Source organism: Phocoena phocoena, chromosome 11 (genome assembly GCF_963924675.1).
Source record: "Phocoena phocoena chromosome 11, mPhoPho1.1, whole genome shotgun sequence".
Lineage (NCBI taxonomy): Eukaryota > Metazoa > Chordata > Mammalia > Artiodactyla > Phocoenidae > Phocoena > Phocoena phocoena.
The window spans coordinates 25,451,266-25,515,107 of record NC_089229.1 but is presented as its reverse complement, the minus strand read 5'-3'; the positions used below and the strand labels follow the sequence as shown (position 1 = coordinate 25,515,107).

At 37.6% G+C, this 63,842-nt stretch overlaps 2 protein-coding genes across 5 annotated transcripts; one reads left to right on the top strand and one right to left on the bottom strand.

Moving 5' to 3' along the window:
• Window positions 1-3,315: 3,315 nt before the first annotated feature.
• METAP2 (methionyl aminopeptidase 2) lies at window positions 3,316-34,003 on the top strand. 4 transcript variants are annotated; one of them, XM_065887059.1, is made up of 11 exons: window positions 3,316-3,559; window positions 5,321-5,428; window positions 9,279-9,344; window positions 13,078-13,180; window positions 22,694-22,855; window positions 23,615-23,796; window positions 24,866-24,960; window positions 25,201-25,297; window positions 29,177-29,280; window positions 29,783-29,898; window positions 33,320-34,003. In XM_065887059.1, exons 1-11 carry the CDS (start codon window positions 3,409-3,411, stop codon window positions 33,570-33,572), a joined length of 1,437 nt encoding a protein of 478 aa, XP_065743131.1. In that variant the 5' UTR covers window positions 3,316-3,408; the 3' UTR covers window positions 33,573-34,003. The 4 variants fall into 4 exon arrangements, with proteins under 4 accessions (XP_065743131.1, XP_065743132.1, XP_065743134.1 ...); XM_065887060.1 differs by having other exon boundaries at window positions 3,325-3,559; window positions 5,324-5,428; XM_065887062.1 differs by having other exon boundaries at window positions 3,409-3,559; window positions 13,147-13,180; window positions 33,320-33,572.
• Window positions 34,004-37,191: 3,188 nt separating this feature from the next.
• USP44 (ubiquitin specific peptidase 44) lies at window positions 37,192-61,261 on the bottom strand. Its single transcript, XM_065887794.1, has 6 exons — window positions 61,222-61,261; window positions 48,676-50,167; window positions 45,293-45,488; window positions 42,733-42,841; window positions 38,497-38,702; window positions 37,192-37,654 (listed from the first exon to the last, which is right to left on the bottom strand). The coding sequence occupies exons 2-6, from the start codon at window positions 50,095-50,097 to the stop codon at window positions 37,455-37,457; spliced, it is 2,133 nt and encodes a 710-aa protein (XP_065743866.1). The 5' UTR covers window positions 50,098-50,167; window positions 61,222-61,261; the 3' UTR covers window positions 37,192-37,454.
• Between the last annotated feature and the right edge of the window lie 2,581 nt (window positions 61,262-63,842).

The following is a 63,842-nucleotide window of genomic DNA, read 5'->3' as shown; positions in this document are numbered from 1 at the left end:
TAAAATTTAAATATCCCTTGTCACATATCACCTTGAGACCTTACAATAAAAGCCACTCTTCAGGATAGCATAGAAGGCTATTTACAATCTGGTCTCACTTCACCTACTCCTCAGCAAGAACTTCCCCTAAACATGCCACTGTCAAATGAAAAATAATGCACAACCTAAAAGTTGAGAGTTATGTTTTATTCGGCAGACATTCTTAGGACTTCAAGCCCAGGAGACAGCCTTTCAGATAAACGCTGAGAAAACTGTTCCAAAGATCAAAAGCAGGCAGCCAGGATATATGGGAGTTTTTGCACCACCACCACTAGTCGGAACAAAGGGCTGCTGTTAATAAAAGAAAACTAGATATCCCAAGTTAAGGAATTTAGTGTTTTTGTACGTATGGGAAGATGCAAGAGTCTGGGCTCACTGAAATCATTCCTTTGATATGCACCTCAGCTATCCGGGTCTCTCAGTCAGGAGCAATTCCCTGCCCCTTCTCCAAGGGGACATTCGTCAAGGTCTGTGTTATGGTCTGAATTGTGTTCCCTCCCTCCAATTCATATGTTGACGCCCTAACCCCCAGTGTGACTGTATTTATATATCTGTATCTATGCCATATCATCTATACATTTAAAAATAGTTATATAGCACTTTTTAAACCATAAAGATATGGAAAAAAATCCTCAGTATTTCCCTTAATGTCAAGCAAACAAGCTTTCCCATGTTTTTCTTAATATATTTCTTGTTAACCCATTGCCAAAGGTCACAAAATACATGTGTGCCTTAGGATATTTAGGCCATCATATAATACACACAAATGGGAAAATTTCAAGAGCATGGCTTATTAACAGCAATGTTGGCTAACACATATCACTATTGTGTCAAGTGTTGTGCTGTCACAGGTGCTTTTTCTCCATTTTGAAATTTAATTTCCATATCCTATGATGTGGTACTATTATTATCCTCATTTTACAAATAAGGAAACTGAAATTTGGAGCGATTAAGTGATTTGTCCTAAGCCACACCACTAACCAAGGACTTCAAAGAAAATAAGACGGAGGCTAATTATGTTGCTCAGTTTGGAATTAATATTTTCTCACCAAAAATACATTTTTGGGACAAAATAATAAATATATCTTATTACATTGATTTTACAATAGGAAAAGTCTCTCTCTAAGGAAAAAAAACTTATTTTTGTCTGCTTATCTAGTTAACCATCTAAGACAAAATGACTTCATGTGATGAGCTAGAAAAAATATTCTCGTCTATGCTGGTATTGAATTATATTTAATACAGGTTCTTTTAGATTCTTACTTAAGTTTTCAACATTTCTTATTCCTTTACCCCATTCAACTTCCTCTTAAAGAGAAAACCAAATGAAGAAAAATGTGAAAATAAGGAGTGATGGGCTGTTAAGTATAATTATTCAGTTATCTCAAACTCTGCAGTGTCCTGGAAAATTATCATCCAGCAAATATTCACTACTGTACTGTCAAGATATGTTTTTTTTTCTATTACCTTGAAAGTTTCATTTTCTTGCCTCTTTTCAGAAAGAAAGGGGGAAAAGTAGAGTACAATCCCTTTGCAGCAAAGAAACAGTATTTTGTGTTATCAGTGTACTTTAGCATTACTTTTTTCATTGAACAAATTTTGACATTGATAATTCTGTAGATCAACTTATACCTCAAACACCCTTTGTCAAAATTTATCTACTGACCCTCTAGGATCCTGTGTCTACTGGACTGGGTCTGAGGTAGTAGCCATGGCCCAAGTGTTCCCAGAACTTATAGTGGAACTGGGAAGATTCACAACAAAGCTTGAAGGCATTTTTCATACAGCAGATCTTAGTTATAAGGATGCTTTTGGCAGTAGCTTTGCACCACAACCAGGGTGAGCTTTGATTCCTCCTGAGGTTGACAGCCACATCCTTGCCCCCAATCTTAAGACCTTTTAGACCCTTTTAAAAATCTTCATCTTTATGACAGACTAACTTGGAATAGAAAATAATAAATGTTGTAAGGAAAGTATTAGCATTTTATTTTATTCTTATTTATTTATATGTCTCATTGAATGCCAAACTTTCTTGAGGGTACTTTTTTTTCACTTTTGTATCTTCCACCAAGAAAAATTACTTCTAGTCTACAATCAATACATATTTACTGAACTGATTAGGAATTTCAACTGGAAAGGCACAATACAGAATTACTAAATTTCTGGCACCTCATTACTTGGGTTTGGATTTTAACTCTGCTATTTACTTCCTGTATGACCTGGTGCAAGTGACTAAAACTCTCTAGCTCTAATTTCCCCAACTCAAAAGTGGATTAAATGAGATAATGAATGTAAAGTACTTGGCACTTCTTAAGTGCTATTTATACAATGAGTATTTACTGGGCTCCTACAATGCTTTAGGTTAGAGGTAGGTGCTGGGAATAAGAGTACAAAACAGGCGAGGTTCCTGTCTTCATGGAGCTCAAGGTAGTTGGAGAGACACACATAAAACAAATAATCACACAAATAAATTAATTACAAATTGCCATGAAAAAAAGTTAAGAATTCAATGCGTGGTTGTATGAGCAGGGCCTGATATAGATTGTTGAGGAAGGATTCTCAGAGGGAGTGGCATTTAAACTGAAACTTGAAAGATGAAGAGATTCTCTATTTCCTCTCGTTCCTCAACTCTCTAATCTGGCTTCCATCTCTCTACCTAAATAGCTCTTGCTAAGGTCACCAGTGGTTTCCATGTCACTACAATATATACATCCGGCATTTTTCATCCTCTTACTTGACCTCTTAGCACTCAACGCAGTTGATCACTCCCTCCTCCTTGAGACGCTGCCTTTCCTTGGCTTCTCTAATAATAGACGCCTCCTGATCTCTTATCCTCTGACTGCCTCTTCAGTCAGGCCCCTTTGTAGGTACATCTCCTTAAGTGTTTGGATAGCCTCACCGTGAGCTGTAATTGTGAATAAAAACTCAGTCCTTTTGAGTCATAAAAAAGAAGTGTGTACATGTGAAGGCATTTTTTCGCCCTTCTCCTCGCTTCCGGTGCGCTGTATAAAACCACGAATATAAAACTTTCCGGTTCCAGTCGAGAGGCCCCTCTCCCGCGCGCGGGCAGCGCCTGTCCACAGGGCAGGCACGGGAATTCAACTTGACCCTAGCAGGCAGGTTTACCCGAGACGCGGGACGAGGGTGTGGTCAGATTTCGCGCGGTTTTCCCGACCTCCTCGGCCACGCCCGCCTGAGACGAGCCCGGCCCAGCTCCACGCGCAATCCTCACAGTCGAGTCCTCCACCGTCCCAGCATTCCCCGCGCCCCTACCATCGAGAGCAGCTTCCGGCGTCGCTGGTGTAGGTGGGTGAAGAAGGAGCGGGCCCTCGCCGCCCTGTCTTAGTTCCTCGCGCTCTCTCGGGCAACATGGCGGGTGTGAAGGAGGCAGCGTCCTGCGGGAACCACCTGAATGGCGACCTGGATCCAGACGACAGGGAGGAGGGAGCTGCCTCTACGGCTGAGGAGGCGGCCAAGAAAAAAAGACGGAAGAAGAAGAAGAGTAAAGGAGCTGCCACAGGTAAAGGGAGTTTTTATGTCTTCCCAGTCCCCGCCGGGATGGCCGAACGGCTCGACTCAGGCCCGGCGGGGCTGACAGGGACTAGGGACTTAGAATCCTGGACTGATTCCCAGGACTGAACGTGTGTCCGGGCCGAGCTGCAGATTTCCAGCCCCGGGGAGAGGCGGCTACTCGCGTGGTATTAGGGACCTGGTGGGGGAGGGGTGGAGAAGAGGGTGCCTCAGCTTCTGTGGGGTCGTTGGGCCGGAGCCCCTGCATTGCCGCCGCTTAGCTCCCACGCAGACAGTGCGACGGACCTGAAGCCGTGCCCAGGGCCCAGCCCTCTCACCTTCCTCGCGGATTGGCCTCCTCGTCAAAAATCTGGTTCTGACCCATACTGCCGCCTCCTTGCTGGAGCAACGTGGGACATATTTTCGTCGAGGGTTGGGGGTGGAGTAACCGAGTCTTAGCGCCTCAGCAGCACCTCCCCCCACCATCCCAGTTTACGGAGAGATTTGTGTGGCGCGCAGCCCTTTTGGGGTGTGTGTGTATGTGTGTGAATGCCCACGCGCTCTTGTTACTGAGTAGTAATAGCAGGATGTGCGGTGGTGCGACTCTTCACCTGCCTAATCCCACAGTATCGTCAAGCTTTTGGGCTTTTAGGCCTGGATTATGATGCCACTTGTAGGCAGTCTGGGTAGGATATTCTGTGGGTCCGAATGGAGCTTTTCTAAATCTACTGGTAAGGCAAGGAAAACAGCTGAAAGTTTTCAGTTGGATTATATTATGAGTTAGAAACTTAATTGTTTGATTGTGAGAAGTCATTGTTTTTGTTGCATCAAGGTCTTGGTTTTAGGAAGAGTTATTTGTACTGTTAAAATCAGCCACAGAAAGAGTGAGAGGGACAGTGGAGAAGCCAGAAGTGATAAAGTGGAGTTGAGAGAGGTTAGAGAGGGTTAACCTGTATCCTTTTGAAGTTTTCATTAGATGGGAGTTGAAGAGGGAGAGCTGTAGGGGCTAGGATGCTTCCAGAGCAAAATTGAATCCCAGGATATAGTCTGGTGGCAGTTCCTGGCTTTCAGATGAAATCCAGACTCTTCAGTTTGTCCTTTTAAGGTGTTTAGCAGACTGACCCTAATATATCTTTAACAGTTCTATCTCTCAGGATGAATTCTCTGCATAGCCAGCATGTCACTTCATTATGTGCTACACGGTAATACTACCTCTTTTTACGCATACATATTACTCATATAGCTACATTCTTACCACTCCTACAGCAGGGCCTGCTCTTGTGCTTAGCTGTTGGAGAAGTTTGTTTTTTAGTAATGGAATGTCTTTTCATACTTATTTTTATTTTACCCAGCCCGGCTTGACAATTTCTTTCTTCCGGAACCCCTGAAGCCCCCAGGGCCCCACAGAAATACTCTTACTAAGGCCTTCAGCATTTATGGCCCATCTTAAGTCCTTGCTTGGTTAATAAATTATTTGTTGTAGTCTAATTGTTAAATACTTTAAAAAAGTTAAAACTACTTAAGGGTAGGGAACAACTTACAGTTTAACTCCTAGCACAGAGAATGTGTAATGAGTATTTTGTTGAACGGGCAGTACCACTTAGATATGGAATATTTTTCTTAAATAAATTTTATTCTGCTTCAAGTAATGTTCTGCTTTTGTTTTATGAACACTTATCAGGAAGACTTAACATGTTTTTTAGAATCCTTAGAACATATTTTAGTGGGAAGATCTTTATTCGATTTGATTTATGTTATTATATTTGATCAGCAGAGCAACAGGAACCTGATAAAGAATCAGGAGCCTCGGTTGATGAGGTAGCAAGACAGTTGGAAAGACAAGCATTGGAAGAGAAAGAAAGACTTGATGACGATGAAGGTAAATGGTTAATTTGATTTTTGTGGTTAGGAAAGCAAGAAAATATGACATTCTTTAACCAAAGTTGCTTATTTGTCCATATAGTCCAATATTCTCTGATGTTTTACTTAACTGATGTTAAAGCCTCAATGTCACAGATGAAAAGGAAAAAGTATTTAGTTATTAGCAACTCTTTTAAAAGTTGGATATGTTGAATGCTCAAATAACACAGATCTCAACTTAAAAAATGTACTTAACAAAAGGCCGAGTAGTGGGTATTAATAAGATAAAATTGAATGCCTGTTTATTTAACTAACTTTTATTGAACAGCTAATATGTACTAGGCACTTAGGATACTTTCATCCATTCTCATTTTACACTCACAAAAACCAAGCAAACAGGAAATGATAGTTATATGATTTGCCCAATGTGACACAGCTAGTTTGTGTAGAATAACAGAGCCAGAGTTTCAAACCTAGCACCTGATTCCAAGTCTATTCCTTTTACTCTATCAAAGGTACTTCTCTTTATTGTCAACGGAGCATGTTGGAGTGCTTCTCAAATCTATTATGAATTTCCTGACCCCAGATCCTTGTGGTATTTTGGGGCTTTTGCCAAAGATTTCTTTAAAGACAGCAACTCTTGGAATTGTAGGAATTGATGCTATCAGTAAGACAGTGGAGGGAGTGATTAGTTAGGAGAACTATTTTTATTCTACAGCCTCTTTTGGCAGAAGAGGAGATAGGGCTTCCCCATTCTTAATTATCTATTGCTATGATCTACTGTTCTGCCTCAAGAACTGCCAGCTTGGGCTTATGCCTTCCAGTCCTTAGCAACAAATACGTGCTGTACTTTATCATGTTAGGATAATGCAGAGCAGTTGTTTTTCCTTTAGAAGGATAAATTCTCTGCCTTCAAGGAGCTTACAGTCAAATTTAGTGGAAAAAAGTGCCAAGAATTGTTACCAAACCCGGACACCAGGTTGCGGCAAAGGAAAGTACAGCGTTTATTGCAAAATGCCAAGCAAGGAGAATAGGCAGCTCACGCCCAAGAGACCTGAAGGCTTTTAGAGAAGGGTTTTTAAAGGCAACATTAGAGGTGAGGGTTGCCAGGTGCCTGATCAGCTTGTGGACATTCTTCTGATTGGTTGGCTGTGCAGTAACAGGGTGACTTTTTGGGAATCTCAGTTATAGTTTTCTGGTTTCAACTGATCTGGAGTCTGTGTGCTGGTGGTCAGCATGCAGCTAACTTTTTCCACCTGGTTTGGGGGGGTTAGTATCTGCAAACCAACTCAAGGATATGGTTCAAGATATTATCTGTAGCCCTTGAGGAGAAACTAAAGGTCCTTTGTTTTTAATGGCCAAACTATTATTATTTAGTCTTGTTTGATTGTTTTCCTTTGTTTTTGCATTTTTCTCATGTCTCTGATTAAATTTGCTCTTTGGAACTCAGGGAAAGCCTAAGAGTCTAAAGCTTTTTTACAAAAGAGGTGGGAGACTTGGGGTCAGTCCCTGAGAAGGCCCTACAGGGTCCTGCTTGGTTTCAGATTCAAGGGAATAGTTAGCTTTTCCTTTTCCTTAAGCAAATCTCTTGTCCATTCTGCCTTGGTCTATGCTTCAGATTATAAACATATTTTGAACTCTTAACAAGAAAGGTATTTGTAAATTCAAGGTAATATAATAGGTTGCTGTTGACCCACTGTGTGTAGAATATCAATCACAGTGCTAATTTGAAGACAGTGCCTGCCTTGTTTCATTACACCTCTGCAAAGTTATATGAATCTCTTGACATTGAAAGAGGAAAGTTTGCTTGTCAGAATGGAAATCTTCAGTGTACTAAAGAAGATTTTAGGAATATCAAATATTTAGGAATTTAGTTTTCTCCAGTTTGGGTTCATTGTTTTCCTAATTCATTTTGATAATCAGGATCAACCAGTACTGTTAAACTGTTGTGGGCTTCCCTGGTGGCGCAGTGGTTGAGAGTCCGCCTGCCGATGCAGGGGACACGGGTTTGTGCCCCAATCCGGGAAGATCCCACATGCCGCGGAGCGGCTGGGCCCGTGAGCCATGGCCGCTGAGCCTGTGCATCCGGAGCCTATGCTCTGTAACGGGAGAGGCCACAACAGTGAGAGGCCCCAACAGTGAGAGGCCCGTGTACCGCAAAAAAAATAAACTGTTGTGAGAAGTCTCTGAGAAGATGGAAAGCTAATATTTCAATATCTTTTTTCTAAAGGAAAACTGATTATTGTGGAGAGACAAAATATAGAGTTGGAAAGATATACTGGTATCTGCAATAAAATTTATTGAAATTTGGAGGTGGAATTGTGGGCTGAATGCTGATGGAAAGCTCATTGGAAGGAATGGGACTTAAAACCAAACAAAAGAGACCATTTTGGGGCAGGACAAAGTGTAGTGAACAGTGCAAACTGGCTTCATTATAAGACGATTCATTGAGGGAGCTTTTGAGCAGTTTTTTTCCCGTCTTTCGTTTGTTTATTCATTCATTATTTGTTTCCTTCCAGTTTTATTGAGATATAACTGGCATACAGTTCTGTGTGAGTTTAACGTATACAGCATAATGATTTGACTTAGATACATCATAAAATGATTACCAAAATAAGCTTAGTGAATATCCTAGTTATTTGCTCTTAGTTATTTTAGTTATTTGTGGGTAGATTAGCATACTTCAGAAATGATTGTTGAAATTTATTGAGCAACATTTTTAGAAATTCAGACACTTAGGTCTATTTTTGATACCTTTATTTAAAATATTTTAACTCACTGTTTAATCTTGGTCATAATCGTATTCTTTATTTTTTCTCAAAGTTTAAGTGTATGGTCATTGAGCTTCAAGCAAAGTTGTTATGAAAACCGACAGGCAGATCATGGCTATTTTGTATATTCTTTTGCCAGCTGTTTTTTTAAATAGTTCTTATTTTTGGTCATCAGGTTCTTTTGAAAATCTGAAAACTGTGAACCTAGGAGAAGTAGAAATTTTTTTGTATACAATTTGATCCAGAAAGAAGGAGAACTCTTTTTCTCTAATAACAACTATGATACTTTATTTATTTATTTATTTATTTATATTGGCTGCGACTGGTCTTAGTTGCGGCACACAGAATCTTCTTTCTTTGAGGCATGCAGGATCTTTCATTGTGGCGCATGGGCCCTTCGTTGCAGCGTGTGGGCTTCTCTCTAGTTGTGGCGCACGGGTTTAGTTGCCCCGCGGCATGTGGGATCTTAGTTCCCCAACCAGGGATCGAACCTGCGTCCCCTGCACTAGAAGGTGGATTCTTTACCACTGGACCACCAGGGAAGTCCCAGGAAAAGATATTTTAAAATATGAGACCCCATTTACCTCTCACTGGATTAGGAATCAGGTGATATTCTTGGTTCAATTTTGCTATTTATCTGTTAGGATTATCTTGGGCATGTCCCTTAAACATTCCTTGTTACCTCATAGGGTTGCTTTAGGATCACATGAGGTCATGAAATACAGGTGTTTAACTGCAAAGCATATATAAACTATTATTATTTCAGATGAAGTCATATAGTCATTATTACAGGTATTTCAGTAACACTAGTTATTTTTCTTTGCTTTAAAAAAAAGATGTTATTTAATACATGTTTTATTCTTAAAAATATCTTAATTCTTTTAGTAGAGTAAGTCAAAGTAAAGTTTACTAGTGCTTTTGATTGCACAAGTCAAATTCTGATACTTAAAGCTAACAATATACAAAATTCTAAGAGTATTGGGTCAGCTTTGTCGTATGCTATTTAAGATGCATTGTGTGTGTGTGTACTTGTCTGCTTGTGCTTGTTTCATCCCTCTGCTTATAAGGCTTAAGTGAACTTGACATGTCTTTTCTTAGATGGAGATGGTGATGGAGATGGAGCAACTGGAAAGAAGAAGAAAAAGAAGAAGAAGAAGAGAGGACGTTAGTGTCTTTAGTTAATCCTACTTGCCAAATTAGAAGTGGTTTATTAACCAGCAGGTTTGAAGAGTAGATTTGAAGTTGCTTAAGATCCTGGTATATGTTAGGGAAATAAATGTAGGCTTAATGGAAGTAGAATTTAGTGAAGCTCACAGCTATTTGGCAAGTACTTTGGTTTAACAGTCTTGTTATTTTCTTTAGCTGTATTCAGCCAGGGGATGTTAATAATAAATTTGTTGTATTTTACTGCATGTTAGGGATGAGTTCCTAAAAACTTTATAATTTAAAATTTGAATAATTCAAATAGTTTTGTCAGTGATGACTAAAGTAATGCCACCAAGTGGTAATAGGATAAACATAGTTTGCAGTTCACCTGCCAGTTTTGATATTACAAGATTCTTGGTGAATATTTAATGAGGAGTCCCATTATTTAAAATTTGTGTGTATGGTGAATTTTTATTAATAACATGTTTGTAGTATTTCAGATTCACTTAGTATATGATCCTACTTGTATTTTATTTCTATAAACGATATAACCAAACATCTTCATAGACCTGAAGCTCTTAGGGGAGACTAAGGGGAGACTGTATAGTATAGACTAAGGAGACTGTATATAGACTAAGGGGAATAAAGTTTGGGTTGAGAATCAGAACAAGTTCTAATCTTGGATGCCCTTTGGTTATTGGGGACCATTGAGTGTCTGGCTAAACCTTCCTTTAAAATCTTTAGGCTGAAATTTTATGAATGAGAATATTGAGGGTTTGACTTTCATTTTTATCTCTGGGTTGAAATACTTAAATTATTTTTTAAGAAAGCTATTGGCTCTGCCAGCCATTCCCCTGATATGTCTCTAGGTGGAGATGGAATAGCCTTCTTTCTAGTCAGGCATCTATCCTGGTTAGATCCTTCTACTCAGGATGTCAGTTCTGCCCCTAGCATAATCTGTATTTAAAGAGCACAGATTACTTGCATTCCAGGAATCTCCAGGTATTATGATGTCATGTTCCTTCCATTCAAAAATTGTTCATAGTGTGCTTGTGAGACGTATTACCTGAGATTGGCTTGAGAAAGATCTATTTCTCCAAATACTCTAAAATTGCTTCCTAATGAAGGTAGATAAGCAGGGAGGAGCATTAAGAGGCTGCTTTGTATTTGCCCTTGGTAGAATTCTTCCACTGACAGATGTTTTATTATGATGCCATCAGCCTTTGTTGTGCCTCCTCTGAGGATGTTGTTGAACTTACTGTTCATTATATTTCTTTATGAGCAGTCTTGAGAGACCCTTTTTTGTCTGGTCTTAGTATCAAGAATAATTGTGCTTTTCCTGAGTAGTTAATGTGTTTTATTGTAGAAGCACCATGAACTATGCAAATAACCTAGCCTTTTTTTTTTTTTTTTTTTTGATATTGGCTACTAGAGGATTTAGAGCCAAATCTGGTTTTGTATTGGCCTTATTTCAGGTTCTATTTTAGGTTCTTTCAGTGTTTTGATTTTTGCTCTCTGATTTGCTTTGAATGTCTCTTATTTGTGTAGGCTGTCATAAATCACTTATGAAATAAGCCAAATACTGTAATCAGGGGCAGTTTACTGCCCTCATTTTCCTCATCTATAAAGTGAGAGAATTGTAAGTGATAGTTAACAATAACTGCAATACAGATATTTATAATTATTCATAGTTTTAGATAATAACTTGGACATAGTATGTTATAAGTTTCAAAGGTTATCCAAGATTTCATCTAGTTCCTCATTTTGTAGATGAGGAAACTGAGGCTTGGCACATTTAGGCATTTGTCCAAGTCACAGCTAATAAGTGGTAAAGGCTAGGCTTCAACTTATTTCAATGACAAATTCTTTATTTTTTCTCTAATGAACTTCTTAAGTCCTTTAACTATTTTGTCTTAATAATTTGTGGACAATATAAAAGGCATCTTTATTAGATTTGTAGATGAAATATAAAGCTGAGGATGATAATACTTTGCCAGAAATCAAGATTTCAAAAAAAACTGAGACAATAGGCTAATATTAACAAGCTGAAATGTAAATAAGCATATATAAAGTTAGTATAAGGTGATAGAATCCTAAGGATTTTGAGTGCTTATACAGTGTGAACCAAAAAGCTAGGAATCTTAACCTTTCAGTAGCAGTAGGATTTTTAGAATCAACAGTGTATTATACTAATTGTACCTTATTTGAACTATTAATAGAAGTCAATTCTAGTACCAACTTAAAAGGATCACTGACAAGGTTGATGAATATGAGTGAAAGTGTTAAGAACTGCATCCCTTAAAGTGGTTTCTCATCATAGAGAGGAAGGAAGCAGTAGAAATGAAAAGTAAATTTTTTTTAACTGCAAAGAGTTAAGTAGAACTAACAGATGAAAGTAACAGGGAATTAGTGTTGGAAGAGCTTTATAACAGTTACAGTTCTCCCCAAGTGAATGTATTTTAGCTTGGGAATAGTGATTGCCTCCGCTGTCAGGCACTTAGTGCCATCCGTCAGGGGTGTTAGAGGATTCCTGGATTTGAGTGTGAAACTAAATTAGATGACCTCTAAGGTCATTTTTGATTTCAAATTCTAAACGTTCCCTCTTCGGAGGAACCTAAAACAGCATTCCCCAAGTTTATTTGTCCGTAGAACACTTCTAAGCATTACATAAAAAAGAGGAAAACGGTGGGTGTTTGTGAAATATTGAATATTCAGATTAAAAGAAGGAACCAAAAAATGGTTCTGTAGATAAATGATTTGGCTCAGTAAATTGTCAAATTTTTCTTTATATGCATCCTTTTATTTCCCATTGCAGAACAAAAAAATCTAAAATATGTGTTAAAATTTCAGATAAAAACCCGTAAGACTGGTTAAAATCAAAAGAAAACCACACACTTCAACTCAGTAGTTGTTACATGCTGCAGGTATACATTGAAAGTCATATATTATTGCATAAATTAAGTCTTATGTAACTTCCTGACATTCCTTGGATACAGCACTTGTTACTAAAAGAAAGTTCTTTGTAGAATAAGAACTATATAAGAACTAGTTCTTACGCATTTAAACGGATTTTTAGAAGACACATCTCTAAATATTTTTAAAAAGCATTTTGGAACACTGGTGTCTTAGAATGTAGTTTGGGAAATAATGTGTCCTTGAAACATATGCTAAGTACTGTAACTTTTTTCAAGTATCTGGAAATTTGTATATGGCTACCTAAAGTCTTTTAGCCCTGGGGTATGTATACATACTAACATACTAAGTATGTATGTATACATAATATACATACTATGTATACTAACTTTTATACATAATATACCCTTGGAATAAGTTTTTTACCTATTTTATTAAACATAATAGCTTTATATTTTTACTTTATTGCTATAGGATTTCTTTATTTTCTTGTTGCTTCTTTGATTTTTATTTGCGAAAGCCAGCCTCTGTATGCTATTCCATTTCCAGTATAGTAAATGAAGACAAAAACATTAGAAGTGTTCTTTGTGCCAAGGCATATACTGTTTAAATACATAATGGAGTTCTGAGGAGTTGAATATTTTTATTCCCAAGTAATTAATTATAAATCGAGAGGTGGCTATTGTGAAATATCTTCTGTTTTTAACTGTAAATTGATACCAGGGAGGTTCCTTAAAGTCAGGACATATAATAACAATTAGGAACTGAGAAAAACTAATGCTAACTGCTTAATTTTGTTTTTAACTACAGAAGTTAATGCTTTATTTGTATCTCACAGCAAAAGTTCAAACAGACCCTCCCTCAGTTCCAATATGTGACCTGTATCCTAATGGTGTATTTCCCAAAGGACAAGAATGCGAGTACCCACCCACACAAGATGGGTAAGGATCATAAAATAACTTCCAGTTTGACTTTTGAAAGTTGTAGTTTAGCAATAAAGCAGATTTGATTTTTCTTAGGACTTTGCTCCACTACCTTAATAAAAAAGCTTATGAATTTGTTGCAGAGAAGATACAGTAGAAGCCCTCTTATCCAAAATGATTGGGACCAGTAGTTGGTTAATCTTTATTGATAAAAGTTAACTTAAAACAAACATTTGTTTTTCATCATTCTTGATCTTTGAGCATGGATTGCATTGAACTCCACTTTTTTTTTTTTCCATGGGCTGAATCCATAATGCATTGTCTGGTCTGTTCCATTTTGAGTTTCTGTGAACAGTAAGAACTAAGTAATCTGCAGCTGATGCCTATACCTACATTGTTTTTTTTTCCTGAAATCATTTACAGTTCCATTTGACAGAAGTATTTTTTGACGACTTGCCTTTATTGAAACTCCTCTGGGTAGTCAATTTAGTTTTCATAGAAACAATTCTTTTTATGTAATGTATAATTAAACTACATAATTACAATAACAAGTACAGATGACTTACACAGGTTTGGGTACAGATAACCTGATTCTTGGAAGTGTTCTGAAAGAATGCATTTTATTTGGTTAGCAGACACTTGAAGTGGCATTATGTAGACTAGTTAAGAGCCTGGAAGCTGGGACCTAACTCTGCATTTGAATCCCAGTTCTAACACTTATTAGCTTTGTGACTTGGGCAAGTAATTTATCATGTCTGTGCTTTCATTTCCTCATCCATAAAATGAGCTCTTCATAGGGTTGTTGTGAGGAATAATATATGTAAAGCATTTAGAAGAGTGATAGACAAATAGTAAGCATTAGGTAAGTGTTAGCTGCTATTATTATTATTATTCAAAACAGGAACCTAGCCACTAGTATTCAGACTACAGTGGGCATTGGTCTGTATGGTTTACAGAGGGATCAGGCACATTGGTTAATCCAGTGGTTGCAATAGTTGGTTAAGAAAGCTTCTACTGTAGCACTGTTTCTTTGACCTGTAAAGACATGGTTGTTTTTCTTTAAACTTAGAAAGGAACATGATGTTATATTTTATGGCATGGGCATCTTTTGTTTGAATTTGAATACATCAGTCACTATCCCTGTCTTAAAACATTTATTTTTAAAGTGTCACAAACATGCAGTTTTATATTAATTACATAAATTTTCATAATACATATGATGTGATGACACTTATTTTTTAATGTAATCTTTTTTTTTTTTGCTTGTTTCCTCTTCCTTCCCGACCCATGTAACCACCTAGCAGGTAGCCTTCCATATGTTTTATGCTCATGTATGTGTACATCTATCTCTGTTTGTGTAAGGAGAGTGTTTTGGTCATTATTTGTTTACAAAAACAGAATCGTAGGCACACTTTCCTCCTCCATGCCTTTCTCATCAGGGCTGCATCTTGGAAGTCCTTCTAAGTTAATCAGAATAGCTCTGTTATTCTTTTGAATGGCTTCATAATCTGTGGCATGAATATACCGTACTTTATTCCACCATTTTGTAATTGATGAGCATTCACTTTGCCTCCAGTTGTTTTTTTTGCTGTTATAAAGCATTTGCAATAAAGATCTCTCTTAAGTATATACATATATATGTATAAATACATATATGTGTCTGGGAATACACATATATATCTCCTTATGTGCTGACAGTTTTATTATGTGATAGTTCTCCAGGAGTGGGATTGCTGAATCAAAGAATATATTAATACTTTATGATTCCCAGATTGCTAGTGATTTTTGAGCATCTTTTGATTATTGGCTTTATTCTTTTGCTCTTACAGAAGTTTAAAGATTATACTTTTATTTTTTATTGGGGTATAGTTGTTTTACAATGTTGTGTTAGTTTCTGCTGTACAGCGAAGTGAAGTAGAGTTCCCTGTGCTATATAGCAGGTTCTTATTAGTTATCTATTTATACATATTAGTGTATACATGTCAATCCCAATATCCCAATTCATCCCACCCCCACCCGCCACTTTCCCCCCTTGGTGTCCATACATTTGTTCTCTACATCTGCGTCTCTGTTTCTGCCCTGCAAACCGGTTCATCTGTACCATTTTTCTAGATTCCACATATATGTGTTAATATACAATATTTATTTTTCTGACTTACTTCACTCTGTATGACAGTCTCTAGGTCCATTCATGTCTCTACAAATGAGCGAATTTCATTCCTTTCTATGGCTGAGAAATATTCCGTTGTATATATGTACCACATCTTCTTTATCCATTTGTCTGTTGATGGACATTTAAAGATTTTATATAACAGTATATATTCATATTTTGTACTTCTGGGTTCCTAGCAGTCTCTTCTGTTTTCTCAAACTCTTATTTTATGTTTTATTACATCTTTAATTGGTCTAGAATTTTTTGTCTAAGGTTGGGGGTGCTAATTTTACTTTCTTTCAAATGGATAGCTAGTTGTGCTAGAATTGTTTCTTAAGTAGTTCATTCTATTTAATTGAATGACCACTTTTGCCATATACTATTCTTATATAATGGAACTCTGTTACCTTATATAATGGAACCAATTTCTGTATTATTTATTCTGTTCCACTCATCTGTTTGTCTATTTCTATACTAATACTGTTTATTTTGATAGTTTGATAAATCAGTTGTTTCTTCTCTGCCACACACCCAACCAAACAGTTCTTTTTTTATTTTTCTCAGCTACTTTTGGTCATATTTTTAGTTTTAATGCACATACCCACAGAAAAATGCCTTTCTTATTGGAGTCACATCATATTTATGTATGTTTCAGAAAACTGACAGGTGTATCACATTGACTTCTCCATTGTTGTTGTATATTTTCCACCTTATTCTGATTTTTTTTGAAATGTAGGTCCTGTCCCTTTTTTGTTAAGTTTGTTCTTAAGTGTTCTATTGTTTTGTTACTGATGTGAACGAGGTATTTTTATTCCCATTTCTGTTTTCTTATTGCTAAAGGGGAAGAAAGCCATAGATTTCCTATACTTGTTAACACATTGTTAATATATTTTTTTTTTAACTTTTTTTTTTTTTTTTTGCCGTACACGGGCCTCTCACTGTTGTGGCCTCTCCCGTTGCGGAGCACAGGCTCCGGACGTGCAGGCCCAGCAGCCATGGCCCCTGGGCCCAGCCGCTCCGCGGCATGTGGGATCCTCCCGGACCGGGGCACAAACCCGTGTCCCCTGCATCGGCAGGCGGACTCTCAACCACTGTGCCACCAGGGAAGCCCCATTGTTAATATTTTTAACAACATGAATATGGTGGAATACTTGAAGTAATGTTTAATACAAGAAAAAATAATTGATATTTTGTAAATCTTAGAAACTACGTTTTCCTTTTTGCTATCATTTTCTAATGCAAACTGAACATTGTATAGGTGGAATAAGTTCCATTTTTGAGACAATGCAGGAAGATATTAATTATATATTATAATATCTCTTGGGATAATACTTTTCTTAAATATTGAAAGCAATGTTGTGTGCTGTCCTGGAGAAATACAAAAGAAATTAAGATACTGTTGTTATGTTTGTTCTTTAATAAATCTCAATTTTTTTGAGATTCATATAATCAGTTTTGACTACTTGCAAATAGATTACAATCAATATTCTTACAGATTTGGTAAAGTATTAAATATAGTTTTGTATCTTGCCTTCCTTGATTGAAAATTACATGAATTATTACATAGAACTTACCTGTGTAACTGCCACCCAGGTTGAGTGCATTATGTTAACTTTTTATTAACTTTTTATTTTGAAGTAATTTCATACTTAACAGAAGTAATGCCATTCTGTGAGACTAGTACACAGAGCTCCTGCATACCTTTCTCAGAGTATCTTTAACATTTTGTCACATTTGCTTTATCGTTCTTAATCTCAATGGAATATGACACTTATGTATAGTATACAAATAACACTCCATTTTCTCCTTGGAAGATAGAAAGATAGAAGGCAAATGTGGAAAAATGTTATATTGGTGAATCTGTACACATACTGTTTTTCTGAAGTATTTGAGAGTAGGTTGTGCATTTTGGGGTGGGTTACTAGATAAGTAGATATTGTGTCCTTTTCAGGGTTGTCAAATATTAAGGCACATGATGTCAATTTCTTTCACTTGGATAAAGTATTAATCAGTTTCTCTATTATATCATTATTGTTTTTCCTCTTGTAATTAGTAATTTGTGGGAAATTATTTTGAGAATGTAAATATCTGATTCCTTAGGAACATCTTCCTTACGTGTGGAAATCCATGATTTTTTTAATCAGTTTTTACTAGGATGGTTGTTGCTCTTTAAAAAAATTTAACATTCTGTGTGCATTTCCTGTGTCATTAAAATTTTTTGAAACCAATTTTAATAGCTATAATGCTGTTCTGTTCTGTATGTAGCATAACTTTATTAGCTATTACCCTATTTTTGAACATTAGTACTGTTCAATTTTTTGCCACTAGAAAAATTTCTGTGATGAACATCTTGGTATGTTAATTGGATCTGATTTTTCCTTTTTTCTAGCTCTCTAGAAATAGAACAAAGAATTATTTTGAAATTCTTGATATATATTTCTAAATTCAGTAGGCAATTTTTTGAGATACTTGTTAATTTTACAAGCAATACATGTTCATTATAGGACAGATAGGAAACATAGATAAGCAAAAAGAAGAAAGTAAAAATTTCCTTAATTCTGCCTGTGATTTAAAACCACTGTTTACTGTCTACTATTTTACTGTATTTGATCACTTGGTTAATGTGGTGACAGCCAGCTGTTTCTTTTTTAAAGGTACTTTGTTCTATTTGCAGTTTCCAGGTAATCTGTGGGATACTTTGGTACTGTTGGAAAATCCTTTTTTTAACAACCTTTCACTTAATTATTTTAATATCCATTGATGATCCTTGCTTTATCAGTTATTTTGTGAGGACTTAATAATGGTGAATTTCTAATTCTGTCATGCCTTCTACATTTATTTGCTGACACTATTCTATAAGAAGAATTTTCCTTTACCAGCTGGGGATCAACTAATTTTTTCTTATAGGCAGTTAAACATGCTTTCTCTCTCTCTCTCTCTTTTTTTCTTTTTTGGGCCGTGCTTCGTGGCTTGTGGGATCTTAGTTCCCCAATCAGATTGGACCCAGGCCTTTGGCAGTGAGAGCCCAGAGTCCTAACCTCTGGACCGCCAGGGAGTTCCCTTTTTTTTCTCTTTAAATACCAGTTTCCAGAGGAAGGAATTGGTGTCATATCTACATCATTCTTAATTATTTCTGGGCTAAAGATATGTATTTTTTTAATAGGTATGCATTTTAAATGGTTTTTGTAAATGTGTCATATAGTGCTTTAGGAATGCACTTATAATCACTTTTAAGTTATCTGTGCAATGAGTTCAGAAACATTTATGACTATTAGAAATTAATAGATATTTATGTATCTTTGTATCTTTTGATTTTACTTATATTTTCCTGCTTTTAATACATCCACCAGTAAAGACGAAATATTAAAAAGACTCAGAAATATCAAAGAGGTGCAAAGAATTTACATACTCTATATTATTATTATTTTAAAATATTTATTTACTTTTGGCTGCGTTGGGTCTTAGTTGTGGCACATGGGATCTTTCATTGTGGCATGCAGGCTCTTCATTGCGGCGCGTGGGCACTCTAGTATAGCGTGTGCGCTTAGTTGCCCCACAGCATGTGGGATCTTAGTTCCCTGACCAGGGATCGAACCCATGTCCCTTGCGTTGGAAGGTGGATTCTTAACCACTGGACCACCAGGGAAGTCCCTATATATTCTATAAACACTTCCTATAAAGATTCTCTTTCAAGCAGTTGTTTTGATAGTTTTGTTTTACAGACATAAATTTTTTTTAAAACATGCCTCACCTGACTCTCAGTTTAACTGCCTTTTGGAATAATTGGTATGACTTAGAATGATTTTTTTCATCTTATTTATAAATTTTTGTTAAATAGACTGTCAAAAATTCAAATTTAGGTAAAGGGAAGACTCCTTCAAAATCTTTTTCTTTCATTTGGGCCTGTAATTATAATTAAAGACCCTGGCAGTAAGCTCTCGAATATCACTAATGATTTTCAACTTGAACTCAAGACTTAGCAAAAGAATTTATTTAATTCAATTGATTGATAGTTCTTTACTAACAAAACATTCCATAATCTTTTGAAGAATCCACTGCTTCTAAGAGTTAGCCAGGGACTTCCCTGGCAGTCCAATGGTTAAGACTCCCTGCTTCCACTGCAAGGGGTGTGGATTCGATCCCTGGTCAGGGAACTAAGATCCCACATGCCACCCTGAGACCAAAAAAAAAAAAAAGAGCCATTCAACCTTCAGGAGTGTAAGATAGTCATGAGATCTATTGATTTCAGTATTGGGGATCTTTATTATGTTCTGATTCTAAAATGTCAAATAGCATTTGAAATTTAATTACACTTACGGTTTTTTTTTTTTTGGGGGGGGGTTCGCGGGCCTTTCACTGTTGTGGCCTCTCCCGCTGCGGAGCAGAGGCTCCGGACGTGCAGGCTCAGCAGCCATGGCTCATGGGTCTAGCCGCTCCGCGGCACGTGGGATCTTCCCGGACCAGGGCGCAAACCCGTGTACCCTGCATCGGCAGGCGGACTCCCAGCCACTGCGCCACGAGGGAAGCCCTACACTTATGTTTTAACCTATAAGAAGTCGATTTGAAGAATCTTAAGGTTTAGACTGAGGAGAAGAAATGGGAATTGATAATGACCAATTCCCTTTTCACATCCCTACATGCATAATATCCATCAGTTCCCTGTGGACATAGTCTTTTATCTACTACCCTAGAGTAAATATTAGCTGGTATTTTTACTTTCCACAGAAATCTTTGGCTTTTGAAGCAGAAGGTGCTTTCAGACTTTACTGTCAGTGTGGCTGTAGGTATATGTGCCAGGATTATGGACCATGTAAAAGATGAAGAATTGTGATTTATTTTGCTTAAAGATTGATCTGAGAATAAAGCTAGTACTCTTGTGCCTAAGATGATTTATTCTTAGAATGTTTGGATTCCTAGTTTTCAGGAAAGATTTTTGGACTTTTGGGAGAGACAGGGCTAGAGTTACAACTAGAGGTCAGGAGATTGTGGCTTGTCTGTCCGAGCATGGAGCGAGCAACTATAAGTGTACTGCAGCTGAAAAAGTTTGAGTCACATCTTTAGAATATACTTTTTTTTTTTTTTTTTTCTTCTGTATGTGGGCCTCTCACTGTTGTGGCCTCTCCTGTTGCGGAGCACAGGCTCTGGACACGCAGACTCAGCGGCCATGGCTCACGGGCCCAGCCGCTCCGCGGCATGTGGGATCTTCCCGGACCGGGGCACGAACCCGTGTCCCCTGCATCGGCAGGCAGACTCTCAACCACTGCACCACCAGGGAAGCCCTAGAATATACTTTTTAAAGGATCTTATCCTGTTATTTTCTGCTCTGAGGCTGTTTGTTTGAATACTTTGATTACAAGTTGCCTCTTAGTTTTTACTATTCCTATAAAAGTAATTGATAACACATTTAAGTATGTAAGGGGTTTAAAATTGACCTTAAACTGATAATATTTCAGTTTTCTAATAACAGCAGTAGATAGATCCAAAATATAATTCCAAACAGTAAATAAGCTATAGAAGCCTCTGTGACTCTTAAATACCCTCAGTTTCACATAGGACAGCTCCTTTGGGCCTTTGTAGCAAATCAGAGGAAGTAGATGTTGGCACAGGTAGCTGCTGCAATAAGAAGTAATAATGATGAACTTGATGCTGACACACAGAGAAACTCTGAAAGCATTTTGGGGCATTAACTTAGGGGGCTGTAGTTTAAAGCAGTTGGGTAAACTCTTTTTTATAGAGGGTCATATTGTAAATATTTCAGGTCTTGAATGTTAATTCACTTCTGCTGTTGTAGCATTAAAGTAGGTATAGATGGTATATAAATGAATGAGCATAGCTATGTTGCAAAAAAAATTTTTTTTGACTTTTTATTTTTTAGTTTTATTTTTGTTTATTTATTTTTGGTTGCATTGGGTTTTCGTTGCTGCGCACAGGCTTTATCTGGTTGCAACGAGTGGGGGCTAGTTTTTGTTGCGGTGCACGGGCTTCTTATTGTGGTGGCTTCTCTTGTTGCGGAGCATGGGCTCTAGGTGCGCGGGCTTCAGTAGTTGTGGCACCTGGGCTCAGTAGATGTGGCTCACGGGCTTAGCTGCTGCACGGCATGTGGGATCTTCCTGGACCAGGGATTGAACCCCTGTCCCCTGCATTGGCAGGCGGATTCTTTTTTTGTTTAATTAATTTTATTTTATTTATTTTTGGCTGTGTTGGGTCTTCGTTGCTGTGTGTGGGCTTTCTCTGGTTGTGGCGAGCAGGGGTTACTCTTCCTTGCAGTGTGCAGGCTTCTCATTGCAGTGGCTTCTCCTGTTGCAGACCACGGGCTGTAGGCACATGAGCTTCAGTAGTTGTGGCTCGTGGGCTCTAGAGCGCAGGCTCAGTAGTTGTGGCGCACAGGCTAAAGTTGCTCTTCAGCATGTGGGATCTTCCCGGACCAGGGCTCGAGCCCGAGTCCCCTGCATTGGCAGGTGGATTCTTAACCACTGTGCCACCAGGGAAGTCCTGTTGCAAAAAAATTTTATTTACAAAACAAGTGCCAGGCTGGATTTGCCTGCAGGCTGTAGTTTGCTGACCACTGGCTTTGAGGCAAATGAGAGTTATTTCTTGAAGGCATCACTTTTATACTAAGTGTAATTTATACTTGCGTGATCACTGACTTGTGAATTCTGTATTCAGTATTGCTTAAGAATCTGTGAAAGCTATAACTTCAAAAAAGATTTTCACTTGAAGCAGTTATTATTTTTGAAATGTACTGCTTAAAAAGGGACTTAGTAGATTTTCTCATTTGCAAATACTGAATATAAAAATCTTTGTTATCCTTGGCAGTTTTAAAATATGAGCCATCTCCTTCAAGGAAGATTACCTCTAATATATATACAATTAGAAAAATCCTGTGAAAGCACATAATATTTTATGTTTTGAGAAAGGTATATGCAGGTTGTCAGGTCAAGTCTTTGGATTAGTACTTGCCCTGTTGGTGAAGTTAAATGTTAATATTTGGTGCATCCTTAAAATTTATATTACCTCAAGGGGAAGGGTGACTTTTTTTCCTCCCCTCTGCTTTGTTTCTAGGACTCTTTTCTGATTTTTCTGGTTCTCTACTTTTGTGTTATTTTATGTGGTGTAGGCTATTAGTCCCTCTGACTGTGAATAAAATCTCGCTTGAGGATTGTTTTTTTTCTAAGAGTCTTACAAAAGGTTTAACTTGATTAGGTTTGGTTGTACCTGTGTGGGTACTTGTATTTCAGAAACTTTGCCGGCTTTTAATAAAAGAAACTGAGTATGTAATTTTTTTGTCCAAAATATCTTAGTGTATTTTTATCTCTCAGCTGTTATGCTTATTTTGCTGTTTATTAAATGACTAATGCTATACTATGCATACTATAAAGGCGAACAGCTGCTTGGAGAACTACAAGTGAAGAAAAGAAAGCATTAGATCAAGCTAGTGAAGAGATTTGGAACGATTTTCGAGAAGCTGCAGAAGCACATCGACAAGTTAGAAAATATGTCATGAGCTGGATCAAGCCTGGGATGACAATGATAGAAATCTGGTAAAAGGGATATGTTTTTGTAAGAACATGATAAAAAAAATTGTTTAGAGCTAACTCTCCAATTGCAATGTATGGCTTTCATTATATAATGCTTTGCCAAAAAACTTTAAGTGAAGGTTCTAGAAATGCCTTCTAAATTCTTGTAGTGTAGATGTAATGAGGAAACCGTAAGAGGACATTTGCAACTTCATTCACCCTATTTTGTACTGATGTACTCTCATGTGTACAAATGTACACATTACTGATTATTTTCTGTTTGGAAATCTGTTACTTTGCTATCCAGTAAATCGTATTAAATTAAAATTCTGGGACACAAAACATTTATAATGCAATGAAGAAATCAATAAAAGTAATTATTTCTCCAGCTTTCCCCTTGAGAAATAATAAGCTATAGGGCAACTTAATACTCTGATCCCAAGAATATTCAAAACATGCAGCATTGAGAAAATAAAACGTAATCAGCATTTAAATTAGTCTAAGTCAAGAGTCTTATTTCCTGGTAAATCAAGTTGGAAGTGGATCGTGTTTTTCTGTTTCTCCAGATTTCTAGTGGAATTAAATTCTCTTTATTTTTTAGAGATGAACTACTGTGTTCATAACGTCAAAGGACTGTTATTTAGTCACATGCAGAAAGTGCTCAGATCACTCCCAGAAAGTAATTTAAGAGTTTTAGTAAACTTTTTGGAGTTGATGAATTGTAAGGTATATACGGGTAGGAACATAAAAGTAAATAAATGCCTTTTTTTTTTTTTTTTTAAGTGAAAAGTTGGAAGACTGTTCACGGAAGTTAATAAAAGAGAATGGATTAAATGCAGGCCTGGCATTTCCTACTGGGTGTTCTCTGAATAACTGTGCTGCCCATTATACTCCCAATGCTGGTGACACAACAGTATTACAGTATGATGACATCTGTAAGATAGACTTTGGAACACATATAAGTGGTGAGTTGTTAGAAATAATTCCCACTCCACCCTCCTCCTGAAAACTCTAGTCTTGTCCCTGTTGGGTGGGGCTGTAGATACTGAACTCTCACGTTTTCTTCTTGATGCCTCACTTTTCAGTAGAGCTATGTTGAGGTAGATTTTGAGATTTACTTTAAAGCATCCTACTTAGTGGAGTACAGTGAAAACTGTTGGGTAATTGAGGTTTATTACCTATTGTATCAAGGCATGAAAAATAGAATCTTACATCTCATTCAGTTCATTGTTGTAGACACTTTTTATTCATATAACAACAAAAAGCATTTACTTAGAACCTTTGAGTTTACCAACCTTTATATATAATTAACTTTTCTATATTCTCTCCCAAACCCTGTTAGGTAAGTACCTTTTACTTTCACTTAACAGGTGAGAAAGCAAAGCTTAGGTTTAAATACTTACCTGAGGTTTTACTAAATTGGAGAAGCTAGTCTGATGGTTAGTGTCCTGTGGACCTATACATTTTCTCTGCCCACCGTGCTGTTCCTTAGTTCCCCAGGCTTTTCTCACTTTGATTTGTTTCTGTTTATATATTTTCTATAACTGCCTGGGTGAATATTGAATTGGTGCTGTCTTGAAGTAGTATATACCAACCCTGGAATTAATTTTTCCATTTCAAAACCTTTGTATAACTTACACTTTTTTTCCCTTTGATTATGATTGCTGTGTGGGTACTTGATGTGCTGCCTTCATTTGAGCCCATCATTTTTTTTTTTTTTTTTTGCGGTACGCGGGCCTCTCACTGTTGTGGCCTCTCCCGTTGCGGAGCACAGGCTCTGGATGCGCAGGCTCGGCGGCCATGGCTCACGGGCCTAGCTGCTCCGCGGCATGTGGGATCTTCCCGGACTGGGGCACGAACCTGTGTCCCCTGCACCGGCAGGCGGACTCTCAACCACTGCGCCACCAGGAAAGCCCCTGAGCCCATCATTTTATGTTTCTGTTAACTAGCAAGGTTAATTAATAGAGTAGATACTATAAAGTAGATCATTTGACTAGCTGATAAGTAAACTTAAAGACAAATTTTCTCTTTCAGGTAGGATTATTGACTGCGCTTTTACTGTCACTTTTAATCCCAAATATGATACATTATTAAAAGCTGTAAAAGATGCCACTAACACTGGAATAAAGGTATGTGAACTGTAAGCGCCATTTCATTCAACATATTTTGAGCACTTTATAGCCTGTTTGGGTTATGTAAGACTGGTCCACCACCCTTAGGGTTTTAAGTGGGTTATTGTAATACAGTGTATGGAAGGCTTTTATAGAGGAAGTCATTTCTGCTTGTCCCTTATTTTAAGATATTAAGAAGTTAAGTTGCTGTAAAATTCTACACTTTGAATAACAGAGTATACATGATTCTGTTTTTAGTGTGCTGGAATCGATGTCCGTCTGTGTGATGTTGGTGAGGCCATCCAAGAAGTTATGGAATCCTACGAAGTTGAAATAGATGGGAAGACATATCAAGGTATGTTCTCTAAAAATGCATCTTATTTTGAAATGTCTGTGACCTTGGCAGAAATAATTTTGCAAGATAGTGTTGAGTTCTTTCTTTAGATCAGCTGCTTCATCTTTATCTCTTGGGAATTGGGAACATAAAGAGGAAAAACAAGGGAAATGACCTGTTCATGGTAGGAATTCTGTGGTAGCTAGCTGGTGGGAATTGTTGTCATCTACCCTGGTAGCTGATAAGAAGACACCTGGGAATTTATCTCAGGATGGCTGAAATGTAGGCTAGATTTTTTTTTTTTTTGCAGTACGTGGGCGTCTCACTGTTGTGGCCTCTCCAGTTGTGGAGCACAGGCTCCGGATGCGCAGGCTCAGTGGCCATGGCTCATGGGCCTAGCCGCTCCGCGGCATGTGGGATCTTCCCAGACCGGGGCACGAACCCATGCCTCCTGCATCGGCAGGCGGACTCTCAACCACTGTGCCACCAGGGAAGCCCAGGCTAGATTTTCTGTGACTAATCACAGGCTCAGACAGAAGCCAGAGACCCTTTTCATTGATGACTCTCCCCACCATTTTTTTAAGTTGAATTCAAAATTTAGAGGCTAGTTAATTCCTTGTGTGTCCTTCCTTTAATCTTATTCCCCTTGCTGCCTAATCTTTCCCAGCCAGTGCCTGTGTACACAATCCCAGAGTCACCTGTGCTTTCTCGTGTTGTCAGCCCAGCCTTTCTCCAACTCGCAGGGTTTATCTGACCACTCTCCAGCCACCATTCTCCTTCCTAATCTGTGCTCATGCTGTCTGTAACTCCTGTCTTAAAAACTTTCTTATAGAATGTTTCCTACATTTCCTTTAACCAAATCCTGACTCCTTTGTAATCTAATTTAGCATGGAGACGCTCACGCTTCCTTGTCCCTCAGTAAATTCACATCATTCACCATTCTTTGCATTCCCCTGTAGATACTTTTGGACTGTGGTGGTCTACCAACTGCACAGTGGTTCTAAGACCTGACACAGAGCCTGTCCTTGTTGCTCTCTTGCAGATCCTTAAACCTGTGAATGTCTGTACAAGTCAAAAATTCTTAAGACTTCTCACACTTGGATGGGAGGTGTTACGGGCTAATGAAGAAAACATGCTTTGGGGTTAGGCAGGTCTATCTTTGAGTTTAGATAAATTCTGTCACCTCTAAGAACCCAACTTTCTTTTCAAAGAGTTTTCTTCTTTAAAGATTTAATTTTATTTATTTTGGCCTGCATTGGGTCTTTGTTGATGTGCACAGGCTTTCTCCAGTTGTGGCGAGAGGGGGCTGCTCTTTGTTGTGGTGCATGTGCTTCTCATTGCCGTGGCTTCTCTTGTTGCGGAGCTTGGGCTCTAGGCACGCAGGCTTCAGTAGTTGTGATTCACGAGCTTAGCTGCTCCGTGGCATGTGGGATCTTCCCGGACCAGGGATCGAACCGGTGTCTCCTGCATTGGTAGGCGGATTCTTAACCACTGCACCACCAAGGAAGTCCCTCTAAGAAACCCAGGTTTCTTTGATTGTAATAGGATTCAAGATACCGTGTTTTGTTTTTGAGAAATATAAATTTTATGACAGTGCCTGGAATTTATTAGTATTCAACAAATATTTGTTGTTTCCCACCCTCAGTTTTGAGATCGGTGCCACAACAAATATGTATTCACATCTCTCTCAAATCATCTTTCCCTTCTATTTTCTCCTAATTCTACAACTTTGGTTGACATGTGGTCTGCCTTTCAAGGTATATTAGGTGACAATTTGACTTAATGTTTAGTCGCCACATAGCAGTTCTAGCCTGCAGTGTTGGAACCCTTAATATCTACTTTCTTACCTCTTCCACTAAGCCAATGCAACATTTTAGGTTCTATTATTTTGGTACCCACCTTTTTATACCAGTTATTTTGTTGATCAGGGTTCTTAGTTGAGGGTGACAGAATTCATTTTTACTAGTTTAAGTGTAAAGAGTATAGACAAATCATGATATTGGGAAGATGAAGAAATGGACTATAGGCTGAACTTTAAGAAGCAATTCCCAAAAACCACATTACAGAACCGGGCCAGGCCATCAAAGGAGTGGTTTTATTTACCTTGATCAAGAAGCTATAGAATTGGAAAATTACCTTTATAGCCGTTCGTTCCAGAATTAGCCTGCCACTGTACACAACCTGTATACTACAAAAATGGATACCCCTGAGCCCTGCTTCTTCTATGTAACTTAGTTATATGTGTTAGGTTGGTATGGCTAAGAAATCTTTTTATTTAAATGTATTTTTGGTTGACCTGGAGGGTAAGTTTGTCAGGTGTTAGAGGAATAATAATGCTTGCTGAATTTTAAAATAAATTTAGCTTATCATTTATATAAGAAGGAAGTTGTTTTTTAGGAGCTAATTAAGAGTCTTATTTTTCTCTACCACCCCCTAAATTTGTAATATGCTTGTCATTATTAAAGATTTGAAAAAAAACTTTGCTACCTAATTCTGCCCTAGAAGAATGGTAACTCACACTGAAGATTCTAGCACTGTAGAACTAGATTTTTTTTCTTTTAACGTTTATTGTGGAATATAATAAAAACTGAAAATACACACAATGTAAAACTTCAACTGAACAATTGTAAAAGCTACATAACCTTACCTCTTTTTTTTTTTTTTTGCGGTACCTCTAACTGTTGTGGCCTTTCCCTTTGCGGAGCACAGGCTCCGGACTCACAGGCTCAGCGGCCATGGCTCACGGGCCCAGCCGCTCCGCGGCATGTGGGATCTTCCCGGGCCGGGTTACGAACCCACATCCCCTGCCTCGGCAGGCGGACTCTCAACCACTGCGCCACCAGGGAAGCCCTAACCTTACCTCTTGACAAATAGAATACTGCCAGCATTACAGAAGCCCCCCCCATTCTATATACTCCTTCTCAGTTACATTACAGAAGCCTTCTTCTAATAAGCCACTGTCTTCAGTACTAAGGATTGGCATTTCCTTTTCTTTGTCTTTACCATCTGTTATGCATCCCTAAACATTAGTTTAATTATGCTTAATTTTGAACTCTGTGTGTGTGTGTGTGTGTGTGTGTGTGTGTATGTGTGTATGGAATTGCACCGTATGTATATAATTGTGCCATCTTTTGCTCATTTGGTTTATTTCAGGTCAGTGTATCTGTAGCTTTTCATTTTTATTGTTGAGTAAGTGTTCCATTGTGTGAATGTACTCAACAATTTGTTTATTCTGTCAGTGATCCCAGGACCTTGGGATTGTTTAGATTTTCTTTTTTAACATTTGAAATGTTGATGTAATAATAAAATTTAAGGTTTTTTATTTCTATTATTTTGACACAGAATCCTCATTTTCAAATTACCTTTTGGTCCATAACCATGAAAATACATATTTTTCATGTTTGTAATGCTTATATACATGATATTTTATGACTGTATTTTTATTAACAATAACTCCCTAGATGGACCCCCACCCATCATGTCCTCATCACATAGTTTATTCTTTTTCCATCATTTTCCCTACTCCTTCTAGTTTTTAATCAGTAACATTGCAGTATCCCAGTAGTTTTCCAGTCTGTATTTAATTATCTTAATGTGGGGTTATTTAATAGAGCCATACCTGTTTGTGCTTTTAGAGACCCTGAATAACTTTTTTTTTTTTTTTTTTTTTTTTTTGCCGTACGTGGGCCTCTCACTGTCGTGGCCTCTCCCGTTGCGGAGCACAGGCTCCGGACGCGCAGGCTCAGCGGCCATGGCTCACGGGCCCAGCCGCTCCGCGGCATGTGGGATCCTCCCGGACCAGGGCATGAACCCGTGTCCCCTGCATCGGCAGGCGGACTCTCAACCACTGCGCCACCAGGGAAGCCCCTGAATAACTTTTTTTTTTTCCTCTTATGCCAGTGAAACCAATCCGTAATCTAAATGGCCATTCAATTGGGCCATATAGAATACATGCTGGGAAAACCGTGCCCATTGTGAAAGGAGGAGAGGCAACAAGAATGGAGGTATGTATGCCATTAACACTGTTCTTTTGTGAAGCATTTTGACTTTTTTTTTCCTACCAAACTATGAAGCTAGTAGTAGTTGAGTATATAGTATGTTGCGCAAAATTAACTTGCCATCCATTCTCACCCCGACAGGAAATGGGCTATGTGAGTGTGCAGATTGTGTCTGGTCATACTGGGGCTCAGTCAGCTGTGGAAGTGAGGCATGTCAAAGGTTCATTCAACACTTCATGAATATTTCGGGCATCTCGTAGGTGCCCGTCTCTTTAGTAGGCACTGGAATGTATTCAGTAGTAGCAAACAAAATTCCCTGCTCATGTAAAACTTAACATTTTAATAGATGACACAAAGACCAAAAGTGCTAAGGAGATAAAGCAGGAAAAGGTAGATAAGGACTGCCAGGTATGGGACTACTTCAGCCTGAAGTTGAGATGGGAATTTTAATTAGTTCTGAATTTCTGAATTTTTCTTCTCTACCCTTGACCCTTATATATATTTTTAGGAAGGAGAAGTATATGCCATTGAAACCTTTGGTAGCACAGGAAAAGGCGTGGTTCATGATGATATGGAATGTTCACATTACATGAAAAATTTTGATGTTGGACACGTGCCAATAAGGTGAGAGACTATAGTTTTTATATGACTGATGAGTTTCTCTTCCCAGTTAACAGCATTTTAAAAAGTGTAACGGACATCCACAGTGGCACATTCATAAATGCACAGTTCTATGGCCTAAAAATAAGTTCTGTGGATTTCTATAATTCAGCAGAAAAATTGTCCTGTTAAAAATTTTAACTGAGATGAGAATGATGTAAGTAAGTATTCACTTCATATCCAGTTTCCAACAAGCGTAATAATTTCAGAGATTATCATTTTGCTGGCATTCCTAGGTTTTTGTTCTTAGTATTTTCCCCTTGGTAAACTTTGTATTTTTTAATTTATTTTTATTTTTTTTTAACATCTTTATTGGGGTATAATTGCTTTACAATGGTGTGTTAGTTTCTGCTTTATAACAAAGTGAATCAGTTATACATATACATATGTTCCCATATCTCTTCCCTCTTGCGTCTCCCTCCCTCCCACCCTCCCTATCCCACCCCTCCAGGCGGTCACAAAGCACCGAGCCGATATCCCTGTGCCATGCGGCTGCTTCCCACTAGCTATCTACCTTACGTTTGCTAGTGTGTATATGTCCATGCCTCTCTCTCGCCCTGTCACAGCTCACCCTTCCCCCTCCCCATATCCTCAAGTCCGTTCTCCAGTAGGTCTGTGTCTTTATTCCTGTCTTACCCCTAGGTTCTTCATGACTTCTTTTTTTTTTTTTCTTAAATTCCATATATATGTGTTAGCATACGGTATTTGTCTTTTTCTTTCTGACTTACTTCACTCTGTATGACAGACTCTAGGTCTATCCACCTCATTACAAATAGCTCAATTTCGTTTCTTTTTATGGCTGAGTAATATTCCTTTGTATATATGTGCCACATCTTCTTTATCCATTCATCCGATGATGGGCACTTAGGTTGTTTCTATCTCCGGGCTATTGTAAATAGAGCTGCAATGAACATTTTGGTACATGACTCTTTTTGAATTTTGGTTTTCTCAGGGTATATGCCCAGTAGTGGGATTGCTGGGTTGTATGGTAGTTCTATTTGTAGTTTTTTAAGGAACGTCCATACTGTTCTCCATAGTGGTTGAACCAATTCACATTCCCACCAGCAGTGCAAGAGTGTTCCCTTTTCTCTACACCCTCTCCAGCATTTATTGTTTCTAGATTTTTTGATGATGGCCATTCTGACTGGTGTGAGATGATATCTCATTCTAGTTTTGATTTGCATTTCTCTAATGATTAATGATGTTGAGCATTCTTTCATGTGTTTGTTAGCAGTCTGTATATCTTCTTTGGAGAAATGTCTATTTAGGTCTTCTGCCCATTTTTGGATTGGGTTGTTTGCTTTTTGTTATTGAGCTGCATGTGCTGCTTATATATTTTGGAGATTAATCCTTTGTCAGTTGCTTCATTTGCAAATATTTTCTCCCATTCTGAGGGTTGTCTTTTGGTCTTGTTTATGGTTTCCTTTGCTGTGCAAAAGCTTTGAAGTTTCATTAGGTCCCATTTGTTTATTTTTGTTTTTATTTCCATTTCTCTAGGAGGTGGGTCAGAAAGGATCTTGCTGTGATTTATGTCATAGAGTGTTCTGCCTATGTTTTCCTCTAAGAGTTTGATAGTTTCTGGCCTTACATTTAGGTCTTTAATCAATTTTGAACTTATTTTTGTGTATGGTGTTAGGGAGTGATCTAATCTCATACTTTTACATGTACCTGTCCAGTTTTCCCAGCACCACTTATTGAAGAGGCTGTCCTTTCTCCACTGTACATTCCTGCCACGTTTATCAAAGATAAGGTGTCCATATGTGCGTGGGTTTATCTCTGGGCTTTCTATCCTGTTCCATTGATCTATAGTTCTGTTTTTGTGCCAGTACCATACTGTCTTGATTACTGTAGCTTTGTAGTATAGTCTGAAGTCAGGGAGCCTGATTCTTCCAGCTCCGTTTTTCGTTCTCAAGATTGCTTTGGCTATTCGGGGTCTTTTGTGTTTCCATACAAATTGTGAAATTTTTTGTTCTAGTTCTGTGAAAAATTCCAGTGGTAGTTTGATAGGGATTGCATTGAATCTATAGATTGCTTTGGGTAGTAGAGTCATTTTCACAATGTTCATTCTTCCAATCCACGAACATGGTATATCTCTCCATCTATTTGTATCATCTTTAATTTCTTTCATCAGTGTCTTATAGTTTTCTGCGTACAGGTCTTTTGTCTCCTTAGGTAGGTTTATTCCTAGATATTTTATTCTTTTTGTTGCAATGGAAAATGGGAGTGTTTTCTTGATTTCACTTTCAGGTTTTTCATCATTAGTATATAGGATTGCCAGAGATTTCTGTGCATTAATTTTGTATCCTGCTACTTTACCAAATTCATTGATTAGCTCTAGTGGTTTTCTGGTAGCATCTTTAGGATTCTCTATGTATAGTATCATGTCATCTGCAAAGTGACAGCTTTACTTTTTCTTTTCCAATTTGGATTCCTTTTATTTCCTTTTCTTCTCTGATTGCTGTGGCTAAAACTTGCAAAACTATGTTGAATAATAGTGGTGAGAGTGGGCAACCTTGTCTTGTTCCTGATCTTAGTGGAAATGCTTTCGGGTTTTCACCATTGAGGATGATGTTGGCTGTGGACTTGTCATATATGGCCTTTATTATGTTGAGGAAATTTCCCTCTATGCCTACTTTCTGCAGGGTTTTTATCATAAATGGGTGTTGAATTTTGTCAAAAGCTTTCTCTGCATCTGTTGAGATGATCATATGGTTTTTCTCCTTCAATTTGTTAGTATGGTTTATCACATTGATAGATTTGCGTATATTGAAGAATCCTTGCATTCCTGGAATAAACCCCACTTGATCATGGTGTATGATCCTTTTAATGTGCTGTTGGATTCTGTTTGCTAGTATTTTGTTGAGGATTTTTGCATCTATGTTCATCAGTGATATTGGCCTGTATTTTTCTTTCTTTGTGACATCCTTGTCTGGTTTTGGTATCAAGGTGATGATGGCCTCGTAGAAGGAATTTGGGAGTGTTCCTCCCTCTGCTATATTATATTTTTATTTACTTTTTTTTTTTACTTTTCGGAGATGGCTGAAGTGTCTACTTTTTGTTCAGGTCTTTCAGTTTACTGCCGAAATTTCCCCCAAAAGGGAAATTCCCACCTTCATACTATTGATGAGTCTGTACTTGGAATTTAACACACACACGCATGGACACATAGATATAAGGTAGCCTTCATCTGGTCTCCTATTCATCTGCCGTCTATAATTAGGTATTATACATTCTGGTTTTTGAATGTTGAAAGAGGCAGCAAAAAAGAGTTTTTTGAACTTTAATTACTAAGTGAAGTCATAGCTTTGGTTTGAGTTTTCCTTAATGAGGGAAATGAGTTGCTAACTTTTTAGCCAACTATTAATCTTGGATTTTCTTGTCTTAGGCTTCCAAGAACAAAACACTTGTTAAATGTCATCAATGAAAACTTTGGCACCCTTGCCTTCTGCCGCAGATGGCTGGATCGTTTGGGAGAAAGTAAATACTTGATGGCTCTGAAGAATCTGTGTGACTTGGGTATTGTAGATCCATATCCACCATTATGTGACATTAAAGGATCATATACAGCGCAGTTTGAACATACCATACTTTTGCGTCCAACATGTAAAGAAATTGTCAGCAGAGGAGATGACTATTAAACTTAGTCCAGAGCCACCGCAACACCTTTTATTTTCTAAGCTTTGTTGGAATACATTATACCAGAATTAATTTGCAACCTGTTGTCTTTAACAGTGGACCTATATAATACTTTTATCCATGTTTAAAAAGGAAGGAATTTGATCGAAGGCAAACCATTTCATGTAATTAACCAAGGAAAAAGCTTTCAGGACTTTGAAATGTTAACTGTTTTCCTTCTGTCTAGGAAATGCTATAAAGCTCCAATTAATTAGGAATGACCTAATACATTTTGTTTCAAACACCTAAGAGATGCTTTTCAGATATTTATATTGCCATATTCTTAATTGAATGCTTTGAATGACTACATCCAGTTCTGCACTTATACCCTCTGGTATTGCTTTTTAACCTTCCTGGAATCCATTTTCTAAAAAATAAAGACATTTTCAGATCTGAGAGCTATATTTCAATGTCTGTGGTTATAATTCTGTACAGGAAATAGTTTAGCTTAATGTAGGAAAATGTAGAGCCTTTTATCTGGATTGTAGACCTCCACACTGCAACTTTTCTTCTGACGTAGTGGCTAAAACAAGATCTATACATGCATAAAGTGGGAGGAGAATCTTCATAAATTAATATACAGCTTTAGGCATATTTTACCTTTATTTTCTTTTTAGGACCATATTAGTCCTTGTCTCTTATTTTTCTCCTGACATTGGAAAGATCTAATTAAAACATATTAGTAGGAACATTGTACCAACTTAAAACCTTGATTTACTAAAATCTCAACCTTTAGATCCTTTGTCCAGTGGTAGTTATTTATTGAGAAATGTATTCCGCTTAATAAGTGAAAAGGGCGCTTAAAACCACACAAATAAAGAAAAACAGGAGTACTTCCCATGTTTGGATCTTGTTCTAGTTAATTTTTAGGCTTTTTCATTAGTGAACCAAATTCTCTTAACACCCTGCCCCTGTACTGGCTTGAATTCATAACATCATGGGCGGTATTTCAGGAAGTGAGGTTACAATGATGCTCATAGCAGCTAAGTGCAGAAGTTAAATGTGAGATGCCTAATACTTGTTTGAACTGAGCCCCACAGTTCTTGAGCAGATTGCTTGAATTCCGTGTAAATGATTCGTTGGGAATGTTCCCATGTCATTTCAAAATTGTTATGTACCAGGGTAAAGCCTTAATTTGTATATGCTTTAGCACAATAAGATTGCCTCTGGGATGCTGTTTAGTTTGTATTTTGTTTAACATTTTGCTCCTAAGAAACCTGACTTCTATACTAAATCATTTATTATACATTAAAAAGTTTCTCTTTCAGATTAGAACTATAAATGTTATCTTACGGGATAAACAGTATAGTTTTTAGCTATATGAGCCATGTTTATTATGGTGCTAATGTTCAATAGCTACCTTTGAATAATCTCTCCATTTCCTCTGATGATGTGCAAGTGGCAGAGCTCACCAGTTCACGCCTGGACATGTTACAGGGCTTGTGCCCTCCAGCTAGCTCTTTTGGGGTTTTGAGTCCATACCTTTCTGATGTGCTTTGGTGGGAGGTATAAAGTATCTTGATTTCTAAACCCAAGAACTTTCGAATTGAGTCAAGAATTTGTAGCTTTGTAAAACCTCTTTAGCAGTAGTGATCTCAAACCAATTATAAGCTTGAAGCTCCCTTCCCAAGTTGGGAGCAGTGGCATCGCTGCATGCCCCGGAATGGCAAGGGATATGATCTTGTAAATAGGAAAGCTGTTACTTAAAAATTGTATTGTTCACCTACTAGCCATGTATCTCTTGAAATCATTTTGTCATGTTTACAATGATGTACCTTATTGGTAACAAATTATTAGCTTGATGTTTAACAATAGTGCCTTTAGTAAATTATTTTACAACCAAAACACGTTGTTTTTTGTTAGATCAACTTAGCAGAATGTATAAGTCCACAATGAGATGTACTGTAAGAAATCTAAGTTTCTGTTCATTGACTAGGTTTCAGTTTTGTTATTTTAATAGCCTTCATTTTTTTAGATCAGTTTTAGGTTTGTAGCAAAACTGAGCGTAAAGTACAGAGTTCCCATGTACCCCCTTCCTCGACTTCAGAAACACAGAGCCTCCCCCATAGGTTTTAGTTTTAAGGATTTAAAAAGTAAAGGGCTAAGTCACTTACTACTTTCTCGTATGTATTTACATTGAAGTAAGTACTGAAACAACTATACCATTGTAAACAACATAGCTTCCAGTTGTTTTTAACTGTTCCACTAAAATTAGGTACTAAATGGTGTAGCAGTTTAAGTATAAAGTAATCCTTGACATTAAGAAACGCTAGACTCAGGTATCTTGACCACAGTAAATCTTTAATGAGGTATAATAATGTTAACAGTTGAGGTAACAACTTGCATAGGTATTTAATAGATGAATGATTTTAAACCTTAGCCATTTAATACTCGAGCTGTAGTTTTGGCATGAATGATTTGTTCAGTGATAAATTCTCATTGCACTTCACGATCAGCTGCCTGAAATGATTTCAACCTGCAAGCAAAACCCACTTAAGAAAAAAGATAAATCATCTTCCAGTGGTTAACACTTAGCTAAGATATTACATAGCTCTTCTATAGAGGTTAATGGATTCTCATCTTTCTGAATAAAATTAAATTAGCAGCTGTAGGACTTTAAAGAGATCTAATAAGGTTGTTAGGGAAGAGCAAAGAGTATTACATACCATATTTTTAATAAAATGCAAGTGTAATTTTTTTTAATTTTAAAAAAGTCAGGGCCCAGTGTTTGAATATCTAAGAGGCTCTTAGTATTCACATAATCCTAGCAAGAGTAACTTAATCCAGGCTTTAGTTATTTAGAAAAATGAGATACTGAATATTTTGCCCAGATGCCAATATCTTGTATGTCCTATGCAATTTTTTTTCCTCGACTTATTTTTATCCCTTTAAACTAAAAATTTCAAGATACAATATAGTACAAAGCTTTAAGAGATCTAATGTTAAATATATGAAATGAACTCATATCCAAGTTGAACTGTACTTGTATTATATCATAATATACTGTTTGCTACATTCAGTTTTTTATGACTGCTTTATTAGAATCTGGACAAACCTATTTACTGCCAATCATTATAAATCTCGGCCAGCGTTGTTTTCATGTCCATAGTACTGAAGTCATTTAAACATGCTATTTATAAAGCTGTCATCTTCATTTGTATACAGTTTGACTATGCCAAATAAAGAACAATTATTAAAACTTAATAAATTTTTGAAAAAAGGAAGTTCCAATAACCAAAATAATGTCTGTTCTGAGCCCTGTAACACACAAAGCCTCAGGAATATTAATGAGTGTGATCAGTGAGTATTTAAGTGATACCTTGATATTTCACTTTGTAGTAGTTTAACTCCCTTTAGAGGGCAAAGGTGACTTCAGTATACAAATCTGAAAGAAATGCCTTTTTTTTTGGGTAAGACTATTAGTGAAAAAAGTCTAATATTCTGTCTGATAAGAATTTGTATAGAAAATAGCTATAAAAGATAAATAAGAAATGTATAAAATGATGCCACCTGAACTTCTTCGGTAGAAGATTGCACAAATTCATGATCTGAGCCAATTAAGACATCGAAATATAAAAGAGGTAACACCAGTCTGAGGTAAACACTAAAAGTTTAAAACTCCCAAGTACTTGAAAAACGTTTAGTTACCTGCTGACATTGATACACATATACTTATGCTAACTTCCTCTGTAAAAAAGAGATTTGTTGTAGTTAGATACAAAATATGTAAACATAGTGTGCACTGATTAGTAAGTAAAAATAAAAACAATGAAGCTCAAAATTAAGTCAGCCCTTTTAAAAAGTATATATACAAATCACAAGAAGAAAGCCCCACTGTCTTTGGATCAGCTAAGGATTTCATTAGAAGAGGCATCAGCTTCTTCATTGGGATGTTGGCTACCAGACAGGAGTTCTGGAGGCAAGAGTTTAGAATGTCCATTCTCAGTAACTCGCTGGGTATAAAACAAGATATAAGCTTGGGCCTTGCATACTTCATCCATAGTGCACATGCTTAGCTTGGAATCATTGCAGTGTACCCAGAACCCTAGAGTGAAGCACAGAAATACATCTTAATGTTTACAAAGGAACTTTAGAAGTTTCTAGTATAAATGAAAACACGGATTTAAAGACAGTTTTAGTGAGAGCTAAGCTTTTTTCAAAGGGAAAATAATAGTCTAGCCAATTTATTTCTTTAAATTAGAAATACAGCTTGCGCAGTATGTTACTCTGGAATTATCTACCTTTATCCTAGAAGTAATTTGAAGTTACAGAATCTGACCGATTGGTTCACTTGACACTAGCTTTAATTCCTGGGATAATCTTACCAGTTCATGCTTTGCTGGTAATTATACTGTAAAGCAAATAGTGTACAACTCATGGTAGTGTTAAATTAATTGCCTTCATGGGTTATTTGGGGCCTTTTGTCCATACCTCTTTTTTCTAAGGTTCATGGAGGCAGTAAGTAAAAGTTTTATATGTTAGAACTTGAACTCAAAGTTTGTTCCAAATATCTGTGATCTGCCAGTTCGTTAGATGCTTTGTTCTTTAACGAAAGTAACTGAATTAAACCAGTTAAAACAGAGGATCTACTCTTGGAAGTGTGCCTTTAGCACTCTCTGACCTTTAATTACTGAGACCATCCTTACTATTTTATCCCTTCAGCTCTTATAAGTCAAAACTACCACAATCCTGCATAAAATATCCCATTTTCTGCACAAAACCCCCTGTTTTTTATGAACAACACTGCAGAAGCATTCTTCTTGAAAGAAAACAGAGGTCAAGTGGCTTTGCTTAAGATTACTTAGTGGTCAGTTTAGAAACCCTGAAAGCCTGAACTCTGGCTTCCAAAAGTCTAACCCAAGATAAAATACTTTTTCTCGTCTCTACCTCCTTCGGAATTGTAACAGTAGGCAGTGTAGTGTCCTGAGCCAAATCCTTTCCCGTGGTGCATTACTACAGCAGATAAATCATAGATAAAACATTCTGGTCTGAGGGATTTCAGGGATTCCCTGCAGCAATAGGGCTCCATGTTTAAGATTTCTTCAAAGCCAACATGAACACCAATCTTCTCTCGGTTATTATGTCCTGACCACCTACGAACAAATCAGGGTAAAATTATCAACAAAATCAAGGGAAAATAACCATGTACTAGGTCCAAACTCATAATAATAGAAGGCCTCAGCGTAGAGTACAATCATATATAATAAATAGTGTAAATAGAAAATCCTTTCAATGCTAAAGTTGGCTATAAATAGAGGAATGTAGGCTTATTTACCGAACAGGTACAGTCAGGTTGTAAAATAAATTATTTGGCTTCTGTAGTTAGATGACAGTATAGGAAGAAAATTAACTTTCAGAAAAATATGGCACTATGGCATTTTCCCCCTTTGAAGAGAGAAATTCAACACACCAAAGGGTTTTTAATTCTTACTGTCTTGTCCATACTTTGAGGAGGATGTTCCAGAACCTAGAGTTTGTTCCTGGGAGACATAACCTGGACCTTTCTTGGCCAGGGGTGGAGAAAAAACAAAACAGGGCACCTCTAATTCCTCAGAACATTTCAGAGCTCTTCATACTAAAAAGAAACTGTGACCCTTCCCTGTGTGTAAATCAGTATAACACCTGTTAGTGACAAAACTCAATGTCCCTGTACTGTCAGTTTCTCAATCTGTTGGTCATGCTTCCCAATACGGGGTCTATGCATGTAAAGCAATGTTTTCATCTTGTGCATAGTATGAATTGGTGCTACAGGAGAAAAATAATGTAATATATGTTAATTCTTTCAAGAGATTATAATCCAACTTGGGGTGGTATGGTGCAGAGACAAAAGAGAGACATGAAAATATAGTATTAAAGTATTGGGGCTTCCCTGGTGGCGCAGGGGTTAAGAATCTGCCTGCTAATGCAGGGGACACGGGTTTGAGCCCTGATCAGGGCAGATCCCACATGCTGCAGAGCAACTAAGCCCATGTGCCACACTGAGCCTGTGCTCTAGAGCCCGCAAACCACAACTACTGAGCCCACGTGCCACAACTACTGAAGCCCACACACCTAGAGCCCGTGCTCCACAACAAGAGAAGCCACCACAATGAGAAGCCCGCGCACTGCAATGAAGAGTAGTCCCCTCTCGCCACAACTAGAGAAAGCCTGTGCGCAGCAACAAAGACCCAATGCAGCCAAAAATAAATAAATTTTTTTAAAAAGTGTTAAAACATGAGGTTAAGACAGCAGGAGGTAGAGAAGGGAGAGGGGCATATAGACAGGTTTTATGAAGGAAAAAAATGTGAAAATGCTTATTAGTATGATGTAAAATGTGGTATGGAACTAAAGGTGAGACTTGCAGATTATGTCATCTGCTGGACTAGAAGCCATATCCCAATCTTTCCCTATTAAATATATAAAAAAATCCTGTATCCAGTGTACCTTTAATCTTAGTAAAGATGGAAGACCAAGCATGGAAAATAACGGGACTTGCTTAACCTAAGTTCCTGTCATTCTCACTTTATCTCCCTTTTATTTTACCATAAAAGTCAAACCTTAAATTATTTAATTATGCTAAAAAGTTATCTAATTAGAAAATATTCATTTCTGCCATTTGCAGCAATATGGCTGGACCTAGAGATCATCATACTAAGTGAAGTCAGAGAAAGACGAATATCATATGACATCACTTAAATGTGGAATCTAAAATGACACAAATGAACTTATTTACAAAACAGAAACAGACTCACAGACTTTGAAAACAAATTTATTGTTACCAAAGGGGAAAGATACGGGGGAGGGAGAAATTAGGAGGTTGGGATTAACCTATACACACCACTATATATAAAATAGATAATCAACAAGGACCTACTATATAGCACAGGGAACTCTACTCAATACTCTGTAATAACCTATGTGGGAAAAGAATCTGAAAAACAATAGGTATATGTATATGTATAACTGAATCACTTTGCTGTACACCTAAAACTAGCACAACATTGTAAATCAACTATACTCCAATATAAAATAAAAATTAAAGAAAAAAATATTCATTTCTATCAATAGGTGGGTACCCATTATTTTCTGCTGATAAAAATACAGTAAAATGATAAAGAAAAAGATAACAGTATATCCAAAATTCATAATGGTTTACTTCTGAGAGGGAGCAGGAATAGGACTAGGAGGCACACACATCGGAGCTTCTAAGGTATTAGAAATGTTGTTTCTTATGCTTCTTAAAAGCTCTTGGGCGCCCCTCCCCAATCCCATTCTCCCTTTTATCTTATATACCCTATGTATTGTATACACTGGCAAATACAATAGTACTTTTTGAATAGATGAAGAGAAAGGAAAGAGATAAATGTGGTGGTAATGCTGCATAAAAATGGTCTCTGAATCAGAAATATGGCATGAAGCGTCAAAAATGTTTTGGGCAGAAGATGGAAGGGGGTCAAATAGGTTTAAATTAAGGTGAGCTTTAAATGGCAGATTAAAGAGTCAATTATGAAGAACAGGAGGTTCTTCAACAATTTATAGTAGCCAATTAAGTACCAATTTAAGTACCATAAATTTAAGTCCTTTCAATGCTGTCTTTATGGAATCTTATATGTTCTCACCTCTCCATGCTACCTGGCCCTGAACAATATTCACCTCCTAACAATCTTCCTGTTTTCATTCCACTTGATTTTACACACCATGGCAGGTCTCACCAGACTTTTCACTAAACTTTTGTTATATACCCTTTCCTTCCTTCATACCTTTGTTCAGGTTGCTCTCAGGCTAAAGTCCTCCTCCTGTATACACCCCATTCATTCACTTAATATTTTGGGGCATCTACTATGTACTCAGTTCTAGGCTTTGGAATATAGGAATGAAAAAGACAAGATCCATGTCATTACTGAGTTTCTGTTTGTGGGGAGAGAAATAATAAACTATTGCAGATAGTGGTTTTTGCCATGAAGCAAAAATAGGGTAGGTAACGTGACACTGAAGGTTGGGTGGTGCTACTTTTAAATAGGATGGTCAGGGAAGTCCTCTAAAGAGATGAAATATGAACTGAGATTTAAATTATACAAAGTCCTCTATGCCATTAGAGAGACTTTGGGAATGTTTAGATTTTGCCTAACTCCCTCCTCCAAGGCGCTGATAAATCATTTTGTATATAGTTTGTGATACTTGGTATTTCTACTTCACCATTATTTCTGTGCATGCCTGATTATAATCTTGTTGAGAAAAGAATCCAACCTTATATTCCCCAAAGAATATGAAACAACATCTGGCATTAAAAAACACTCACATGGTATCTGCTGACTGTACTTTTAACAGCTTAAATAAATAACTTTAGTCAATTATTTCCATTAACAGTGATTATCTCTGGGAAGTGGGACAGAGAAAGAGGTACTTTTAGTTTGGGCTTTTACAGTACCTTCTGTAATGTTTGAATTTTTTTTAACATGTATTCCTTTAATTTAAAAAAGAAAGAAACCGGCAACAACTAATATGTACAAGAAACATGATCTCAATAGTTTTCAAATCATAGCACATAAAGTAACTTCTCATTTTTTAAGAGAAAAATAAACTCTCAAGTTAACATGGTTATTACAAGGTATGAATCCATATGCTTTGATTAACCAACAGATTTGCCAACTAATTTATCTAAATACATTTCTGAAAACTAAAGCTTTTTGTTTTTGTTTTTAACTGCTTGGAACTGAACTGCTATACCATTGTTCAAATATTTTCCAAGCATGAAGCAGTTGGGTCAAATACTCTCAAGTTATAGATTTAAATTAAAAAAATTTTATGCCTAAAATATGCTGAATACTCTCAAATCAAATACTCTCAAGTTATAGATTTAAATCTTAAACATTTTTTTTAAATCTTAAAATTTTTATACCTAAAATATGCTGAAGATCAAACACTATAAGCAGGGACTTACAAGGAGAATGATACTAGCAGACCGAAATGCGAGGGGTCTGCTGATCAGCAGTACATTCTGCAAGGGAAGATAATCAAGGAGAGTTACTGAACATGGTGTCTGTGATTAGGGCTAGAGACAATGACAGAATTTTTTTCCCTTAAAAAAAAAAAAAAAGTAGATAAGTCATCTAGCCAAGTATTAAAATTTATTCTACTACTAACCTGAATCGTTTGAGATGTAGTCTGAGAACCTGAGGTAGGTGGCAAATCATAAGCTGTTTGTGGGCTTCTGTGAGTACAACTGGTTTTGAGGAAAACTTTCTATGCTTTGCTGTGATATTAAAGACAGAATGAGATGCAAATTTAAGGATACAAGGAAAAGCTGAGTAAACTCAAAATAATTCAGACATGCATTATCAATTAAACATCTACTGCATTACAGGCATTTTACTGTGTTAGAGATAAAGGCATGGCCTTGCCCTCAAGACACTTAGAATCATGTAAACACACAAAACTTATGAGCTAGTCAAGGTATACAGACATGTAAACAAATAAGCACATTGACTCTTGAACAATAAAGGCTTGGATTACACGGGTCCACTTACATGCAGATTATTATTTTTTTCAATACATGTACAGTCGGCCCTCTGCAGGTTTCGCATGCACAGATTCAACCATGGATCGAAATTTACATCCGCAGTTGGTTGAATCCGCTGATGCGAAATCTGCAGATACAGATGACCTACTATGGAATTTGAGCATCGGTAGATTTTGGTATAAAAGTGGGCGCTCCTGGAACCAATCCCCCATATATACTGTACATGATTTAATATAATCCTGAAAATAAGGCAACAGAATGATACTGTGCTATAACATTTTTAAATGGATTTGGCCATGCCAGCTAACAGGAAAAGTTAAAACTCTCCCTAAACATACTTTAATATACTCTGAGTCTAATTAAAACGTTTCATGGTCAGTTCATTTCTTGAGGCTAATCAGGATCCCGGGGGCATGGGATCTTCCTTCCAAGAACACCCATCCCTGCTTCCTGGGGATCCACCCCAGCACTGCCCAAGAAAGCAAGCCTTTACTAGCTCAGCATCTGAGGTCTCCCTCAGTATCTTGCTATTTTAGTACCAAATCTTAAACAAGTGGAAATGAGGATTCTTTTTGTTTACCCCCCTGCTTCTCTAGAGGTCCACCTATGGACCTTGTCCTGGCTGGGCCATTGGCTACCAAAATTCGCTCTTGATGTCCAGGAGCTATTCTTCAACTTGTACAACAACTGCGACTCCAGCCGTAGCAGCAGCTGCTTCTCATGTAGGAAGTAGAATCAGTCCACCATGAGGCTGTCCTCTAACCCATCTCCTCTTGCTACCAGAAGCCTTTCCTCCAGGTCTATGCCCCTGAGATCCAGGTATCGGGCTGCTGCTGAATGTCAAAGACCTACCTTTGGATTGTCATCCAGAAATATATGGTCCAAGTGTAGCTACATAAATGATGTTAACTCCTTGAATTATAATTTTAAACATTCACCATTATGTATTAAATTAAAGCAGCTCTTTTAGGCCCTTATTTGGTGGACCGAGGAGACACACACAAACATGTTATAAAGCCATATTCTGCATTTATTCATATCTTTCTACTCCCAGATTTGGTGATAGAAGCATCTAGGACCATTCACATTTATGTCCAAGAAAAAAAATACTTCACTATACAAATTTGATAAAGGTTTATTTTCTTTTAACCTTATAAATCTTAGGCTCCTATAAATTAACAGATTTTATATTAGGCAGCACACAGAAAACAATGTTAGTATAAGTTGTTCTAGAATACTATCAACTGATGTGCCATTTTTTCAATGCTGGAACAGCCAATGTTTCTTTTATATTACCTTAGAAGTTTAGTATCTAAAGCCCTAGAATCATTTTTTCAGACATGGAGCTTAAGGAGAATATCTGCAAATATAAAGTATAAACACTAAAATGCCATGTACACATCGACAGAGATAAAGAAACTGGATAAAGACACAGAAGATCCGATGTGGTTTTGTATACCGTTGCCCGGAGGATGATGCTTCTTTAATTGAAATGGCTATTTCATCCCCCAGTGCTGGGTTCCTACGCTCGCCTCTATCAGAGAGCTTATCATAGTAGATCTTAATTGTCTGTTTCCTCCATTAGGTATGTGAGCATCTTGAAAGTGTCTTACGTCTATCCACAGCAACTAGAACAATTACTAATATAGAAGAGACAGTCAGTAGATGGTTTTTGAATAAATTTTTGTCTTTATGAAGCCAAAGTCCATAGCAGCAGTCCAGCTATATGTCTTATTTCCTATTATATAAGTATGCAGACACACACACACACACACACACACACACACACACACACATACATTATATATATATCAGTGTTTTGATATGTAGCAAAAAGACTCATAAAGCAAACATTTCACTCAGTACTAAATAACATGGTTACCTTTTACTATTCCCCTTTGCTACTTTATTCTGCCCTCACATATTAAATTTAAATTTTATTTTATGAATTCTTTCTATAATTTACTATAGGATCAAAACATTTTTAATGTCATCAATAAGGGAAAACAAACACATAGTTCACAAATGCCAATTAAAAAGTAGAACTATCCAGCCAAGTTTCTTTTGATAAACTAACAGTTTATTTCTATACCTGCTACTAAAGGAATTTATTCCAGCTTCCTTCATTTGTGTTTCTCTTTGCTAACCTTAGAAAAGCAAAGAGAATATACAGCTTCTACTTACAATTGCACTGGTCACATATGTAGACTTTTCCTTCTAAAGCTTCGGTTTCTGTGAATTTGGCCAACATTTCAGTAACCAGACATGGCTGGGAAGCAATATCTTTTCCACTGCATTGGTATCTTTCTGGAAATTCCAGTGACAAGTCCCAGAAAGGTTCTATGGTGTTTGATTTGTTGTCACATGCAAGACATGTAACCTGCAAATAAAAATATTAGTTTCTCAGATTACAATCCTTCTGTCAAAATATTTATTCCTTTCACTAGAAGTCACTGCCAGTAAATTAGCTCTTCTTCTGAAGATGCACTATCAGAATTCTGAATAATCTGTTTTATATTATTTTCAGAGAATAATTTTTTTCTTCCGTAAATCCATCATGCATTGATGGGCTTTAACTACTAGGCATTCGAAAAGCTCCAAGGGCATTAGTCAAGTCTGAATCTAGTAGAAAACCAAACCATGGACTCAGTTATATACCCATTGTGTGTATATATATGTGTGTGTGTATGTGCGTCTATACATATATAATATATATGATATATATTTATATAAATTTAATGTGTTTAGATTATTAGACTTGAGGTTCTTTGCCCCTTTTCCTTCCTCATCTTTCACTGATTGATTTTCTCTCCCCAAATCCCTATAACCTCTTAACCATGATACAAGTAAAATACTACTAGTATATTTTTATATACAGATTTTAAAATATAGTATATTTTTATATATGGTATATTTAGTATATACTTTGAAGCCTTACCAACTGATAATTTCAAAGGATAGTACATATAACATAAATATACATATAATATAAATATTATACATATAAATACTCCCACTTAAAGCAAACATCACTACATTAAAATCCTCATCAAAATATAGGAACCATACAGAATATGAGGCCTTTCTAACAACTTATGTAGGAAACAGAGTAACTGGAAAAGGAAAGAATAATAATTTCAGTAAAGCATTCAGCAGGATTTAATGCCAACAAACACTGCCCATAACTGAAGACAGACTCTGTAGATCTAAAAATCCACACATGATACGAAATATCACTAAACTCTTTCATAAAAGCTATATTCCTGGAACAAACAAAAAAATAAAGAGGCCAATTTTAATGTAGATTTTAGATTTAACACAATGACACAAAGAAAATAATACTCCTGGTGTTTAGTTTGGGAACTCACTAGGACCATAGTCTGACCTTTTGAGAACAGTTTCTTGAATTTGGTGTGGGGGTGGGGCAGGGCGGGGCATTCCAACCTCTGAATCTCCTGAGATGACCAGTTTCCTAAGTGTTTATTACACATTGAAACGAAGAAAGCAAAATGCTAGCACAACAATTTTTATTAATTTCAAAATTCATCCATAAAGGAAAAAACAAGCACATAACCACTCTTGCACTATTCAAAATATAAAATGGCAACTTTCTGGAAAGAAATTTGCAGCCAAGTATCAAAAGTCCTAATCTTTGACAAAGTAATTCTACTTCTAGGACTCTGTCCTAAGGAAATCATTAGAAAAACCATATTAATTGATCATGACATTATAATGATGTCTGGAAACAGTTTACAAGTCAACAATATGGAAATGATTAAATAAATTATGGTATATATATATGATGGACACTGAAATGTTGTGAAAAAAATGATCAAATATTTTGATGACTATGAAAAATCCTTACATTATTAAATGAAAAAGTGAAAAAAAGCAGGTAAATTCAACATGACCATACAATTAGTGGGAAAAATATGTATAAATATTCAGAAGAAAAAAAAACCTAGATGGAAATATACCAAAATATTAATAGTTTTATGTGTGGGTTATGTGGAGTTATAGTACTAAGGGATGATTTTTCTTCTGCATAGATTTACTATACCATATAGATTTTCTATACGGTATATATTATTTTCTTTATAATTGTGTATTTTAACTTTTGCATAAAAAGTTAAAAATGGCAGAGAAAGATAGTGGAAAAATAAAATTGCATGCAACACAAGAAGCACAACTCTTATCTGCTAATTGACACAATGTAGAATCTATACATTTCTGAAATATGAAGGGAAATAAACTTCATAGATATTCCCTAAGAAATACTTTTGAAATATTTAAACTACATTCCAGAAAAGTATGCTATAAAAACAAAAGGTGGTATCATTACCATGAAAGTTGAACTGAGGAACAGAAGCATGTGTATAGGGGCCTAATTGCCTCAGTTAAAAAATAAAACTTTTTTTTTAACATCTTTATTGGAGTATAATTGCTTTACAATGGTGTGTTAGTTTCTGCTTTATAACAAAGTGAATCAGCTATACATATACATATATCCCCATATCTCATCCCTCTTGCAAATAAACTTTTTAATAGATCTTTATTGGAGTATAATTACTTCACAATACTGTGTTAGTTTCTGTTGCACAACAAAGCGAATCAGCCATATGCCTATTGACTTACTTCACTCTGTATGACAGACTCTAGGTCCATCCACTTCACTACAAATAACTCAATTTTGAATAAACTTTTTTTAAAGCTCTATGCTCTGGAAAAGTAGAGAGCCGATGTCTAGTAATAGTCTACCAACAAGTCCACTCATTCTAGAGAATCATCAATTAGATGGAAGATTCTGGTTCTGTGACTTTCACAAGGGAAATTTTTGCAGGTGTAATTAAAATAAAGGAAAACCATTTAGGATCTTTCTAGATGAAATCACATTTATTTACCTTAAAATTTTGCTACCTACTTGTTAAAGTTTTCAAACCTTGCCCCCTTTGGTTCTATAGGAAATCCTCCAGGGCTACTCCTTGGTCCCTGAAATTTCTCAAGTGTACACCAAATCCATTCCCAGTACAAAAGTATCTTCAGGGCTTCCCTGGTGGCGCAGTGGTTGAGAGTCCACCTGCCGATGCAGGGGACACGGGTTCGTGCCCTGGTCCAGGAAGATCCCACATGCCGCGGAGCGGCTGGGCCCGTGAGCCATGGCCACTGAGCCTGCACGTACGGGGCCTGTGCTCCGCAACGGGAGAGACCACAACAGTGAGAGGCCTGCGCATCGCAAAAAAAGTATCTTCAAATCTGTTCCTTGTGGGATTAAACTCTTCTCAATCCCTCAGAGAACGAATGCAATATCATTAACCTAAGAAGCTGTTTCCTGATTCCCTCTCCCCATCAAAAAGCTTTAATACCATGGATGTAAAACTACTTCCAATGATTCATGAAGGAAGCAATTATAAGAGTGAGCTGACTTCTTCATACATTGTAAAAGTGACCAATTTTGACCTGACAACAGTACTAGTGCTCGATATACTCGATATACAGAGAATATACATTTTTTAGGCTTCACTTTATGAATTCCCCAAGATGAAAATAAGATTTTAAAAGATCCATACCTGACTAAGAAGTTGTCCATGAAAGATGTTATTTACAACATTCAGAACCTGCTTGATAAGTTTCCTTTGAGAAGTGGGGATAAGAGCTGGTAACCTGGTACCAGTTGTCTCTAGTTCATGTTGTATTTTATCCAAAAGCTCACAAAGAAATTCCTGAGCATCTTGTTGGGCATAACCACGAAAAGCAGGAATTAGTCTCCATACTGAGTGTAGCATAGCAAATGGTGAGACCAAGGCCCACTTTCCAGACCACATGACTTGGAACAAAGTATGCAATTCATGACAGAGAGAAATGTATTGTGAACTTGGCTCCCTTGGCTGAATAAGTTCCATCTTTCTACTCTTTGATGCTCCACCGCTTAGTCCTGATGATAAACTTGGATGTCTGGAGCGAACAGAGCATGTTTCTTTTTCTTGGCATTCATTCATTTGATATACTGTATCTGTGATTGGAGGATGCTTATAAGATGATCTTGTTTTATCACGAGCTGTCACAGCTAGCCATTGGTTCAGATCAAGTTTTAAAAAACATTGTCGAAAAATAAGTAAATGACTTAACACTTGAAGAACAGAATTCATATAGCAAGTATTTCCCAAATTTCTCAATCCTGTTACACCAGGAGTTACTATTGGTCTTCGTTTAACAGAGGAGTCACTGGCTTCTTTCAGTCTTACATCTTCTGAGGTAGATACTACTTTATCCTTTGCTGGTGATGCTGAGGCTTGCAGTGGTACTTGAACAGGAACTATTTCTACTGTGGTGGACTCAGCTAGACCTTGCAAACGTAAACTCTTTCTTGGAGGCATACTTTCCAATTCTGCTTTAACTTGATACTCTAATTCTTGCCGTCTTTTCTTCACTTCTCTTTTTGCTATTTTTTCCTGAAATTGTTCTTGCCGCCTTCTTCCAGTGGGTGACTGTTCAAACCAAGTTCGAAAGATTTTACCCATTAGTATCCTTCTCCTGTGCCACAGAGCAGTATACATTTGATCTTCATTTTGAAGCAGAGATTGGGTGCCATCATGTAAGAAATAAGAATCATCACTTGTACCCATAGACCGTAAAACCCTTCCACTACGAGTGGTGCAGTGATAATTTTGACTTTTGATTGCACTTAATGTACTTCGTAGTAACTTCAGGTCTCCAATTGCATTATCATTAAGAACATAATCATCACAAAGGTAACAAAAAACATACATCTCGTTCACCTCCAATGCAACAGGATGACTGCTTTCTTGAAAGTGCCTGAGTGCATGTTCTTCAATATATCTTCCACAGGCCACATGGGAACAGCTAAGGCAAGCCCAAATAGACTCAGTTGTATTGCAGTCCACACAATGCCATTTCTGAGGGTTGAGGATGGAATGGTCTTGAGCAAGCCGCAACTGCCCAATGTGTTTGCACTTATCCATTGTTAGCATTTATTTAGTCTAGCTGAGAAACACATAATCCAAACAAGTCTCTGTTCATAACATTTGAAGCATCTGAAAACTAAGCAGAACAATGTCAATTTTTAATAAAAGAAAAACAAAAAGCCAATATTTTTCTTTTTCACAAGGTATTTTTTCCAGGAATTATTTTATTTTTCCAGGAATAATTTAATAAAATTGCTCTCTCTGCTCCCAGTACTTGGGCTGCCTGTCATAATATCATAGGCAGTTCTCACTTTTCATTTACTCTAGACTTCACTAATCTTTCATCCACCTTGCTCTGAAAGCACACACACATCACCTAACTTTCTCTGATGGTTCCTTTTAAAAACTTTGTTTTTAATTTTATGCCACTATCTACTGGTAAAGAATGGGTAGCAATCCCTTTTCACATCCCCTTTTATCCAATAGTCTGAAGGCAGTTTACAAAAATATTCATTTTCTTAAAAATTGGGACTGGCAAGACCCAAATACATCTCATTAGTGTCTATATTCTGAGAGCCCTAAGTGGAGTTACTAAAATATAATCATAGTTAAAAGCATGGGTTTTGAAGTAGAAGAACTTAGGTTTGAAGCTACCTCTGCCACATACTGTTTATATGTCTGATTTGATCAAATATTCTAACTTCTCTAAACTTCATCTGTAAAACAGGGAAAATCATACCACCTTCCCAGAATTGTTAAAGGACTGAGATAACAAAATATCTGGCACATAGTATGCTCAGATATTTTGTGAGATATATAAATGCTCAGTAAACAATAAGTATCTACACATAGCTATAGTGAACAACTCAATATTACATTCTATTTATTTAAATAATACTAAATAAAAATACTAAATATTCTAATTAACTACCATTTAAAATTTGGCTTTCCAGTAGTAAATCAATAATGACCTTTAATTCATGGCTCTGTAACGATAGACTCTGATTTGATAGACTTGACAGTTTGCCTTAAGGAAAGAGAAAAGCATTCTCCCATTCTGTCTTTGTATTTGAATAGACTCTCAGGAATGTGCAAGGATGTATAAGCAAATTAAGAAAAAAGAGGAAAAATACGGAGTGGCAATATAATGAACTTCTACATTCTGGCAGGCTAAGCATTATCTGAAATTAGAAGCTTATTTCAAAAAACAAACCCACAGGGCTTCCCTGGTGGCACAGTGGTTGAGAGTCCGCCTGCCGGTGCGGGGGACACAGGTTCGTGCCCCGGTCCGGGAGGATCCCACATGCCGCGGAGCGGCTGGGCCCATGAGCCATGGCCGCTGAGCCTGCGCGTCCGGAGCTTGTGCGCTCCGCAACGGGAGAGGCCACAACAGTGAGAGGCCCGCATACCGTAAAAAAACAAAAACAAAAAACCCCACACACCAAAGAAACTTAACATAACAAAACAAATGTGATTCTGACCCAGAAACTTGTTCCTTTATCAGTTAAAGAAACACATCTGCTACCTGAACCTAAAAAGAGTGAAACGAAATCTAGTTAAAAAGTAGGGAATCACAAAACATTTTCTTCATTGATTTAACATAAATTGAACACAAATTTTAGGTTGCAGCTGAGGACCTAGATACAGAGCACTCACAACATTGTGTGTAGCATGATCAATGCTTTACATTTTTTAGGACAGCAAGACAATATGAATATCAATGTTGCTTGCAGATGCTGCCCAAGGCCCTAAGAAAACTGCAAAGGTAAAGTTGATTTTTGGTTTTTCCCACCTCTTTTTTGTAAAATCTCCTAGCAATCAGAGATACTCCTGCCCACCACCAATTTCTTAACTCTTAAATACAGGGTTTGCTGAATAAAGATTTAAGACTGCCAGCCCCAGCCCTCACAACTGCACACACTTCACTTCTCTTCCCTCAAAATTTCCTGAGGCCCAAAATCTGGTCAAATATAGTATTTTATTAGAACTAGCATTCAACAATAGCTGCTAATGGCAAAAGGAAGACATCAGTGATTAATATGCTCCATTACCCTAAATCCTTCCAGGTACTGAGGTTAATAATCTTGGAATCATACTTGTCTCCTTTCTTTCTCTCTCCCCACATCAATCCTTTAGGAAGAATGTTTGGCTCTACCTTCAAAATATATCTAGAATCTGATTACTTATTATCTCTACTGCCACCACCCTGGACCAAGCCACAATCAAGTGGATTACTGCAATTAGGCTCCTAAATGGTCTACCAGCTTTGATCCTTGCTGCCACCAAAAGTTTACTGTCCACACAGCAGCAGCACACTCTGCCTTTAGACCCAGACAATGAGGGCCCAGACCTGACACGTTAGAGGGCCCCTGTCTGGCCCTCATTATGTGGAGTCAGCAGAGTCAAGGGATGTGGCCATCTGGAACAAGCATACATCCCAAACTCCCCTTTTAAACTGCTACTTGGGACCTGGAGAATTCCCTGCCCCAGTCATCCTCAAATCCTGCTTCCAGGGCATACCAGCAATAAGAAGCCACTGAAGAAGTCTATAAAGGAGAATGACACAATCAGATATGTAGGTTACAGAGGGATGTGAACGGCAGATCTAGAGGAGGGATGAGTAATTAAAGGAGACTCTACTGCTCCAGATATTACAAGGAAATTAAAGCTGTAGCAAAGACAGGAGTAGAGGTAGATTAGTGCTGACCAAACACTGGTTGAAAGAACTGACTCAATATGGAGATTAAGTGAAGAATCTAGGGTTCTCTTTTATCTACTTTTACTTAAAAAGGATCATATAAAGAACACAGAGATAATTTAGTTAAACATTTGTTTCTGGCAAGGCATAGACAATAATTATTAGTTCAACTTCTCGTAGAGATGAAGTGGGAAATGCTGTTTATTTATACTCAAGGGAAATTATTTCATTCTAAAATTTTAAAGAGGTGGTATGAGTTGACACCTTGCAGAACATTTAGAAAATAAGGCTCAAAAGAAAAAAAACCTAGAAAGAATATATATACACACACACACACACACACATATATGTATGTGTATATGTATATATACACATATATATTCATTCATTTTTGGGTTATCTCGGGGTACTAGGACTACAAATTATTTTATTAATCCATATTTTTAAATTCCCCAAAATAAGTTTTAAATAGGAAAGATAGTGCTAGATTATAGACTAGTCTCTTTACTTCCTTCTTCTCTATATCCCGCAAATACATTCCCTTAGTTATAAGGAATTTTCCTATTTCGTTACAGTTGTTACTAAAAAATCTATTTAGATGATGGCAAGGCCCCTGACCTTCAACAGGAAGTGGCCTATAATCAAATAGCATAATTCCATTTGATGCAAAATTGTAAAAAGGGTGAAATGTTGATCAGATGCCATCTCTCTGAGAGGCAATATAGCAGGGAAGAGGTCTCACAGCAAAACAGACCTAAGGAATCCAAATGCCTGAGTCTACCACTCGGCTGCATTTATTACGTGACATAGACAATTATTTATGTTCCACATACCTCAGTTTTCTTATCTGTAAAATAACAGTAGTAATAACATCAATAGGGTTGATGAGGGAATTAGGGAAATTTATATTTGTAAAGCACTTACAACAATTCCTGGCACTTAATAATATGGCCCTTAGTACATCTTACCTGCCAATAATAATAATAATAGTATTACTACTACTACTACTATTAATATTAATATTATAAATGCTAGCTTCTCTCTAGTTTTATCACTTTTAGCCAGGGGTTCTTCTCAGGCAAATGTGTACTAAGGCAAACTTAGGTACTAACTGATAATTAAGATGTTAGCTGAGGACTAAGGTCAGACCTCTCCCAGGGGTATTTGCATTTTAAAAGGCGATCTTTCAGATAAAATCTTTTTAAAAATCCAAAGAAGTGAAACCAGAATGGTGGAATGACAGATCATGAGATTAATATTTTAGAGTAGGGGGCCCACTTGCTCAGTCTATTTATGAAAGAAACCAGTAGGGGGTGGATGACCAAGCAAAGGGCAGGGAAGAATGAAGGAGCTAGAGAGCCAGGCTGCTGCCACCAGAGACCTCCAGTTTGCTCTGCTGCCTGGAGCCACAGCTCAGAGACAGTTACTAGAGTACCCAAAGGGGCCTGGTCACACAAAGATCTAAAAGCCTGGCCACAGCTCGGAGACAGTTACTAGAGTACCCCAAAGGGGCCTGGTCACACAAAGATCTAAAAGTCTGGCCACAGCTCGGAGACAGTTACTAGAGTACCCAAAGGGGCCTGGTCACACAAAGATCTAAAAGCCTGGCCACAGCTCAGAGACAGTTACTAGAGTACCCCAAAGGGGCCTCGTCACACAAAGATCTACAAGCTTGGAAGAGAAGAAAGGGGGATGGGAGTATTTCCTGACACTTCCTATTTTCCTCTACTGGGTTCAGAGCACTTCTTTTCATTTGCTAATCCACTGCTGAGAAGCTATATATTAGCTCTGTTTGGCTCCAGCAGATAGGATAAGTGATTTGGGGCAGTATATTCATTTTATAGAGAGTTAACAAAATATTTTTGTACCCCCCCCCATGTAGATTCTGGTAAAATATTACCTGTATCTCTATATAATAGCAATATACAAATAGTCAAGATGTTTTGAATGAAATCTATATATAAAGATTAAAATTACCTATATCATTTTCTCATATTTTTAAAAAGTTTCACACTTTAAATTTCACTTAACAGCTATGAAATGGCTTTTTTTTAAACCAGATAAGCTATCTTTATTTTAAGTACAGATGGATTTATAAATATTCTGAAAGCTTCACTTTGTCATTCTTCACTGCTTAAAGACAATAAAAATTTTAATTTGTTCAAAGAAAACCATTCAAGCTACTCAAACTTTTCATGCCATATAAATGAGCAAGCATCTTTATTTTTACAATTCCCTTCAGCAAATCTCTAAAGTTTACAAAATAATTGTATTTGACTTGTTGAAACCTAATTATTTTACAGAGTTAGCATACCATTAAAGCAATTATAAAATAGAAAGCTAAAATGACTAGAAGAGAAATAAAACGTAAGATCTTATTAGATATGGTATTTATAGTCAAAGGTTTATATCCACACAAACATCAAATAAGATTACAGGTAAAATATTTAACTTGTTACGGTTCGACAGCACAAAACTGCTTATACTTACCACACAGTGAGGACTCTGTAGAATCTATTTTAATGGCTCTTCAAACCTCTTCTTGTAATGAACCCTTTCTACCAGCAGAGGTTCAATGGTCAGATGTAGATAGCCATCTACCAAGTCTTTATCTTCAGACCTAGCCCTTCTGAACCAGTGCCAGGCACACTTCAACTCAGCTTACCTATACATCTTGCCTTCACAGAATTAACTTTTCCAATATTCTCTTATTAAAGATACTGTATTATCATTCAAGTACCCAGGCTACAAATCTTACACTTTTTTTTTGATTCCTCCCTCCCATCTTTTCCATGCGAACATTCAATTTGTCATATATAGTAGGGTTATCATTCCCCAAGTCTTGATTCCTTTCCATTTCCAGAACTATCATTCTCATTATGGACACATCATTCTGAAGCACAGCAGTAACCTCCAAACTCGTCTCTCATCATCCGGACTCTCGCTTTCCTTCATAGTACTATCTTGCCAAATTAATCTTCAAGTTTGCTTTGAGCCTTTAATGCTTGTAATTAAAATCCTCTGTTCCTCATAGTCAAGTAAAGCAGCGGATTTCTAACTTCGACTAAGACTCCTTTAGAAACTTTACATCAGGTTCCAGTAAATGTGTGTATACATGTAACACACATACCTGGAGCAAAAGTTTCACAAACAATCCTTATAAAAATAATGTATTCTGATATTTCCTATTCTATTTCATTTAAAAAGAAAATGCTGGTCACAAATCACTAAACGGCAGTTTTTCAAATACTGCAATAAAAAAATACTTTACATTTGACAGTCGGGCTTTCAAAATTCTCCAGATTCCAGCCTATCTTCTTCGTCTCATCTTATTACCCCTCTGTCATGAGCACTCCAGACAAAAGGAATAATCTCCAGTTCATTTCCTGAACTCATCTTCCTCATCCCCTCACTTCCACCTTTAAAAAATTTTATCTATCCCCCAAGGCCCAACTCCTTCATAAAGTATTTCTAGTTAAGAAAATCTTCTTCTCTCCTAACTTCCTAAAAGGCTTGAATTGTGCCAAATGTGAATCCTTGGGTTTATCTGTGTGCACATCCTTACCCTGCCAACTACCTGCTGGGTAGGTTCCCTATGGTAAGGGAGGGACTACTCAAGCATCTTTTATCTCCTTAATAAGAAAAGGTAAGGGCTTTATGAAGATCCTCTAGGTTCTATAGCCATACTGTTTCAGGCTACCACATGCTTGGCACAGTCAACTAGTATTAACTGCAGGCCCACTTCAGTTTTCTTTGTGTCTTTTAAATCAGTGGTTAAGAATAGAAAGTCATTGATCACCAGTGACCAAAACTGTCCCCTCCTCTTAACCAAGTGGCCATTTTGCCCAGCTAAGGCAGTTTCCTGATAGTTTGTGATGTCATTATCCTACTTCCTCTGTTCTTAACCGAAGCCTACCATGTGTCTTGTCCCATCCTACGTGCTTCCAGATGCCCAAAATAGATCTTACACAAAAGCAGACTGAGAAATACTTCCCCAACCCTAATTGGGGTATTTTAAATTTTGGTATGACATGTAGTGACCCTTTAAATAAATATTTGTGCTCCAAATATAAGTATTACTAAAAGCTATAAGAATCACTGAAAAATTAGAAGGGTAACTAATTTTTTACTTCGAAAATGAACATTCCACTATAAACTTTTAGTTATCTTTAACATAATGATCTTTCTCAGGTGACCACTCACTTTCCACCTCAGTTTCTTTAGAAGACACTTAGAAAGAAAGCATAGAAACTACAAGAGGTTAGGTACCACAGATCAGTTATATGAAAGTAATTTAGATTTTCTAATCAGTGCAATTAGTAGCATAGTTTTCAGATTTTTCTCATTAAAAATGTTTTTATGGAAGTCTGGAAGTTACCATGAAAAAGAAACACAAAAATAGCCAAACTAAATTATTATTTTAAAAAGTGACATAAAATGAGGGAAATGGCTAATACACATTTCTAGAAAGAGTATTTTAAAATCTGAATAGTCACTAATATAACATCATCATGCTCTATTAAGAATCTTTCATAGTTTATACTTAGTCAAATAATCATATAAGATTTACATTTTATATAATGCCTAGTGTGTCTTATAGGCACAGTTTTTACAACTATCAAAGGATTGTTTAAAACTCTTATAAGACCACATGATAAATTCAAACTCCTGAACATGGCATGTAAGAGTTTTCAAATTGTGGCACAATATGTACTTTTCTACTTTTATCTATGACCAGCCATTTCCCACACATCTTTTGTTAAAATGTTTTTATATATCAGTGACCACATGGTGAATAAGTTCAATTTTTTAAACATTTCATAACTGGGATATGAACTCTTGTTTCATAGGAAATGGGTATGCACATTTTATATAAATACTTATATAAATTATATACTTATTGAAGAAAAAAACATGTACCGCTGGGCATAAAGTAGAATATTTAAATAAAATTGTCACAGTAACCATCTTTAACTCATTAAAGAAAATTCTCCCGCGACTTCCCAAGAGGGATGGCATATGTTGAATCTTTATTTAACAAAGATAATTTTTGTAACAAAACTTATTTTTCTTTTAACAATACCGAATAACCTAAACAGAAGCTATTAAAAGTAGGAAGATTTGTTATTTTCCATGATAAAAGATAAGAGGAAATGGCAATTTCAATAGGAAGTAGGCCTTAGGAATTACCTACCACCACAATCCTTACATGCATTTGGATAAGAATGAAAATAACTATCCACAGTAATTAGGGCAAACCTTACCCACTCCTTATAAGCAGTTTTCAATTTTCTATTTATTTCACGGAACCACCATAGTACCCTGTTCTCTTAAGAGATGTTTATAAAATGCCAAGGGTCAAGCATAGTGCCTGGTACATATAAAGGGATTCAATATTTTTGAATGAACAAATTATTGAATGAATAAACACAATGGGCTCTCAAACTCCCTCTGCTCCGTCTTAGGTATGCTATTATGCCTATTATGTGTTTTGGCACCTCTCCTTGTCAATCATGATGTATTTCCTTTCCTTTATCCTTAGAAAGGCTCTGGTTATTCTTTCTTCCTCTAGAGATCTAGAATCTATAATTACCCGGATCTTGCTTGAAACTCATTAAACAATAAAGGATACTCTTTCCCTGGGCCTTCTTCAAGTCTTAGCATGCCACTCCTGAGGCACAGAGATTGTATCTAGTTGACCATCTAAGGAAAAGCAAGTTCTGCTGCCAGATTATTTGATTTCCTCACCCACCACCACTTACAAGTATTTCATTCACAGGCAATTTTGTTCCAAAATATTTATCATTACATCAACACACTGCAGCTAACTTCATAACAACAGGGGAAACATTCATAAAAAGATTGACCATTCTACCATGGGTCTAGTAAATTGAGCTCAAATACTTTGTGGGAAATGGCCAGACTGTTATTCTAGTACATATATGACTTGGCCTAACAAGTATATTCTTGCACTATAAATTAGTTTTCTATGGCATGTAAAACTCCATTTAAAATGAATTTCTTATAATAAAGTGTTTATGATGTCTGAAAGTGCTATGAAAAATCAATTGTACTTCTTATAGTAATCTTTGTCAGAAGCCAGTATTGGTAGAATCCTTTTATATTTTAGTTACTTATCACCTGTTTGGGCCGGGCCTAATGGCAAAACTGTCCCCATTACTGAATTCAGGAAATGATTGGGCATACATTTCCTATCTTGATTAGACTCCTAAGACCATGCTCTCAGCCTCTCTCTAATCTCCCTCAACTAGACAACTCCATTAGAATCTGGCAATGTTCCTTCTGGCTAACATTGCCAGGAGGGAGAAAAACTTCAAAGCATGTTTTTTTCTGCTACCAAGATGCCAAAATGTTGCCTTTCCCTGTACTTCTGTATGATCCAAAAGCCCAACTGAGCGAACATTTACAGAGGTTTTTCCTCCATGTTAAGCAGTAAGTCAGGTGCTAGGGTTACAAATAAAATACAATCAGACTCTGCCTTCAAACAATCCGACAAGCAGAAAATCCTCTTATGTACTATCAATGCTATAACACTCAGTAAGATTCAAGTGTGTAGAGGAAAAGTTTGGTAGAGGTATATATGATACCTTCTTTCTTTCTTTTTGGAGTGCAAGAAAAAAAATATGTGAAAAAGGGGGGTAAAGACAATTGGGTAGAAACAATATACTTCAAACATTTAACCCAAATCTTCAACGGATTTCCCATTTTAAATATTCCAAAAAGTTTATCATTGTATATTACACTAAACGTGGATTCACCACTTAAATTTTTTAAGCTTAAAAAAAATGTGGGACATTAATGTTTTCAACGAAAAATAAGACTTATGCACAATCAAACCAGTCAAAACACTTCAACTTTCTACCATGTACATGTATTGAACTCTCTGTTCAATATCAGAATGTGTCTAAATTTCAATATGAATAGTCTACAATGATAAATACTGGAATGAAAAATCTGCTACCCATTGCAAAATTAATGGCTAGGACACAAAAAGCTAGAGAAATGGCAGTTCGGGGGAGAGAGGCTAAATGAGACAAAATGTATTAAATCTCTTTCAAATGGCCTGAGACACTAAATTAAGGTTAAAAAGATTAGGGTTCCAAGAATACAAAGTGTTCATCTCTTTCAAGACAACTAAGTACTGAATCTCACTGTGATTATGAAATATTCTATAAACATGTGCTTAACTTATGCTTGGCTTTCCTAATTTGATCACAGTGAACAGCCAATTCTTTTTCCTTGTTTATACCTAAAGCTGGTTTTAAAGACAACTCAAAATGGAATTCCAGGCCCAACATTACCACCCCCCTACTTTTACCCCACAGGCAGCTACTTAACAGATAATAAGGAATTCAAGTGCAGGGCCTGAAAGTCGTATTTCTATGCTAATTTCACAACCCCGTTACTCGCAGGATCTGACAAGGCTTAAAAATGGGGAGCGGGGGTTTGAGGATAAAGCGGCTCTCTCAAGGCTTGCTTATTTTTTAACTTCCAAAATTAAAACTGCAAGAAATTATCCAGTTACCAGTAGAATTTACAACAGCTCAAACTTGAAGTCGAAACAATTACCATGTTTCACTTTCTTTTTTATTGCGGGGGTGGGGGAGAGGACGAGTCCTACTATTTCGTAAACTTGAGCAGTCATTTTCTTCTCCCTATGCTGACACATTTCTTTATGCCCCCCAAATAAGTTTAGCCTATTAGCATTCCTTCCCCGAAGGCCAGCGGGAATGGTTTAGAAAGCTGGTATTCAAAAATCCCAAGTGTCTCTAAGTGGCAGCAGGTGCTGGCAGTGCCGGGAGCCGATCAATGGAGGGAAGGCAAGACATTCCTTCTACATGGAGGACTAGAACCGCCCTTCCAAAGCATCCCAGGGGCGCTTCGAGCATCACTTGGCGGCACTCAGAGCCAGGAGGATGCGGTTTTATCTCGACAGTGTCAGCTCTACAGAGCGCCCCAGCCCGCATCAGATACGCGATCAGATTCGCGATTACATCTCCTCCAAGCTCCGGCACGCGGGTCGGGGCACAACTCCCCCTCTGCATCCCCTCAAGTCCCCCAATTTTGCCCCTTCTCCCAACTCGTCCCCCGCCCCCAGCCGAGCGCAGGGTGGTTACGTGGTGCCCCTGGCCACAGGGGACGCCGCTCCTGGCAGCATCTCTGCGGACTCATGAGGTGCCGGCACCGGCCAGGGCATCGCTCGACCCATCTTAACTTCCCAGAGGCGCCAATTCTAAATTCGCCGGACCCGCCGCCGCTGCCGCCACCTCCTCCTCCACGCGCCCCTAGGCTCGCTCCCCTCAGTCCGTCGGCAGCCCCCTCTTCCTCCCTCAGGACCCCTGCGCCCTGCGCGGCGGGAAAACGCCGCTAAGTGCCTCCCGGCCCTGGGGGCTCCCGTCGCATCTCTGCTCCAGCAGGGAGCCTCGCTCCGCCAACCGCCGCAGCCGCGCGCGCCTCTCACGCACACTCACCAGCCCGAGCCGGAGCGGCCATCTTAGCGCTCGTCTCCCGCGCCCCACTTCCCTGCTCCCCGGTGCCGCGGCTACAGCAGCGGCGGCGGCGGCGGCGGCGGCCCGGTCGGGCGGCTACGTCAGCGGTGACGCCGCGGCTGACCCCGCCTCCCTCCCCTCCCAAGCCTTCGGAGGGCCCAAGGGGGCGGGCCGCGCTGCGTGGCGACTGCGGACCCGTGGGTTGCCGGCCTGAGGGGGAAACCCGCGCCCGGGCTCCGACTGGGCGTCCGGGGATGGATGTCCCCCGGCGCCGCCTGTGGCTCTGCGCGGGCAGTAGAAGCTCCTCCGGGGCGGGCTTCGCACCTGTCGTAGCCGTCGGGGCCTGGGAGGGGGCATCCAGTGTTTCCTCCCAGCCAGTGAGATGCACAATATCCCCTGGGCGTCCTTACTCCTTCATAGAATTTCTGCCACTCAGCGCCGAATTGGTTGACAGAAACGCGCGCCAATGTCGTTGTCGTCAGAATCTGCCCAAATTGGCGTAGAAAGTTTTCAAGAAAACGTTTCCTTCTCGAGGATGCACTCAGGTGTGAGCTCAAGTGGCGGCGACTGCTTTGAATTTGGCTTCTTCAGACGGCAGTCGGGCAAGGAAGGTTCCAGAATGGGAAACTCCCTGAGAAATCAGAGGTAAGGTACACGAAAGTCACCTCTGTCCAGCGTTACTTTACCTGAAATTGCCAATTTAAGGTAATGAAGTAGATTCCAAAAAGAAACGAAGGGAAGAGACTGAGGGATAAAAATCTGGAGAAGAGTAAAGTCAAGCCCATAGGTACGGGACGATTAATCCGTTACTGTTTATTGAGCTTTTACTTTGCGCTCGGCTCTGAGCCAGTTCTGCGCCGCTACCCCGTGGGGAGTGTGGAAAATGAAAAGACACTGTCTTCCTAAGGGGGGAACTTGAAGAATCAGCGAGACAAACGTGCGAAGTTAACATGTCAATGGAGTACAATATCTTGCAATATATAAGGCAAGCTATAAAATTGTTCATATCTTTTAATCAGTTCCACTTTGGGGAATATCTTTCAATGATATGACCTTAAAAAAAAATGAGTGCACAAAGCTATTCATAGCATATTATTCAAACAACAAAAATTTGAAGGGAAAAAAACCCAAATCTAACCAAAAGGAAATGGCTAATTAGCTTCTGGCATATTGGCCTCAGGAATTCTTACGCAGGTCACAAAATGGCAATAGCCTTACCAATTAATACTTGAAAAAATACCAAATATGTACATGAAGGTTCAACTGCATAAAATGTAGTTATGCACATAAAGGTTAAAGATAAAGAATGAATTTGTATAGTTTAATATGCCTTTCATTCTTTTTTCTATGTACTTAAGTGCATAATAATTCTTTCCAATTCAAGTCTGTCCCCAGTGCATTCCTCCCACTCAAAACACAAACTGCTGTCTTGTAGTCTTCCTTACCACCTTCATTTCTAAAATGCACTAACTTCATTACATAAGAGCAAATACTTCTTCCAATTAAGTATTTCTAGCATACAGTATAGATTTCCCTGTGGTTCCTAGAAAGCAAAATATAACAAAAGTCAAAATCCTTGCTCGTATTTTAATGTCATAAAACCCTTCTGGAAGTTTGTTTGGCAAACTCTATCAAGAGTGCCACCTCTGATGTAGTAATTCAACTTTTAGAAACCCAAAGAGTTTTTACCTGAGACTCAGGCAGCTTAGAAGGCTGTTCATTTCACTGTTATTTAGAATAGTGAAAATCAGAAATGCGCTGTTCATTACTATTGGAATGGTTAGGTACATCTGGAATAGTCACAGCACAGAATATGATATAGTCATCAAAAATCTTATTTTCAAAAAGTAAGAAATGAAGGAATATAGGTCAAGACAACTGTATCTGCCATTCCCATTCCTCTAAAAGGTTCCTTCTTCAAAAATTATCTTATGGCACTACATGACCCCTTCTCCCTCTTTGCAGCAGTTTGGACTGGCATGGACAATAGACCCAAGGGCAATAGATCTGTAGAAAGCTTGTTAAAGCTCTACTCAAACGCTGTTCAAGGAGAAAGAGGGGTTGAAGTGGATTGAATAATGGTTTAAAGGTGCATTGGGTAGGCAGGTGGTGTACACCAGGCAGCAAGAACCACAAGGAAGCAGAAATCACGAATAATCAGAGGATATAGGGAGTAGCAGCTGAGTTACAGAGAAGCAGCAGTAACATGGGTCTTTACAAGATTCTGAGTAGAACTGCTTGGATTCTAGGAGCCTCTAAGATAACTGAAAGTAAACACTAAAAGCAAGATGCAAAGATGTATATACTGTATTTTAAAATATGTATAAATTATTCACATTCAACAACATTTGGAAGGAATACATCAACATTTTAATAATGGTGGTGAGACTACAAGTGATTTTTATTTTCTACAATGATCATAATTTTTTTAAAACCTTAGAATTAATTAGAATGAAGACCATCAATAGTCAAAAATTCTAATCAGAAAATAAGTTGCAAGTGGTCAAAGTGACTAGCAGACAGAATTTTCTGAGATCATAAATGGCTTCAAGGGAAGGGTGGCTGGGTCTTTTAAGGACTGACATGATTTGACTAAATGAAGA

Excerpts from the sequence above, each read along its gene's own strand:
- METAP2 (XM_065887059.1), top strand. The coding sequence starts at position 3,409 with ATGGCGGGTGTGAAGGAGGCAGCGTCCTGCGGGAACCACCTGAATGGC. Across the intron at positions 13,181-22,693 it reads TACCCACCCACACAAGATGG|GCGAACAGCTGCTTGGAGAA; the intron begins GTAAGGATCATA and ends CATACTATAAAG. Across the intron at positions 24,961-25,200 it reads CCACTAACACTGGAATAAAG|TGTGCTGGAATCGATGTCCG; the intron begins GTATGTGAACTG and ends TTCTGTTTTTAG.
- USP44 (XM_065887794.1), bottom strand. The coding sequence starts at position 50,097 with ATGCTAACAATGGATAAGTGCAAACACATTGGGCAGTTGCGGCTTGCT. Across the intron at positions 42,842-45,292 it reads CATATGTGACCAGTGCAATT|CAAAGCATAGAAAGTTTTCC; the intron begins GTAAGTAGAAGC and ends TTAATATCACAG. Across the intron at positions 37,655-38,496 it reads CTGTTACAATTCCGAAGGAG|GGTTCTGGGTACACTGCAAT; the intron begins GTAGAGACGAGA and ends GCTTCACTCTAG.